The sequence below is a fragment of the Mchenga conophoros genome, linkage group LG15 (assembly GCF_057382185.1).
Source record: "Mchenga conophoros isolate Kocher_MC1m ecotype Shallow Benthic linkage group LG15, M_conophoros_male_GT1.1, whole genome shotgun sequence".
NCBI classification, from domain to species: domain Eukaryota; kingdom Metazoa; phylum Chordata; class Actinopteri; order Cichliformes; family Cichlidae; genus Mchenga; species Mchenga conophoros.
In genome coordinates, this window is record NC_140540.1 from 14,864,792 (window position 1) to 14,936,880 (window position 72,089).

At 39.4% G+C, this 72,089-nt stretch overlaps 2 protein-coding genes across 3 annotated transcripts; both read left to right on the forward strand.

Moving 5' to 3' along the window:
* Positions 1-13,941: 13,941 nt before the first annotated feature.
* On the forward strand, positions 13,942-22,549 carry slc35f6 (solute carrier family 35 member F6). The gene is made up of 6 exons (XM_085247753.1): positions 13,942-14,147; positions 17,724-17,796; positions 19,157-19,328; positions 19,405-19,620; positions 19,792-19,902; positions 20,913-22,549. Exons 1-6 carry the CDS (start codon positions 14,071-14,073, stop codon positions 21,395-21,397), a joined length of 1,134 nt encoding a protein of 377 aa, XP_085103879.1. The 5' UTR covers positions 13,942-14,070; the 3' UTR covers positions 21,398-22,549.
* Positions 22,550-33,216: 10,667 nt separating this feature from the next.
* hlx1 (H2.0-like homeo box 1 (Drosophila)) lies at positions 33,217-36,536 on the forward strand. 2 transcript variants are annotated; one of them, XM_085247913.1, is made up of 4 exons: positions 33,217-33,827; positions 34,337-34,513; positions 34,681-34,865; positions 36,144-36,536. In XM_085247913.1, exons 1-4 carry the CDS (start codon positions 33,386-33,388, stop codon positions 36,471-36,473), a joined length of 1,134 nt encoding a protein of 377 aa, XP_085104039.1. In that variant the 5' UTR covers positions 33,217-33,385; the 3' UTR covers positions 36,474-36,536. The 2 variants fall into 2 exon arrangements, with proteins under 2 accessions (XP_085104039.1, XP_085104040.1); XM_085247914.1 differs by lacking the exon at positions 34,337-34,513.
* The last annotated feature ends 35,553 nt before the right edge of the window (positions 36,537-72,089 follow it).

A 72,089-nucleotide genomic window follows, 5' to 3' on the forward strand; every position in this document is an offset into this window, starting at 1 on the left:
CTCCCCAAGACAAGAACTAACAGACTTAAAAACTCCTTTGTCCCACACGCCATCAAACTGTTTAACTCCTCTCTGGAGGGGAGAGGGAGGGGAAACAGGAGGACAAAGGAGGGGGGAACAACTAAGCTGTAGTGCCTCTGCACCTCACTGTACAATACCTTGTGCAATACTTTTTGTAAATAGTCAACAGTGCAATAGACTCAATACTTGAAATGTGCAATTCACTTGTATTTTTATTTTTTATTCCTATTTATTCTATTTATCCCCTTTGTATATTTTATTTATATTTGTCTCTGTATTTATATATGTGTGTGTGTGTGTGTGTGTGTGTGTGTGTGTGTGTGTGTGTGTGTGTGTGTGTGTGTATAAAACAGTTCTGTAACTGTAACTTTGGTCGTTGCTGTGCTTTTTTTGGAAGTCGAATTTCCCAGAGGAACCCACCCGAGGGATTAATAAAGTTCTATCTTATCTTATCTTATCTTCTTCAAGGTCAACAAAATCTGACATTCAGTGACAAGCGGAGCACCACATGCTAGAGCAACAGGGAAAACCTGCATGCAAACAAGCTGCTCTCAGCTCTGCCCTCAGGGAGATTGGTATAAATTCAGTCTTTTTTCCACTTTTGCTCTTTTTCACTTTTACCGTATGTAAATGGGTGAAATGGGTGTCATATCACAGCCTTCATAACATCATTTCAGTTGCGCCCTTTTCTCTAGAAAGCTCCACTGAGAGCCTTGGAAATGTTTCTGACTTCAGGATGGATTAAGATCAAATTTGCAGTGCTGCTCTTGTGTCACTTGTGATTAGGTGTCCTCCAAGAAGATCTGCAGGAAAATTGGCCAGGCCCTTCTGTACACTGAACAGCCCAGCCATGTTGTGAAGCACCTCATTGGTTAGATAATCAGTCCAGATATGAGCTGATGTGACTGAAATCCATACGCAGTGCTGATTTAATATCAGGAACAAAGAAAATATAACCTATTTCTAGGCAGTGAATAATGATGTACTAACTATAATCCTGTTTTACAGCACTGTTAAGGATTACGAATAAAAACATCAAACCCATATGACACAATCATATTTTTATTACTTCATCAAAATGTCACAGTGTTAAATGGACACTCTGAGCCTTCAGCGTTTTTTATAAGGATTCAGATTTTGATGAAGCTTCCTATGACCATAGATATGAAACTTTTGCATTCAAAAAAGAGGATCTAAGCATCACCCTTTCAGCCACTGAAAACTCCCCCCCCCCCCCAAAAAAAACCAAACAAACAGAAAAACAAAAACAATCAGCAATATTAAAACTACTGAGAGGCATTGCACCCTAATCCCCAATAAACCCCCACCAGTCACAAACCGATCATGACAAACAGGGGAGGCAACTTCATATTAAATTTTAAAAAAGAAGTGTGAGTTTATGAGTTTGAAATTGGTGAAATCGTGCAAAATCACAATCCAAATATCAAACAAAATACCATGGCTGCCAAGCACCAGAAACTGGGCTCTTTTACTTTACTTTACTTTACTTTACTTTACTTTACTTTAAAATAATCGCCCAAGTGTTGCTGAAGTATGAAGTAGTCATATTTACTTTAAAATGCACAAACAGCAGACAGACAGGGAGGAAGTTAGTAATTGAATTTTCTAATTTCCCACTGCAGATCAGAGAGGACTGTCAAGTGTTCTCATAAGAAGAGCCAATTAAAATCAAATAATGGATTCATAATACATGATTAGCCCAAAACAGCACCACACCTCTGAGTTCTTAATGTGAAGTGGATCTGATGCAAAATAAAGGCGAATAATACAAATCCAATCCCTCACGTGGAAACCAAAGGGTGGATTTTCTTCAAGTACTATTTGCTCAAGGGCCTCTTCAGGTCACTCAGGGACTTGAGAGAGCCCCGGTTCTGGCTACTAGAACAATGAGTACTGCTGGAGAGAGATTGCATAACCAGTGACATCTCTCAGTGGCTGATACATAATCACGACAACTGTCCTGCTGTGCTGCTGATACAACAGATATTAGAGAAGACGAGTGGACAGGCGAGACAGAGGGTCGCAGGTCAGGACTGTCTGTGTCAGAGATTTGGGGGTTTTTATTGTTATTTTAAAATATGCAGCATTTTATTAAAAAATGGCAAATGGCATTTTTTGCCATTAAAAATGTGCAAACCAAACAGTAAATTTGCTGTGAGAGAGGAAATGACACAACCTTTAGTTTGTGTGCCATTACAAAAACCATGAAATTACGCAAAGATTTTACTTCTAATTTGCATTGAACACACTTTAATGTAATCTGTCAGAACAGATAATATTAAAGCCTGTCCTCTATGATTTAGTCCTGGTTATGAAAGTGGCCAACTCAGATTATCGCAACTCGCCTTCAGACAAAGAATCTGTACCCACGGCCAAATATGGACGAATTTCTGATCTCACATGTGTTGCTGTTAGCCCTGCTCTAACATGCAAAAGCAGTGAATAATGCTTCAGACATTTAAGTAGGTTTAAATAGGCTTCCTAGAGTTCCAAAGTGGAAACTTAACCTTTGTTCTTGAATTAACTTCTGTGTTTATTTGACCTTTCACTCACTCATAAGATTTCTCATATGGAAAGAATGATATTTAAAAGCATGGCTCTGTCTGGAAGTCTTCTTCTGCACAATTCGAGGTATCTGTTGTATTTTCCATTCTCAGTATTCAACGCTCATGCAATAAATTTCAGTCCAATAAACTGATGTTTAAACAATGTCAGACTCTACAACACAACTAAAGCACAAGCCTAAACCCTTTTTTAGCGCAACTAACTACACTCAATAATAAGGAAAATGACACTGACATTTTTCTGAAAATAACTTAAATATGTTGAATTTAATTGGCCCAATCAGAATCATATATCATTTGTGGAAAACACCGAGTGAAACTTTGATGCTGATGTGCAGTCTTGTGCCTCCGTACAGATGGTACTTCATGAAAAGAGGAACCAACTGCATCAAATACAGTATCAAATACAAAAGTGGAAAAGTATTTTAGACCCACTACTAAAGAATAAACTCCATTGAAGTAGAAGTAGAAACACTGGCATGGTCTTTAGCTATTTAACCTAAAGTGAAAGTATGACTTTTACTAAGTAACTGAATCATAATTATTTATCACTGCTGGGAAGAGGATTTATTCTGGAAAACCTACTTTCAGTCTTTTTAAAATTGTACTTGAACTTTAGCATTTAACTGAGGCCTGTGAACATTGCACAGCCTGACCTTGATGTGAATTTGCTGGAAAGATTGTTCCATCATGTTAACGTGCACCTAAATCCAGACCAGACTGCCAAAACTTCTGCTTTCATAGAGGTGCTCACACTTCCTGATTATCAGTTTTTCAAGTGGAATTGATTAACATGGCGGCGAGATGGTATGGCGTGGACATTCTAAAACTGCCACAGCGTCTACAAAAATGCATCGACTGAAATGGTGATTATGTAGAAAAATAAATAATTCTTCAACCTTTTAAATTATGTAAGTATTATAGAAAATAAATGTTTTTTTGAATTTCTAAATAAAAAATAGGAGACTTTACTTTTGGGATTGTCCCCGTAGTTTGTCACAAGGCTTTGTAGAGCAAAAACACAATACCTCAGTAAATTTATATTTTATTATCTTCAATTCTAGGTCCAGTACATCTCAACAACTGACTCAAGGCACTTTATATTGTAAACACCCTACAATGGCAAGAAAAAAACTCCAAACATCAGACAATCTCTAATGAGCAAGGACTGGGCAACAGGGGGAGGAAGAGCTCCCTTTTAGGAAGGAGAAGAGGAGAAGACACCTCCTGCAGAAAACTGCAAAAAGAAGAAGAAGAAAGAAATAAGTTGCTGAAGTTTTAAAGCTATTAGCAGAAAGTGGAGCAGAAGTAGAAAGCAGATCGATGTAGAAATAGTTAAAGTATCAATACATTCACATTACTTGAGTAAATGAAGTGAGAGGTGATGGACAAACAATAAAGTTTCATTATTGAAAAGTTAAAAAAATACTAAAGTAGTTTACCAAGTGAATGTAGAGATGGTCTGAGTGGTAGTAATACTAATAATAAGAGAGGCATCCACTTTAACAGATCAAGTGATATTAAAAAAAAAACACTAGCAGTTTCTATTTAATCTAAAAGTTTTAAAAGTATGTGTCAGGGTACCACTGCTCAGTAATTAAAAACAACAACTTGCAGTTCAGTCCACAATGACACATTTTTGCCTCATTTACATGTTTTAAACTGTGAAAGAGATGAAGAGGTCTGTCCTTTACATCAAGCGTCATACAACAGGCTCTTCATGACTAAAGCTGAGTTAGTACTGTATGTCAGCAGCACACGAGTCGTGATGGTTTCCAGCTGATGTTCTTTCTAGTTCCACCTTACACTGAAAAAAAGGCCATGTTGGATTTACTTGATTCAATAGTGGACATTGGTTGCACACAAATGTTTTGCTTTGGCAGAAACTTAAACAACTGAGTTAAGTCAACACAACTTTTTCATATTCAGTAAACCTGTGCATTTTGTGTTCATAAAACGCGATTGAAACATGTTCAGATGAAGTAAGTTGAGCTCTTGGAATATTTTAATCCTTCACAATTATGTCATTTTATTTCAACACTATTCAATAACTTTTACCCCAATACTACTTGGTCACTTAAATACTACATGCTGTCTTCATATTACATAATGTTCAACAAAGTCTAAATCCTGGTTACCATAAAAATTGAATGGGTCTTCAACAACTACCATCCTTCTATCTTTATCCTGATTGCAGGAGGGCTGGGAAATAACCCTGAAGTGATGGGTTACAAGGCAGGGTACACCATGGACAGCTGACCAGTCTATCACATAGAAACAAACAACCATTTACACTTACATTTACAGGTAATTTAGAATCACCAGTTAACCCTAACTCTAATAACTGCGGGAGGAAACCAGAATAGCCAGAGAGAAACCTGCAAACTAGCCAGAATGTGGATTTGAACACAGAACCTTCTTACTGTGAAGCAACAGCACTAACCACCATGCCAACAATCTAGGAAATGTAGGAAAGCTATGATTTCCTGTATTTGATGCAGAATTTTTTTGTTTTTGTAATAATACACAATAAATAGCAATAGCATGCGCGTGGTGTGTGTGTAGTTGCCTGCCTCTTATAACTCCAGTGATTTTCCTGCAGTTTGAAATCTTGTGCGATCTTGTGAATTTCATGAGTTTAGCAACTAACCACTCTTCCTAGATTGTATCATGTCGTCTCAACAAGAACAAATTAAGTTGTTGAATTTCGTACAGATTCTTCATGATTTAATTACGTTCATAGAAACATGAAATTATTGTGTTCAAATTACAAGTTAGACTTTTTTAATGTAACAACCACCCAATTTACTTTTTTTGGTATACTAAAAAAAGTAGAGGTGGCTGCTCGACTTGACTGAGATGGATGCCTTCCTGAAACCACGATCTAAAGAGCGCGAGTCTGAAACCCGTGCAGTGTCGCGGGATTTAACATTGATATATTATTGACTTACTTCACTTCAACATGATATGAACAATTTAATCTAGCCTCTCTGCATATCATGTAGTTTCTACACTATGTAGTTACACTTAACTTTAAAGCATGAGGCAATTGTGTTAAATACACGCAAGATGCTTACGTAAATCCAAGTGCTGGCCAATCCCTTTTTTTCAGTGTAACAAACCGTTCATCCCAGACAGCGAGAGGACCCTGTGGGAATATCTCTGTCTGTGTTGGGAATAGCAGTTATTGTTGTTTTTAATGATTCACAATGATTCCTGGCCTGTTCCACGAAGGTCGAGAAAGAGCTGTCTAAGCCATTATGTTCAGCCGCACAGAAAGCAGTGCACATGCAGGGTTGTGTTTACACTTCATTCATCCAGGTGAGCTTTGTTTGAGGACTGTAAATGGATTCCAAGAGAGGCTGCGTAGATCCACTTCACCTGAGCCCACTGCATGTGAAGGAAGGCTCAAAGTTTAAACTACTTTCACCTGGGGAGGGCTCAGTCATTGCTTTATTTTTCCTGTTATAATTATTGGATTAGGTAACAGACAATAAAAACGATTGATACTGTCCCAGTAGACAAAATGACCTGGAGATAAATATAGCGTTCTTTCTATTTCTGGTTTATTTCTGTCTCTTAAATGAGGTCACAGCCTGCATCACAACATATTCCTATAGCTCCATAAAGTAATGAGACCACTTATATATTCTGTCGGGCCCCTGGTCAAACTAGTTCATTAGTCTACTTATTGACTGTGGCAAAATTGGTATGGATTTCCACAAGGTGATAGGGTTAAGGGATTGATTAAGTGATAGTGCTGAAAGAAAATGAAAACACAGACAAAAGCAAATAAATTCATTCATTCTGTTTCTGTATTGGATAATACACAAACAGTGGTACTGCTGATCCAATCTGTTGATTCAGTTAATTTAATCAATATGGCTCCAGCAGTCAATCTTTACAGTGTAAGTGCAGATACAATGCAAGTTGTTTTTTTCTGTGTTTTACATAAAAAGTTAAGACTTTTCTGTCCTTAAAAGAACTGAAAAAGACACATTAGGCAGAAGATTACGCCTCCAGTCGCTTATTTTAAACAGCCAGCCCTTATCGTGTGCTAGGCCTTTTTCTTTTCCCGTTACAGTTCACAAAGACTTCAAAGAAACAGATTTTGCTGCCCTAAACTGTACATAGGAAACACCATAAACCAGCAGTGGGCGACGTTTTTCCTCAGAGGCCTGTACTTACTAAGATAAGGTAAGTGAAGGCCCAAGCTTTAAAACAACTTAAGTGAAACGTGATGCACATAGTGCTGAATTATGCTGAACTCCATGAATTTTGGCAGGTATAGCAGGTAAACCTGGGTCTTGGGGTTCTGTTTTCATTAGAGATACAGCTATATGCTTTTAGTGATATGCTTATTAATACATGAATAAATATATTCAAATATTACCCACTGGGCAGTTTTACTTAAATCTAGTTTAAGTTCTTGTTACAGTTTTTTTTAGCATCACTTTAAAACTAATGTGTTTAAGTGGGAAGTAGATTTTGTTTCTGCTGCAGATATGTTGTCCAGAGAGGATATACCTCACCATGGCAACCAAGAAAAAAGTTTAGAAGAATGTGGAAAAGTGATTTTTCTGAACCCGAGTAGTTTTTATTGCCGAACCCTGACCAGGTAGCTGGGAGGTAGTATGATCATTGCTAACCCCATCTGCCTCCAAATACAGAACTTTTTACCCCCTTAAACGTAAAATGTATTAATTTCATGTGCATTGGCACAGATTAGTACATTATAGTCCATTCACATGAGAAACTATGTCCAAGGACATGAAAAAATTTTTATATTCATTCCCAGAACGATGAAAGAGTAGAGTAAAAGTCATGAAACTGCCATATCAGTTTGTGGTTTGAACCCTGCCATAAGCAGCTTCTTTGGTTTGTTTGTATTCAAGAAGTTTCCGTATTTGGATAACAGAGCGGAGTGGTGAACTCTCTCTAGCTTGGTTATCAAAGTGCATTCACAGAGTGTGGGTGTCACACAGTGACGCAGATTTCTCTGCTTTGAGTCCAGTTCAGAGAGTTGAACTTCTGAGATGTAGCAAAGACCTAGCGGGTACAGTCAGCTGTGTCTGCACCAACCTGTTGCCATCCTTATAGAAGCTACACCCTTAATCATTCATAATTTTAAGCCTTCATAGAATTTAAACAGGTGAATGACTTAAAGCTCATTCCCTGTAAAGTTGTTATGAAGATGTAATTTAGTTTTTTAGTTTATGTCTTGTACTACACTGTAAATACTGTAAATTTAGTTAAATTAAGTTTAGAACCAGCCTCAAGTGGTGAATCTAGGAAATTAAGTTTTTAGTGAGCTTCATCTTCAACCCTGCAGATTATTATTTTCAAGGTCAAGTTAGATTTTGTGACCTTTTGCAGTCAGGTATAGTGAGCAGTAAAACAGAGCACAGCCTAATTAATGGTTTGAAGATGTTAACATATTCTATGTTATAAAAAAGAAAGCCAAAAAGTTACAAAGAAAAGCAGCCGAACACCCAGGAAAAAGCAGGCAGATGAGAGATTACAGATCTTCCTTACTGAACTTTTGCGTAAGATTTCTAACAGAAATCAAAGTAAACACTGAACAGAAACAAATAACAATTACAGGCTGGAAAAACTCAAACATGTCCAGCATGGCATAATTTAATAACAGCATGGTGTAGGTTAAAGTAATTGCTTATATGTTTATTCATTTACTGTTAATTAATTTATGGCTGCCGAGTGCAAGGCTGTAACAGCTGCAAACTTGGACTCTGAAAGAGAGACACTTGTAGGACTTTTCGACCAGGCCACAGTAAGTTTTGAAAAATCAGCTACAACTCTAATACATTTGACGTAATAGAAATAAAGCAGTACAAATGCTATGCTCACGCATCGGGGCATGACAAAGCTCCATCTCTACAGCGCGTGCCCCATTCAGTAAGCTTCTCAAAATAGCATCAGATTGGATTTTATTACCTGATCCAGCTACAGCGACCTCCAGGGTAGAAGAGGTTTAAGGGCAGGGACAGTTGTGACAGCCAATTTTGATTGCCTTGTTAACGAAGTGATGTTTTATGGTTAGTTATTTAGAAGGAAATACAATATCTGCTTCCATTGCTCCATTCATCGCTTTGCTACAATCAATGTGATGTTTTCAAATAAGGCATTAACAATGAAAAGCATCTGTGAGGTTTGCCACAGCTAGTACAGGAAGAGTATAAAACAACAGAGCCAGCCTCGCAAAGCATCAATTGAGTGTTTACATACAGTACATTAGGTGAACAACCAAGGTTGATACTGATTGATTTGTATCAAGACTTTTTTAAGTCAATAAATATTTCAGATAATTTAATGTAATTTAATATTAAGTTTGTTAGTAAGTATAAAGACTTTTTGGGTGATTTAAGTGATTCTAAACAGAGGTTAAAGTGACTTTCATGCTGTTTCCAAATTACAAGAATAATTTTATTACTTATTTTTGATTGCAAGATTAAAAGTCATCTTGTCACATAAAGCCTTATTATCATGCAACATAATTTTTTTTAAGTAAAAGGAAGACACATTGTCAACCTTGGACTCATCACAAACCTCATTAAAGAGGTTTATTACTTATTATGCTTCTTGAGATTCATACAAGTAATTATGGTTTCACTATATTAAATATCACATACACATCACAAAGCAAAGAAACCAACAATGTAATAAAATTATTGAAACGAAGGAGAAGAAAAGAACCGAACAAGAGTGAAACTAAAAGCAGTCACATCCTAATGATGGCAAGCCAGAGAAAAGATCAGGAAGTAAAGTTGAAGCAGGACACATGAGAAAGTTATCCTTCAAAGTAAAACAGGAAGTGACCAAAGTCAAAAACGCTAACAGTGAGACATGAAGACTAACACTGAATATGATGACAGAGAGAAGAAAACACAGAAGCTGTCAGAAGTTTTATTCATTTGAAAAAGTGATTTAAAATGAAATTTTGATATTTTATTTTATTTTTTATTTAAAATAATACAAACTTTTTTCTTTTTTTCTTTTTTTTACAGTTTTTTTGTTTTGGCTTCAAATTCATTTTTTTTATTATTATTTTTTATATCTAATTTGCCATTTCACTATATTGACAGGTGAACATTGGTACTATACTGATATACATTAAGGTTAAAGCTCTATTAAGGTGCAACGGCATTTTAAGGTAGGGGATCCTATTTCAATAGAATATACAGTAATGACTGGGCGATTCTTAGATTTCTTTACAGAGTTCAGAGATCTTGCTGCTTTGCGAACTACCATCCAATCAGATAACACTATTCGCTGTTGGTGGGGTAATTTTTCCCCCACCTTAGTGTATATCAATATGTTACAAACTTATTTGTTCTATAGTCCATCATGGGGTAATCAGAAACCATCTTTCTTAACTGTTGGTGCTAGCTCCTTCACGGGATCGGTGGCCATCTTCAAACAAAATGCTGATTTTTAACTTGTAACGAACGTGACACAGGAGCTGTCAATAATTAGTCTACACCCCTCCCCCTTGATGTACACCCACAGCACAAAGTTAGGGTCAAAAGACTGAAACTGAAAAAAAGGACCTGAAAATGTAACAAAGAGTTTGAAGCCCCCCCCCCCCCCCCCCCAATACTGAAACTAAAAAAAAAAAAAGAAAAGAAAGAAAGATAAATAATTTATTATGAAATACTTCATTTGAATAACATTTTTAGATGTTTTATTTTTAAATATCAAAACGCTGAATTTCACTTGCAAAAAACTTTTTCAAATTAAGAAAACTTGACGCTGATTATTTCCATTTTTGGGTGCTTCCCTTCTGTTGGGTCCTCAAGTTTCCACCTTTCATGTCATTGGCTGAGATCTAAGTTCTGCAGCTAATAGATGCCCTCCAGGGCCTATATAAGTGTCGTGTGTTTTGAAAGTGAGCTGTTAGCCTTTTGCTTTGTTTGTTTGTTAAGGTTCATGTTCTCGATTACCTTGCTTTTACTCATCACACTTGATCAATTTGCCCTTTGTTCCTCTGTCTTCTGTTACATTGACCAAAGGATGCTTGTAGGAGAGCTGCCAATCATTTTTCTCCTGTATTTTACTGGTTTCTTAGGGATTTGAGGTATATGTTTGTAGCTTTTCTTTTGCCTCAGTTAATCATTTGATGGTGTTGTATTTCAAGTTGGGTCTGTTTATGTATGTGTGCGTTGGCCTTGGCTCTCCTTGAAGCTAACTTGTACTTCATTGATAACATCCTGGCAATAAATCTTTTCAGACTCAAACAACCTCCTCATGTTTCTCCATCTAATACTATGCTACTCCCCTTATCCCTAGATCAATTTGTGGATGTAACACTCAGATTGACTTATTAATTAAATAAGAGTAATCAAATCAACAAATCAAACTGACAAATGAGGGCCTCTTTGACTCAGAGTTGATTTCCAATTAATGGACAACGGGGTTATTCGTTAATTGGGAGATTGAATGTTCGATCCCCAGCTCCTCCAGTTTGCACTGCAGTGCCCTGGGAACGATACTGAACCCCGGGCTGCCCTCATTTGCATTGCATAAATGTTAGATTTTTTTTAAAGTGCTAGGGTGAATGAGGCACATAGTGGAAAGTGCTCTGAGTGTTCAAATACAGCAGAAGCTCTGTATACAGTGGAGTGAAAAACTGTTTTCCCTGTTCCTTTATTACAGGTATGTTCTCATTGCCCAAGCAGTATAAAGAACTCTTTATTTTTTTCATTCACGGCAGCACTTGAGCAAATTTACGATAACTAAATGTTAAGTGGTAAGAGCCAAGAGGTTTTACTGCTGTCTGCAGAGAGAGGAGAGATGAGACACTTCACAGGGAGTCACTGAGGCGATGACTCCTTGTTCTCATCAGCTGTCTGGGAAGTCACCAAGAATTCTGTTTAGCACCCTTTAACACCGGAGGAGTGAAAGTATACCGAAAATATCCCTGCAGCAAATAGAAGCTGTGAAAGCTTGATTTTCTCAGGCTTTTGGTGTGAGTCATTCCAGTGAGGATTGTCCAAGTAACATTAAAAATGTGAATCTAGAGCCTCAAATGCTTAACTTTACTGTAAGTATTTTTTTTTATTAAATGACACTGATCTTTTATTCAGAGGTTTAGAAAAGCCATAGATTGACCTAATATGGGACAGCATCCTCATGGAAAGTGGAATGCCTGTTCTAATTTTAATCAATGTGAGGCCACAAAGGGGGGGACACACTCTGGTCCCAGTTTGAGTTCTTAGATGGTCTGTCTGGTCTTTGACTCCACCTGCTGGTTATCCATGGTGCCTGCTCTGCTATGTTTAGGGACCCTAGAAAGCATTTGCCTTAAGTGCATTAGCTGGAAAGCAATGATGAATCAGATATGGTAACATGAGTGAAAAGAGGGGTTTTAGTTCAAATGATATGCTGCTTCACCACTATGTGATAAAGCTGCAGATATCAAGGACACTAGACTAGTATTTAACTCAAATATAGTATACTGGATGTGTTTAATGACTCAGCAGGATACTGTCTTTATAATAAATTGAGTTACCTTATACAGTTCCTCAAACTTTACACACAGTGCACTAAAATCTAGGAATGCACCACATGTTCTTATTTTTTTATTGGTTTATTCTGGCTTTAGTAACAGGGAAACAGCAAAAACACTATGAAAAAAATGAGAAAAATGTTTTAAAGGTCACATTATATGCCTGTTAACAATCAGAGTGACAGACCAGATAAACACTGGTCACAGTTTTCAGTAAATGCCATATGAGTAGACGTTAGTAACTGACAACAGTGAAAAGCTAATGTGTCAGTCCAGACTTGAGCCTAGAGATATGAAAATTCAATCATCTATATATCTTCCATAGCTCACCCTTCTAATCTGATCAAAGTCAAAGGTTGAGAGTATAACTGTTTTTTACTGTACTGTGTGCTTAGAGCCACCCCTAATTTCTGTATATTTTACTAGGAAAATGGCAAATACTGTAGGTGCAGTGATTTATTGAACTATGTGCAAACATACATGGAAGAATAAACAGTACATACAGCACAAACAGAGTTTGTACAATTTTAACAACCGTGAAAGTGAAATTACGACCACTTTTTTCTTTCTTTCTTTTTTCTCAACCTAGCTCGAGCTCTTTTAAGAAACTTTCATCTAATTTCTTCAGTAGTCTTCAGGAATAGTTCTCCATGTTTCTTGAAGGAAATTCAAAGCTCTTTTTTGGATGCTGGCTGCTTTTTGTTTCATTCTCTGTCAAGATGATCCCACAGTGCTCTGAGGAGGCCAGTTCACGACTGATACAATGTTGCGCTGTGTGTTTTTCTATCAAGGCATGCTTCTACTGCACTGGCAGTGTTTTGGGGACCACTGTCAGGCTGAAAAATGAAGCTGTGGCCAATCAGATGTTTTTCAGATGTTGCATGGTGGATCAAACCCTGACAGTCATTTTCTGTGTACATAATTGACAATATCTCCAACACCACTAGCTGAAATGCAGCCCAAGCCATGACGCAGCCCCCACTGTGTTTAAGAGATGGCTGTAGATGTTTACTGTTACACATCTTTCCTGATCTACTCTGTACATATTGACAACAAGTTGAACAAAAAAAATCTAATTTGGATTCATCACTCCATTAGGCCAGTTGCCACTGATTTTCACTTAAGTTCTTGTTTAATTTGGCATACCTCAGCCTTTTCTCAAGGTTTAATGGCTTAATGACAGCCATCCTTCCACTGAAACCACGAATCAACTGATGGTCCAGATACATGTCTCAGATCCTGTGTCACGTCTTTCCTGGAGAATTTTCCTCCTTTCTTAACGTTATGACTTTCAGATTCTGTTTTGTGTTTTGGGCCTGCCAATTCTTTTGTCCTCCACTTGTCCAGTTGCCTTTAAAGGGACATGAAACGCTACACATATAAAGGTTAATTTACACCATTGAACCCTGCTCTCAAAAACTGACATAGAGTTAACACTCTCTGTGAAGCCAGATTTAAGAAATAAGTGCTTAACGTTTCAAAAAAAACATGTTTAGCGCCATCTTCTGTCTGTAGGGAACGTGACGTCATGTCGTTGGTTGGTTGCGGCTGACTTACTTAATTTATATTAGATAACTAGGGACAGAATTGATTATTCAGAGGAAAATAACAATACTAAAACTAAAAATCTGTTTAAGGGGATCCCATTTGTGCTTCATTTATACATCCACTGAACCATCTCAAACTCTTAAAGTAGGCCTTTTCACTTTCATTTTTCATCATCAAAAGAAATGGGTTGCGTAATTTCCGACGAGTCCTGAAGGTAACACAGCTATAACTCTCGGCGGTCAGCTGACGATGAGCTGTCATGTGACGTTCATAGAGCGTGGCCGGGCAGAGTAGATCAAGCGGAGCGGGTAAACAACAGCGGTGTATTTCACCAAAACACAGCTCGGTGGTGTCCGTTTCCTGCTCGTCCCGGTCCATCCATCGTCCATCATGGCTTGGACAAAATACCAGCTGTTCCTCGCGGGACTAATGCTTACAACCGGCTCCATCAACACGCTGTCGGCCAAGTGAGTAGATTTAATTATGTTTTTCCCTACCGTGTCGTGTGTCTACAGTTACTGTAGCTGGAGCTTGGACCCAGGAACCGACCTGAACTACAGATTTAACATAAAATTTGAAGGGTGGTGGTGCCCAGTTAATTGTTTAGAGAAGTTAATAAATGTAGTTCGTTTATTGCATTTTCTTACAGATTGTTAACGTAGAGCTACCCCGTTAGCTAGTAACAATAGCGTCTCGTTTCCTTGTTAGCTTGTAAGCGGCTAACATTAACATATTTATCAAGCTGTGAGTTTGAATTATAACTAGACTTTCCTGTTTTCATGTGAAACTAAACTGTGGGGGGACGGTGAGATCACTTATTTCCTTTCCAAGTAAAGGTCGGGCTTCTGTCTGCTTCAAAAAGGGGAATAAAAAGCAGTTCAACTCATTTAATTCATCGAGACATAAAAATAACGTCGTCACATAAAAATAACTTTGGTCTATTATGTCTTTGATTTACACGTGTTTCTTGCATTTGGTTCATGTTGTTTCAGCAGAAACTGCATGATACATGATACACAGAAAACCTGCTGAGCAGCTGCACTCTCTGGTGTTTATTTAATTGTATTTTTCCTTGGGTGGTATGTAGTCTCTTTTGTATGTCTGTGAAGGTTCTCAGTCATCCAGGTCATCGTAGTCTAAGGAGCTTGGAAAGAAAACCGTCTGGACTTCTTTAAGTTGCTTGAAGCAACTTCAAGAACCTCAACCTCAAGCAACTTAAAGAAGTCCAGACACTTTTCTTTCCAAGCTCCTTAGAGTAGTCTCTTTTGGTTCCTGCTGATGAAGTAAATAATTCATGATTCATTTGAAATACAGAGTATTAACATTACATTTGTTTTAAATAATACTAGATATCAGTACATTAACATTACAGTCAACTCTTGTAGAAAAACTTTTAGATGTGAGGTATCAGTATTTCACTTGCTTATCATCAGACAGACAGTGTTTATCACATGACAAAACCCGAAAGCATTTGAAAACAATGCAAATGCTTTATCTGCCACTGTAACCAAGGAGCACTGCAGCTGTGGCTTTATCACTAAATGTAGTTAAAACTAGACTATCATATATTTATATTTGCAACCTGTTATTGTTTTTGATCCTAGCTGGTTTTTAAAATATCAGAAAACAATAAAAAATGCTTCTTAAATATTTTAAAACTGCAAGATCTTTTAGTCTGTAGCCACATCAGCAAATGCCCAGCAACCCCCACGAAAAATAAATGTTTTTTTAATATGTTATATGTTCATCCAGATGAAGCCCACAATCTGAAATCCACTGGTTTAGCGGGAAAGTTGTATATGTAAGTGTGGCTAGAGTTTTGACCTCCATACTGTGGAAGTGGTATAGAATGGAAAATTGTCCAGAAACCATAATTCTGCGTATTTTAGCTAAACATTTAGCAGCTGCTGTCTGCACTCTTGTTGTTGGTCTGATTTCCATCATTCAGCAGTCCATACGCTTTTCTATATTTAAAAAGAAAAACTGAATGCTGGATGATGGAAATCAATTTTCCTAATTTGATAATCAAAGTTGGGTTAATAAAGGTTTTATGTGACTTGAGAAGCTTTGTAAAAAATATCTACTACTGCTACTGAAAAGCAGCTCTCGACAGGATGCAAAGATTTATCTAAGAAATGCAACTGCATGACATTATTTGCTTTTGACTGTTTAGAGATCACTCTTCATTTTTAGATAACGTGTCCTCCTTGTCTGCTTAAACATTAAAACGTATACAGGAGATAAAAGTAATATGTCCACAGATTCAATTCAGCTTGTTTCAATTTTATTCATATAGCTCTAATCCACAACAACTCGAGATGTTGTCGTGATATTGTAAGGTACAGTTGATAAAATATTATAAAGAAACCCCAAAAATCAGACAACCCCCTATGATCAAGCACTTGGAAAATATGGGAAGTAAAAACTCCCTTTTAATAGGGAGAAAACTCGTAGTTCTTGGCTTGGGAGGGGAGCTATCTACTTCGACCAGTTGAGTGAGAGGGGAATGATGTAAAGAAAGCACAAGTGGGCCTGAAATCAAACCCTGTGGGACTCCACGTGCCACTGAGGACAAAGAGAACATTTGCTGAAACAGAAAACCTCGACTCTTTCAAATAAATCAACTTAATGTTGCAGTCTTTTTATCAGGACTGCCACAACCTGCTGAGTCACCCACTGGCTGCTAAATAATTAAATCACCAGATATATTTTTTTGTCCAGTAAAGACAATTAACCAATTTATAGATGTCTTTAAATTGACCTTTTTGCTCAAAATCCAATCATAATTAACCATGTTTATCCCGAAACACTGAATAATTGCTGTAAAATTCTGTTTTATTTTAACAAATTAAAAAATAAATATTCATTTTTATAATTTTTGCTACATCCGGCATTTTTGTGTATTTTATTAATGGTGCTCGCAGTAGTATACTGTTTGTGTATGTCAATTTATTAGGGGGAAAAAATCACACTGAAGATGTTGGAAGTCATCATCAAAAACAGGTGTATCAAATATAACATACTTTGCGTCACAGGGTGAAATAAAAACGTGCACGTTTCAGAATCAGTGATTGTTGGTAATTTAGCTTAGGTGACTAGATTATCATAATGAGTGCTGACTGCATTTAGGATCTCTTTTGCTGTCATGATAGGAAGAGGTTTGTCATCTCAGTGAAACAAAAGATTCAGCTTTTTCAACTTCTCCAATATTCTGGGACATCAGCTCTCTGCTTCCTGACACGCACTTCTTTGTCCTTTTGTGGGTTTTGTCAGCTGAACACATCTCAGTTCTGCTGCTAATTGCAGTTTGTGTCAAACAAAACGGGTCATGTAGTGTTACTTAAGAGACAACTCGACAACTACCTGGTCAAATTTCACAACATTCACCTGAAACCAGCAGCATCTCTGTGCTGCCTCGCTGCCTTAAAAGCCCCACAACTCGGATCAGTTACAGCTCGGAGGATGATAGTTTTCGTGCAACTTCCATCTACCCACCATGTAAAGATATTTAATCCAAAGCACACCAACCTTAAATAACAGGAAAAGCAAGAGCAGATTTAGATGAGCAGACAGATCCACTCAAGTTTCCTTTGCGTATTGATGAGCTCAGAGTTTTCAAGAAAGTGCTGTGTCGTCACTTTTAAAGACCACAGTCCTGCTTCGCGCTGTCACCGGGACGCTCACATGCCAGTCATGCTGTCAGACAGTAAAAAAATAAAGGTTTATGCAGACTTAAGCACTCATTAACTTCACGAGTGAAAAGACACGTCATTCAATCATTCTGTCGCCGTTCTTCATGTCAGCAGGCAGTGAAACAAGTGACCTGTAGGTGAAGTGGAATTATTTCATCACCACATGTTCAAACCAAAACCTGGCATAATGTGAAGGAATACTAAACAAGAAAATGTATTTTTAATTTTCTCTTAAAAAACCCCTCTGTTTCTTATGTGTTATTTCTGACTATATATTTTATTGTTTTAAAAATCTATAATTAAGCTGTAATAATCATGTTTGGGGTTGTTTTTTTTTTTTTTCTGTGGCAGATGGGCTGATATGTTCAATGCGAAGGGTTGCCAGGAGGAACCAGAGCGTCCATTCTCTCACCCATTTCTACAGGTATGGTAATAAACTCTTAGTGACAGCTGAGCTCAGCACTTTGATCTCAGTTAAAGTTTTTCCATAATGTCTTGGTTCTTATTTTAAATTAAAGAAAATCTTTCCAATTTGTATTTATAATAATAATAATGATAATAATAATAATAATAATAATAATAATAATAATAATAATAATAATAATAATGGATTGAATTTATATAGCGCTTTTCTAGGCACCCAAAGCGCTTTACAATTCCACTATTCATTCACTCTCACATTCACACACTGGTGGAGGCAGCTACAGTTGTAGCCACAGCTGCCCTGGGGCAGACTGACAGAAGCGAGGCTGCCATATCGCGTCATCGGCCCCTCTGGCCAACACCAGTAGACGGTAGGGTAAAGTGTCTTGCCCAAGGACACAACGACCAGGACAGAGAGAGCAGGGGGATCGAACCGGCAACCTTCCGGTTACAGATGAGCTTCCCAATCCCCTGAGCCACGGTCGCCCCCATATTAACATATTTATTTCATATATGCAGAGAAATTAAACATTTTAAATTGTTTTTTTTTTTGTCTGTCAAGTGAAAAAGCTTCACCTACATGTCACAGCTGTATCTTTAAACTCAAAACCTCTTTGTGATTATGTAAGTCTCTAACAGTTTACATGGAAGATGCCGACTTGTCTGCACACATTTGCAAACTGCGGTAGCGACACTATGAAAAGCATGATGCAAACTAAAAATGGACACTGCATCCTGAAATGCATCGGTTGCAGTGATAACGTCTAAGTTTCTGGTTTGCATAGTAATTTTTCTGGTGTTAGTACAGCTCAGGCGAGTGTTTGCAGATGAGTTGTCTTCCATTCAAATGAAAGGCAACCGCTGTTTTTGGTGTAACATTCTCCTTCAGCTTCCAGAATCTGCTAACCAAGCACTTGGGGAATGTTGCAGACAGGTCTCTAGAGCTGTGCAACTGAGGCCTGACTTCATTTCACTGAACTTTTTACATTTTTGGTGGTTTTTCTTTGATAAAGAAACATGTCCATTCTTTTTGAGTGAATGAAGTGTAAACTAAGCGAACTGTTGCTATTTTTTTGCTTGTTTTTTAAATCTAATGAAGAGGATTTACATTTTTATTCTTGTTTCGGTTCTGCTAAAACTCCAAAAGAAGGTGCCAGAAATGATCTCCATACAGAAAAACCCAGGTGTATGTTTTGGGAGGTCAAGCAAGTGAAAACTGCTGCAAACCTTTTAAGATTCATCAGAAAACTTTTGAAAACAGAAAGATACATCTGGATTAATACAGTAACTCGTGAGTGTCTTTAGTTTTCTTTGCGGAATAACTGGAATAATTCATTCTGTCTGTCTCTCTCACTGTCCAGGCGGTGGGGATGTTTCTGGGCGAGTTCTGCTGTCTCGCAGCTTTCTACATCTTAATTTGCCACGACAAACGTCGACCAGAACCCAGGGTAAATCGTGGCCAGAGCTTCAACCCCTTCCTCTTCTTCCCTCCTGCCATGTGCGACATGATGGCCACCTCCATCATGTATGTTGGTAAGTGTCCACAGAATCTTTTTACAGGTCACCAGACCCTTCTCTTCCGTCTTGTTAAAACCGTTTTGTTTCACAGCTCTCAACATGACGAGCGCCTCAAGTTTCCAGATGCTCCGTGGAGCTGTCATCATCTTCACCGGTCTACTTTCTGTGGCATTTTTGGGGCGTCGCCTGGCACCTAATCAGTGGATCGGCATTTTTATCACCATTCTGGGGCTGGTGATAGTGGGCCTGGCTGACTTCATCAGCGGAAACAAAGACAGCTCACACAAACTCAGTGATGTGATCACTGGTAAGATGTTTTGTTTTCTTTGGGGTCTTTTTTTTTTTTTTTTTTTTTTTTAAACTCTTGATATGGATCTGATTTGTTTATTTTGTTTGTTTGATATGATTGGATCGCAAAGTGTTTCAGTAAAAAAACCCTCACAGTTTTGCTTTGTTTTTGTTTTTTGTCTGACTGCAGGAGATCTTCTGATCATCATGGCTCAGATCATTGTGTCAGTGCAGATGGTCCTCGAGGAAAAGTTTGTCTACACACATGACGTTCATCCCCTCCGAGCTGTTGGAACTGAAGGTACGACAGTTATAAGGAGCTTTGTCCAGCTTACAACATCAGATCTCTACTGCTGGAGATGAACTTTTTTAGAGTGGATGTGTATCCTCTCAAACCACAAACCTACAAAAACGATTACATTCCTGAATTCTCAGTATTTACTGAATGTCAATAATGAGATGGGCAAAGGTCTTATACCTCATACAAACATCTAGAATAGACCTATGTTGTCAGATGAAGGCAGTGTCAAAAGTAGGTCTGTGGTGTGCTGTTGCTGGTTTGTCAGCCGTGGAGAAGGGCGATGTTATAACATACAAAGAGCTGAGTGCTAAAAACAATCAAGTGTCTGTGCTGTTCATGCTGGTTTTTTTTCTGTTGTTTTGCGGTTCTTCCGTTCCCGGTGAACTCTGCATTCAGCAGATCCATACGTCATCTGCACAGTTGGGATTTTGGAGGACTGCACAGGAGTACCTGTGTCGTGGGTTTAGAAAAAAAAAAAAAAGTCTTCGCTCACTGTCCTGACAGAGACGTGCACACAGACCTAACCTTTGTGGGACCGTAACTTATATTTCAGAAACTCAGCTACACAACAGGCAGTGTGGCCTAACCTAGCATTTATACTGCTGTGTAATGTATCATTTGTTACAATTTAGCACAAGTGCTGCATCAGATTTGAGACCACAAAGTTGTTTTAATATTTTTAAGCTTTCACCTGTTAAAAATTACAAGGAAAGGTTCTTTTTGCAATCTTGTTACACATGTAACAGTGCATTATGTATTTTTTAACAGACCCTTTTTTAAGAGTGTAGAGGGCACAAACTTCATACATGGTTACACAGCAGCATTAATCAATATTTTTACATAAATAGTGGATAACAATATATTTCTTCTACTGTGAATTGTTTCAGGCACAGTATGAAAAGCAGTTTATCACCAGATCCTGCTTTTCTCAGATTGGCGCACGTTAGCGTGTTTAAACTCATTGTTTTGGCTTTACACTTACATTTCTTTTTCAAAATATTTGTTTCCAGGTTTCTTTGGCTTCTTTGTCCTGTCGCTGCTGCTCATCCCCATGTACTTCATCCCTGTTGGAAACTTCGCCAACAACCCTCGGCACGTCCTGGAGGACGCGCTGGATGCCTTCTGTCAGATCGGCCACCAGCCTCTCATCTTGCTGGCTCTGCTCGGCAACACAGTCAGCATCGCCTTTTTCAACTTTGCGGGGATCAGCGTAACTAAAGAGATCAGCGCCACCACCCGTATGGTGCTGGACAGCCTGCGTACGCTGGTCATCTGGGTGGTGAGCTTGGCATTGGGCTGGGAGCACTTTCACGGACTGCAGGTTTTGGGCTTCTTGGTGCTGCTGGTGGGTACCGCGCTCTACAACGGACTGCACCGCCCCCTGCTGGCCAGAATACCGTGCTGCGCTAGGTTCGCGAACGAAGAGGAGGGCGGCTCTGGAGAAAGAGAGAGACTGCTGAATGACGGCCAGGTGCAGACTGGTGACAACAGCTAAAACTTGGGGACACACTCGGCACAGACAGAGTCCCGGTTTAGTGGACGGTCTGCCAGAGACACTGGTGTCAGTTTACTTTAAAAAAATCAGGTGTTCACATCTCAGATTTAAACTGGTACACAATGCTGTAACAGGTGAGAGTGTGAAAAGCATATTAAAAATAAAAATGTTGACATTTTGTAGAAAAATATGCTTGTTTCTTTTCAAGATTAAGCTGAGATGATTAATACTTCTAGAACAGGAGGAAACGCTGGTTCTGTCCAATCCCAACTTCCAAGCTGAGAAACTGTCTTGTATATAACTTCCATAGTTACACAACATCATGACATCTGCTTCTGTCTTATTAATCTCCTCATCTAACATTCTGTAAGACACTGAACATGTTTATTTTACAAAGTGTGCAATTTTTCAATCAACGCGGCCAGTGCTTAGGAAGAGTGGCCTGAGATAGATTTTAAGGGATTATTTTAATTTTTTTATAACTGTTATATAAAAACAATTAAAAGCCAATGTCAGCATTTTTTCCCGACCCTTTTAAATATGTTTGTCTTTGAAAATGGAACTTTCAGTGCCAAAACGCTAAGCCACATCTTCATCCAAAATATACTGTCAGCATCACTTTGACTTTTTTGAAGAATGACGGACCACGCTCATGTGTCTCATTTCTTTTTTTGCCACTCATAGTGTTTTATAATTTTGCTGACTGCGCAGTTTGATTGCGACAAAATGATTCACACCCTTGTGACGACACTACAGAGGCATTAGTTTAACATATCCTTCGTAATCAAACTGCATGCCCGTTCTCCTCACCTCACTTTAGTTCTTTTCTGAATTTTGAATTTAAAAGAAGTGTCTTTATGTTCCTCTCTTAGTTTTATTTGTACTGATGGAGACGTCAAGACTGTACAATCGATTTGTATTCTGTATTGTAAATCCACTTCTCTGTTTAGTTATCCAAGGTGCTGACTGTAATGTTCAGTAAAAGAAAAAGGGAACTATTATCAATTCACGCTTTTATTCACAGGCAGCCGCCTTTCTGATGTGAAGGTTCGCTACTTTTCTTTTAATCAGTTGAAGTCAGACTGTGGGCTTGAGGCACAGACTCTTATGTCCAACATGGATGTTAATAAAATCACCGCGTGAAGCCTCAAACTGAGTGTTTTGGGTGTCGCTATGTCGATGTTGTGAAAGTGGATGTGATGAGCGGGAAGTGAATCCAACTGAGGGGGGGGGAAAAGAAGCTAATAATAAATAAACTTTTTTTTTTTTTTTTAACTGTGGGATTCAGGATTTTAGAGATAAACTGAAAGTTAGAAATGAGCCTGAAGTTATCAAGGTTGTTGGACCAGGTTTTTTTTTTTTTTTAAAGAACATGGGTGAAAGAGGCCGTTTTGATGGGTAAAGGGACAGTAGCGGTGTTGAGGGAAGAGTTACTTGCCTCTCTTGGCTACAGACAGTGCAGGAAGGTAGGAGAAGGGCATCCATTGAGCAGGTGGCTAGGTCATTGCAAACTGAACATCACCATATATTGAATAAAGCTTTAAACTAGGGACTGAGCCCATAAACTTACCAGGAATCTTTTTCCTGAAGTCATAGATTCGACAGATGACTATAAACTGGACTTGTTTCTAGAATCAGAGGAGTTGCCCAAATTTAAGCCTATTCCTTCTGAGTTTTTCAGACCCAGAAGCTAATTCCAGATTTTTTTCCCGTTTCAATCATAAATTTGCTATTAGAGAAAACGGCACTAATGATCATGTACAATAAACAATAAAACACCAGTTTTTTACTGACCCATAACAAGCAGCTGAGTAACTCCTGTTTAAGATAATATAGTGAAAGAGTATAGGGAATACTGTTCAAAATCTAACCCTCAAGTTTAGAAAAATGCATCATTAAAAAGCTTTAATCACACCAACACCAGCAGCTGACACCTGCTTTCACTTCCTGAGTCAAGTCAACAGCCCTTCTACGAGAGGTCAGAGGTTAAACTGAAAACCCCCCCCAGAGATCTTTGTATGTGTAGCGGAACAGGAAGAAGGAAAATGTGTTAACAGACCACATGCACATTGACACGTGGTAATTATCCATGTGAACACACGAAGAACAAGATAATGTTATTGTAGGTTTTGTTTAATAGACGACAGGTGTTCATTTTTGAAAAATATAAAATGATTGATTACTTTGATTTATTTAAGTAAATTTTATTTTTCTGTTTTTTATTTGTTGTAACCAAAATAACATAAAAATTTAGAGAAACTTTAAAACAAAAACAACTTTATACATGCTCGCTTTTTTTAAAGGAGTATCTAGCTTCAATCATGCAATTAACCAAAGTTTCCTGAAAAGTTTTCATGACATAAAAAGTAGTCCAGTGGACAACAGTGCCCTCCACAGTCAGCAGCTCTGAATCCAGAACTGAGCTGACAAATCAGGAGAACGGAGGTGATCACGATCGTTCCAACGAGGAGCAGAATCTAACATCATGTGGAGCGAAACCAAGAAACTGGGCTCATTAAAGAGCAAAGAGAGGCTCTATTCATTGTTAAATGAAGGTGCATTCATGTAACAAAACAGGTAGAAATAGATCTTTGACTTTGAGAATTTTTTAATTATATTCTATTATATTCATTCTAGTCCAAAAGCTCAAGAGCACAATTTTAAGTATAAAACCCCATCATTTGAATGTAGAAGCGATAATATACACTCAATGGCTACTTTGTTAGGTGCACCTGTTTAATTGTTTGTTAATGCAAATATCTCATCAGCCAATCACATCAGAGCAACTCATGCAAGCAAGCAGACAAAGTAAGGCAACCTGCTGAAGTTTAAACCGAACAGTAGAACTGGGAAGAAAATAAAGAAGATAAAGAGTATTTCAGAAAATGCTCATCAACGGCAACTTTCCTGTGTAACTAAAGCTAGATTTACAGAGAAAAGGTCAGAAAAAGAGAAAATATCCAGCTAGTTTCGCATGTCAATCCAATAGAGCACCTTTGACATGTGGTTGAACAGGAGAGTCACATCAAGTTCAGATTTCTTTAAGTTGTATTCTTCCTCTGAAGCAGTGTTCATCATACTCAAATGGATTTTATCAATCATGAAAGGCTTGTTTAAGTAAATCACTTTGAATTGTTGTTTTTGTATAAATAGGGCTTTATGGTTGCCTGATGGGATAATGGGAAACATGGCATCAGTACTAAGTTCATAAAGTGGCTTTCATGCTCTCCAGTGAAGACTAAACTGGAGGTTTTTAAGGAGGCGGTGTAAGGCAGGCTACTCTTTTACACTTTGTGGAAACTGGATTGGCTAAATCCACAATCAGGCAGGCCAAATATGACTACAGTACAGACCACACCACTAGATAATCAAACCATCAAATTCTGTTTATTCATAGAAAATTAACTTCATCTCAGATACAAAATATGCTAAATAATGAACACAAGCCTCTAGTCAGCAAAGGTCCTGTCCAAAGAATGCTGCTTTTTAGTGGTCTCAGACGGCAAGTACAGTCTCAAGGCCAAACACTCATGGCAGGCTGAGACATACCAGCATTTCACAGTAGACGATGGAAAAAAGACCCATTTACAGATGATGTGAAGTCTGAGATTTGTGGATGTAACAGAGGGGTGTATGTAAGGAGACTAACAGCAGAGAGAATGTTACCCACGGTGTATCAAACCCACAGTGAAATATGGTGGTGGGAACAGTCAAGTGTGGAGGTGTTCGCTCCGCTGGAGTTGGAAACAGGCACTAAAATGTGAATGGACTCCACCCTGACCAAAGAGAAGTGACTCCCAGTATTACAGATGTGATCCACGCTCTGGTTTACTATTTGTGAGAAATATTAAATTTAAGACTTTTGGAATACTTTTCACTTTGGCTTAAATTATTTTCCTAAAACTCTAACAAAGACCTGCTTTCTGTCCTTAAAAAATGGGGGCATGCAGCATGAGGAATACAGGCACACACACATGCCAACACATTCACTGCAGACCGGCAGTCTGTCTCAGCAAAGAAGAAACTGGCCGCTAGATGGCAGCATTTTGCTGAAAATAGAAGGCCGCTCTTCAACGTGTGTGGCTGCTTTCTGTCATTGCCTCCGACCCTGTCATTGCCTGCGTTATACTGTCTGCAGTACTGCGATACTCACATTCTAAAATAAATAACTGTAGTGTAATAGATATAGCTCCAACTATAAGAATTACAGCGACGGGTAACATCAGTAACCCTGAAAAATAAGCAGCCTACAATGAAACCTGTTAAATGTGTCGAGAAATCATTTAAAGGTAATCGATTAAGTTTAATTTATGTGAGGTTTTATTTCCTTGTAGGGGGGATAAACTAAAAGTCTGGACATGTTTTTATTTTCAGTAAGAGTAAATGAATTAGTTCGGAGCATTTTCTTTATTTTCTTTACAATACGCGAAACCAAATTTATATGAGAGAAACATGTTTACAGCTCGAACAGCTGGATAAAGACGTAGAAAAATACACTCCTGGGACAGCGTGGAAAATGATTTCCAGTAGCTGCTATTGTGGACTGACTTTTCCCAGTGTGATCTGTGTGTCCTCCCCAGAGACAAACCGAGCTACAAGTATAACAAAAGTAACAGATAGATAGATAGATAGATAGATAGATAGATAGATAGATAGATAGATAGATAGATAGATAGATAGATAGATAGATAGATAGATAGATAGATAGATAGATAGATAGATAGATAGATAGATAGATAGATAGATAGATAGATAGATAGATAGACCTGCAACCTTATAATTAGTGCCTGTCATTTTAATCCAATTCACTTTAACTTTACTGACGCGGAAGCTGTTATTATCATATCTGAAGCAGACCAAACCTTTTCAGTCAACCAGCGTTAGAGAGCAGCGGGTTTGCCTGTATGAACTATTAAAAGCTCCAGGCTGAGCTGCTCTGCATCAAACCTTGTGCCCTCGGTGCATCTGCAGAAAGATCTCTATACAGTGTGTGACTTTTTAGGAACTTATTTTGCGCATTTTTCCCACACTTAATTGGAAAATGACATTTTTAAGCAGATCTGACTGCAATGGCCTGCTGGTTCATGCTCCTCGTGGCACCCCTCTGGAGAGCCAGCGAGCCTAATGGTTTGTTATTATGACCTTTTGTGTTTCTATTAGTAGGCTCCTCTCCTGCAGCCTTCAGCCCGCAGCTGCTTACAGTACGCGGGGTTTATACGTGTGTACATTTGCACACTGGGGCTGCAGAGGGCCCCGAATCTCTGTACAAGAAGCGACTTTAATCTGTTTTAATGTAAACAGACGGCTTTGCTCAAAGGCACAGAGTCACCATCTTATTTTAAAAGCCTCCATTAAAGCGTGGCCCTTAGGTTGTTTACAGCAGAGGCCGGACTGTGGTGAGTGTGATTAGTCTGCCACTCCAATGTCCAGCTAATGATCACTTAATGTGTCCAACTATGACTGCGCAGAGCAGAGAGTGAAAACCCAGATACCACAAAAGGAAACACGGTGCTGTAATGGGATTTACTCTCACAGGATCTCAGCATAACGGATTCATTTTCGGTACCTGCCATAATCCGTCTTTTTCTTCAGATAGTTATAAAAACACGTGGGCGATCAGCAGGTTATTGGACAAAAAAAGCTGCAGATTTCATGATTTCTAAAACTGACGTTTTAATTCAAAGCAGATGCGGCCAACTCTAGACTTTCACCGACAGCCAGAAAACCCCTAAAAAGTTTACCTTTTCCCATAATATGTATAAGGTATTTTCTGATTTTTTTTAATTTATTCTATTTTATTTATGTATCTTGCATTCATGTGGCAATGTGGCAACCATAATTCCTTGCTTTCTCGTCCTCACTCATATCAACATTGCAATAAATGGGGTATTAAAACGTGCAATAAAATTGACGTTTTCATGTAAAGTGGGTGAAGTGGATTGAAGTATTATACATAACAGACATGGGATGCACATAAAAAACAGCAGCTACATGTGAGTTTGTCCTGTAATATTAAAAATGTTACTCACACGAGTAAAAATAGTTTATTCTCAGTTTATTCTCACTAAAAGCCTTTGTGACCTTTTAAATTTTGAGTGCTATATACTTAAATCCTGACAAATACCATATGTTTGGATTACTGGTACTATTGTAGCAGTAGTACCAGTACTGAACACTTTTCTTTCTTATTTGCTGTGTGTTTTTCTTTTGTTTTGCTGGGTATAATAGGAATACTGGCAGCAAAAAACTAATTTTCCTCTAGCCATGGAAATGTAAAAATAATCTTAAATTCCGACTTTTTCTCCTAGCTTTTTGAAATTTGCTGTAAATGTTAAGTACAGAAACCAAACAGCAATTTTGAACAGAAAACAGTTTTTAAAAACTCTTTAAACACTCTTTAAATTAGTACAAAACACTTTATTGAGCAGAATAAAGTTTAAGGTGCAGAAATTCCAAAAATGCAGTATCCCAATATGAGGACGCTTGCTCTCAGGAGGCTCAAATAAGCAACAAAAATCATAAAACTATTTTTGTGACTGATTTGTTTTTTCATTTATTCTACAAAACTACACAGTGTCCTAATGTAAAACAACAACAGTGGCATCTTTAAGTGTTTTCTTTCTTCCCTTTTTCAAGCCAGCTGCAAATACTCGTCTGTTTATTCAAATACAGGGTTAGGTGTCTATCTGAGTGGAAGGTTTTATTTAAAGGACCGCAAAACATGAACAGCAATGAAAATCCTTTGTGTGTTAGTCTGTGGAGTGAAAAGTTTCAGCAGAACAGCATCAGTGTTCAAACATTTTTCCGTCTTAAAAATACTTTAAAAAAAAAAAATCAAAAGTATATAAAACGTGTGTGGAATGTTTTCATCAGTGTACCAAATGGTATGTGTGGTGCACTGATATATGTGAATGATTGTGTACATGTGTATGTATTCATAACTGAAAACGCATATAAGCATGAATACATATATATTACAGTATAAGAAGGATTATTTATTTAATACAGGATAAATATGCATGATGTACTGTCAGTAAGTGTCTGTGTGTATGAATGATTCTATGTACAGATAAGTAGGTGTTGGTAAATTGTATACACACATGTGTATATGGGACATGAACCGGTTAATTGAAAAAAAAAAGAATATTGTAATTACTGTAAAGAGACGAAGGGATGGGATTAACATAAGTTTATCCTTCTTTCCATTCCTTTTCAAACAATCGGCTTCTTTATATACAAGAGATTAACGTGCAGAGTAATGCTTTATTTTTGAACGTGCAATTTATTGTTTCATTTAAAAATGTAAATAAATAAAAACAAAATGCACTTTGTTCTTTTGAATGCTTGGAATAAGCAAATTTACCACCTTAAAAAAATTAGCACGGCGCAATAACAGAGAGAGCGGTTTTTCATTGCTGTCACTGGGGGGAGCTACTCGACATACCTTCGTATGTCATTAATATTCCACATGTTGTCTGTGTAAATAATCACTATTTAACCCATAACCTGCTGATCACAGAGCGTGTAAAATTGTAAAAGGGTTTCATTTAATTACATAAATATTTATGATTAATGAATTTAATGATTAGTAATAACAATGGATATTTATATAAATTGCTTATTCGGAGTCAGAAATGAAAAAGGGCCTAAGTACATTTGCACGTGTTTATGTTTTTTTCTTTATTATATCTTACTTTATATTCCTTCTGCTAAATTATCTCATATCTAATGTCCTGTATCGGCATGAAATAAAACACACTGATATAACTTAAGCATTAAAACGGAGCTTACCCACGATTTATTCATGAGTAAAAATGATATGATGTGTTATAGAAATAAGCCACTTTGTGCCTAAAGAACGATTTTGTTTTTGTTCTCTTCTAAATGCGCTGTGGCACTTCTACTTTTGCTAGGTTAAAACCATCCTCAATACTGTTATCCATATATCCATAACCATGTTTACTATATGATCAAAAGTAGTCGTAATTAGACGAACAATCATCCGTGTTTCATTCAGTCAGTCATTCAAAAAGAAAAAAGAAAAAAAAAGCAGACTATGGTTGCTGTCACTTTGACATTTAACCTCCTGCGTGTAAATTAGAGACCATTCATTTCAACCTCGGACAGAGTTCAGCGTCTGAAATACACGGGATGTGTTCAGGGTCACACAAACGGGACGGGCTTGTTTTGAACTGACTTTAAACATATCCCTAAGTTCTTTTTTCTCTCTGTGGAAATGGTGGCAGTGTGCCATACAGAAGGCTGTGTACAATGGCCCAGGTCCCATTAAATCTGCGAAAGTTCCTTCCTGAGGCAAACATTGCCAGAAATAGTAATCTTGGCCTGAACTGGAGCCTTACGAGAGGGGAGCAATAATTCTCGGTGTAATAATGGAAATCGTTTAATTCTGTCCAGCAGCATGTGATCCTGCAGGGCTACGGTGCGAGGTGCTCATTCAGTTTTCCTCCGCCTGATAAGACTTCCTGAAAAACACACAGCGAGCAATCAGGCGACAACAATAGGCTCCGTCGGACGCTTTAAACTTCAGGTAGTCAACAGCGCAAGATTGCACGGCTTTGTTTTCCCCCCATAGCTAGCATGTGACTCATGAACGCTTTGAGATTTGGGGTTTCATGTTGTTTGTTTGAGCTCTGATTGCACTCTGCAGTTGATTGTTCAGCTAAACCCTCATTAGCGTTTTAATCTTCTAACATATTTTATTGGTCTTTTAATGGGCGGTGAGACCTCAGTCACGGGGGGGGGGGGGGGGGGGGGTGTCCTCAATTTTCTTGGACTTTTTAAAATAAACTCAAAGGTTGGAGAGATTTTAGCCTGATGGAAGAAGTCTTCGAAACCTGTGATGTAGGAAAATCAAGAAATAGACACAATAATTTTGAAAAACCCTCCAATTACGAGTAAATGAACTCTGTGTTTATGAGCACAGAAGTATTACTAGCAGAACAGTAAAAAAGATTCATACTTTTTGGATATCTTCTACAGAAAAGCAACCCTTAAACTACCATATAATATGTTATGTAAAAACTGGTTATCTGTCAGAGTCCTGAAATCTAACAACAGCCACAAAAAGTACAGGTAAAATGACCGGCTGTACTTAAAAACTGGTACACTTTAAAATGGGGTCGGGGGGAGGGGGTGGGGGGGGGGGGCGAAGCTATGACGCCCGAGGGATGCCTCCGCACCAGATCTGCAGCCGAAAAATGCGCACACCACCCTTAGAAGGATGAGAACACACTAAACCCAGTGCATGCACAGTGAAGTCAGTTCTAAAACCTTCACAGTAGGTGAGACCCAACGTGATTCCCCCAGCCCAGATTTCACTCAACCTCCCCCTACACTCACCCTCACTTGTTCTCTTCTGCCCCATAAAACCAAATGCACTACAAATATGATTTTTTAAAAGATACTAAAATTGCACGAACACGGTCACATTACAGTTATTTTTTACAGTTATTTTTGCATGTAATACACACGTATAGTGTATATGCAGGCACTGTAAATGTTTTGAGATCTATTTTTCCTGTATTTGTTTTTTTTATTATTAGAAAGTTCAAGTCAGAAAGGTTAGTTAGGTATTAAATATTACGATTATCATTTTTCATATCAATTCTAAGCCTGCAAAGAAGGCCAAACTCTAACTGTACAATAAAATAAAAATATCTCTGTCTCATACAGAAGGTTTGGAGTACAGTGCGTAACTGGGAAGGTGCACTAATCGTGGAATAAGCAGTCTTTACTTCCATTAAGGGCTTGACTAAAAGGTGACACACACGATATTTGGATGACATATTCTGTGTTCAGACTACTTCAGAAAACCCCAGTCACACTCATTCAAGTCTCATGCACTTACAGTCCCTTAACCAGAGCCAGGCACAATCGCTGGCTCTGTACCACCTGCCATCATTTATTCAGCCTCACCGAGGAAAGGAGCGATAAAGGTGAAGAATTAGTTCCACAAATCATCAGTAAAATCTGTGAAATCAGCATTTTTTTTTCCTTCCAAAGATTTTTTTTCTTTTGGGGGTACCCTCGAAAGGTGAACACCGGTACTGTCACTTTAAGAACTTTAAAAATTGCTTAAATGAAAAGCTGTTTGGCACGAAAAGCCCTATGACCTGATGTCTTTAAAATCGTTAAAAACGTTGTTCTCTCCGTGCCTCCTTTTGCGTTGTATGCGCCGAATTCTTACTCTCATACTCACTTTCTGCAGTTTCTTACATTTTCCAGATTGGCTCATAAATGTGCGCCAGAACTTATATTTTCAAAGCAGGAGTGCTCTCCCGAGCTATGAAACTTGACTGGGCTAAAATGGGTTTGGTAGTTTCCACTCTCTCCCTGCCATTCACAGTTTGTGCAGTGACAAGCTGTGCGTAAAGGCCGATCTGAGGCCCTGTTTTCTTATAAACTTCCCACCGAAAAAGCTCATCAGCTGCACCTGAAATAACTCGAGGCGTGCTGCGTCTGCTACATCCTCTTCCCTGGATTGTTTTGACTGCACGGTGGAGGGCAAACGTTAAATGTCATTTCTAAATTTAACCCGGAAAAGTGTCACTCGAAAACATCATGATAGCGGGCAGTCAGGGTCATCGGCCCTTCCGCCCGCATGAATCAAGACTAAATGAATGCGAACTTCAGAAGCCATTGTTTCAACACATGCAAGAGAAACATGCAATCGGAGTCTTTGAGGAAGGAGGAGGGGGACCCGAAAACAGAATCAAGACAAGACAGTATCAGAGGAGAAGAAAGTGAAGGGCAGTTCATTTAAACTCAAAATGCAGACAGCGCAGACAGTCACACTTAGAAACACAGTATTATCAGATCAGAGATGCTAAAAATCGGTTTGTTTGTTTGTTGTTGTTGTTTGTTTGTTTGGGTTGGGGTTTTTTTTTGGGGGGGGGGGGGGGGGGGGGGAGACCAAGCCAGGCTGCAGGATCATTTCTAAGCAAAGTCCCTGATTATAAAATCTTATTGGCCGGTGCCCAGCGTGTGTGCATCTTGAGGGGCCTTGCGGATGAAGTATCGCCTCTGAAGTTAATTGTGTTTTCGTTTTAGAGGGGAATAGATTTCCTCTGTTTATTATGAGCATGGGGACGGATTTGCGTCACCGTGCAACTTGCAGGTCGAGATAAAGTTGCACAAATATTGAAAAAGGGAAGTTCTAACAGTCATTATAAAGTTTCCCCCCCCTCAGCTCCGGAAGAAATAAGGATTTCTGCTGTATCCTAAAATACTAAAACATGTTCTATTTTGGGGGCAAATCTAGCAGGCATATCCGCTCATTTAACACGAATCACAGCCCATCAAAAACAGGATGAGATGGAGCTAATAGAGACTCTCCTGGGCCCGGGGTTTTAACAGTTGACAGTTCATTATTAAATAGTGATTTTCGCATCACTGCGTGTTGCCCGTCTTTCGTTTTCATTGCAAACTTGTTTTGTTAAAAAAAAAGAAGACAAAAAACAGACCTATATTTAAAGTCCGCGTCAATTTCCACGAAGAAGAATCGAAATTAACGTGACAGTCCCTGTGCGTAATGACTGTTTTTGTATGTGGTGATATGAGTGAGGAGGAGGTTCTCTTTAAGTGATCAATCCATCATCTCAGGATCAAAATTGCTCCAACGAGCCCCGGTCGTGTGTGTGTGTGTGTGTGTGTGTGTGTGTGTGTGTGTGTGTGTGTGTGTGTGTGTGTGAAAGAGAGAGAGACTATGTTACACATCATCCTCATTTACAAGGGCGTGATGTGAGCAAATGCAAAACATCCATTGGCTCCGACAGCGACCAATCAGTGTCAGCGGAGAAACTTCAGAGTGGAACTGCAGGGTTAGGATTTCAGAGTTGAGAGAGCGATTTGGCACTTACACAAAGAGCACGATCATCTGTCCTCCTAAAACGCTACCCGTGCTTTTTTACATGCCTGTCCTTTTATACCCACTTCTGAGCAACAGCGCGACGCATTAGAAGCTCCGGGATGTACACGGCCGGGCTCAATCCGTTTTATGCATCAAACTTCAGCCTCTGGTCCGCGTACTGCGCGGGGGGCTTCGCTGTGGATACCATGAAGAAACCCTCGTTTTGCATCGCAGACATTTTGCAGGCTGGAGATGCGGAGAACATCTCGGGATCGTCGGCCCTCATGGTGCACATGGGACACCACCACCATCGCGCACAACAGGGGCACTCGGGCAACTCTCCGCTGCGCCCTTCTCCCGTTGCGCCGGAGCCGTACGGTGCCAGGGTGAATCCGGCGTCACCCTACCACAGACACGGACTACAACTAACATCAGTACCCAGAACGGCATTTAACTCCCAACAAGTCCCCCCGCCTTCAAGCAAAGACCTCAAATTTGGAATTGATCGGATACTGTCAACAGACTTTGATCCAAAATACAAAGAAAAGTCGTCACTAAGAGGTGAGCGGAGAGGTTTTTATCCCACTCAAGTTACATTTTAGAGGCGGTTAAACAACAAAACAGGGGTGTGTTTATTACCTTAAATATTTCTATCATACCACATAGCTGTACAAGAAGACAACACAAAATCACATCCAAAGCTTAGAAACTGAAACCAGAAGCAACCTGCTCCACTTTATAGCACTGACAGATTGGTGACAGAGTCCGGGCGCACATAGTCTCGCATTAACGAGTCCTGTGGGGAAATCTCCTCTCTTGCCCCCCCTAACAAGAGGTCAGAGGTCAGGATCAGCTTCAAACTTCAACAACGCAGCTGGAAGATGGTTACGCAGTACTTTAACCAAATCAAATCCGGGTAATAAAGTCAGAAAGGTCCCCCCCATCCCCCCAAACTTTATTTTAAACTTGACAATGTTTGCCCCCAGCAGAAAAGAGCGGAGGTGTAAGTGTGTGTCTCTGCGATAATTGTGTGCTGACTGAAGCCCCTCATCTCTCGCTCTCTATAACAGATCTCGCATCCATCGTTAGCTCGAACCGTCAGTCAGGCATCCACGTCCCCGTTCAGCCTTCAGCCAGCCAGTTCTTCTCCTCCATAGACCACGGGATGAGCGACGCGTCCTCCATGATGAGTTCACTAGGCAGCAGCAGACAATCAGGCCAGCATCAGTTTCAGGACACCTTCCCAGGTAGAGATCACACTATAGGACTGTAGCAGACGGAAAAAAATCTAATATCTTTTTTAATGTGTGACACACCTGCTGAGAATGTCCACTATGACTGTTGGAGTCTATTTATTTTAACCTCATCGTGTTTTCTTTTCTTTTGTCCTTTTCTTTCTTTTTTCTCCATTTAGGTCCATACGCTGTCCTCACAAAAGACACGATGCCTCAGACGTACAAGAGGAAAAGGTCATGGTCCAGAGCAGTGTTTTCAAACCTGCAGAGGAAAGGACTGGAGAAAAGATTTGAAATACAGAAGTACGTCACCAAGCCAGACAGAAAGCAGCTGGCTGCCATGCTGGGACTGACAGACGCTCAGGTAAGATGCAGTGTTTACTCAGGAGGATGGGGCCTGCACTGGCCTGTTTTTGTCATTCTTCTTCTTATTATTATTATTATTATTATTATTATTATTATTATTATTATTATTATTATTATTATTATTATTATTATTATTATTATTATTATTATTATTATCTCAGAGACAGATTTTGCAGATTAGTAATTTATTTTATTTATTTTATCAACAGCTCACGTAAACCCGCTTTCATATATTTATTTTACGTAACCTAAGGTATCTTTTAAAGTAGATCCAGGAGAAGTCAAGGCAACAAGACATGAGGCATTTTAAATACACTCGAGTTATGAACCCATTTACCCCCATAAAATTGCCCAGTCAAAGTTTATGTTTAGCCTAATTCCCCTGCTCTAAAAGCTGACCTCTCTGCCCTCTAAATCATTGCACACACTGTAAAATACCCACAGTGTGCTTGTTTCTCATACTTCACTGTAGGCTAGTTAACCCAGCTGTTGCCAAACTCAGCGTCCTCACTTGCAGCCAGTGAAGAGGTCAGATGATTTTTGTGCCTCCCCACATTTGTAATTCTCCAAAAAGGTTGTTTTCAATCTTTTTTCTTCTTCATTTTTCTGTCTTTTTTTGGGCTCGTTTATATAAAGAACAAAGAAAAAAAAGGAAATGAGTAACAAAGCTGAAATCCTAACAGGCTTTTACCTCCACCTCAGGCAGCATTGTGACTGTATGGTGCAATGTGATTGGCTAAGAGGCCTTCTGCCATGTGCCAGATCTCACCCTATATTGGGCAACCTTTCGCCACGTTTCTTTTGTGTTTGCATTTCTTCACTTAGCGTCATTTAATCTCACCAAGCAACATTAATGCTAATAACTAAAATAGAAACAGATTCTCATATTTAATTAATCATATATTTTTATTATGTCACATTTGAGGATATATTTTATATGAGGGTTCCAACTTCTTGTCATCTGCAGAGGTTTTATAGCTTTTGCTTTTGCATTTGCATTTGTGGTGTTTATTGCTTTTGGACTGCTCCTTTGTACCAGTGGGATTCACCTGGTAAAGTGAAATGTTCCTGGGCAGTGGTTTGCCTTGAATTGTGTCGACTATTTTTCATTTTTAACAAGAGAGGAAAGAAAGAAAATATTGGGATTTTTTTTTCCTTGAACAAAAACTGTTTAACCCTTGAAATGCTGCTCCAGTTTGTGTGAAGGTTTAGGGGTTGTTTAGGGGAAGGGGAGTACAAGAATTTAACGCTTCCTGACTTAAATGTTTGCTTTCAGGTGAAGGTTTGGTTTCAGAACAGACGCATGAAGTGGAGACACTCCAAAGAAGCGCAGGCCCAGAAGGACAAGGAGAAGGACGAGAAGGGCGAGAAGAGTCTGTCTGAGTCCGGCGGCAGGGAGCCCAAAGAGCCGCTGGAGTCTGAGTGTGAGAGCGAAGGCGGGAGCGATTGTGAATCCGACGAGGCCGGGGAGGAAAGCGCTGATGGACACTTGGACATTTCTGAGCACAATAAGCCCAGCGTGATCATGAGCGGGAGCGCGCCGGCGAGCAGCACAGAGACGGTGGCCACAGTCACAGACACAGCGGCATCACAGGTGCTAATATGAGGACGTATTTAGGTCACGAACAATCATTAGAAGAATGAGAATTTATAAAAAAAAATAAATAAATCTGACAGAAGAACGACAATATGTTCAGACGCCGGGGAAGCAGTATCACTTCCCGCTGCTGTGGTGGAGAAGTTAAGCTTGAAAGGTCGGTTTAATTCCTGGAAACACGTGACGCAAATAGACAGCTTTATTGCAAAATACACCCAGCATGCTGCAGATTATGGTGTGAATTTTACTAAATTTGATCTCTGTTTTGGCCTTATAATAAAACCACAGTGCACGTAAAGTTTAAAGAAAAAAGAAAAGAAACAAAAGGCAGACTTCCGGCCTCCTCCAGTGTCTGCTTACTGTCGTTTTCCTCTCAAGAGCTTCTGTGTGCATGATGTTTTCCTCATGCGAAGGAAATACGGGGTTGTGAATTTTATTTTGAGGTTATGAACCACTCGTTTCACGTTATGAATGAGATCTCAGAACATCACGCCAGTGTTCATGTTATATATATATATATATATATATATATATATATATATATATATATATGCTATTTTGTTAATCATTTGCACTGAAAATGTTGTAAATAAAATGTTTTCTTACCTTGAAAATCGTATTATTATTATTACTATCATAGCCACACTATTAACAAAGATATTCTGTGCGATGCATGCTTGGCTGTTTGCTTGTAAACAGTGCAACTAGAAAATTCAACTAACACAAACAGCAATAAATTTCAGAAAAATAATGTAGGTAACTTTTGTTACATTTATTTTTTTTATTTTCATGAAGGTTAATAGAATAATCTGCGAAAATAAAAGACGATTAATATCAATATGTAGCTAATTTTTTATTATTATTTGGAAACACCAAACGAACTTATCATTGTTTAAACATTTTAAATGCAACATTAGTTTTAAAACATAATAATTTGTAAATCTACCGTAAATAAATGTTTGCCCTCGTGGAAGCGCATTTCTGTCCTCTGGACGCTGTTAATTCAGGCAGTGCCGAAAACGGGGGAGACACCCAGAGGATAATTTACAGTTTGTATACAGTTACTGGCTCCAGATAGCAGCGAGGACCCGGATTAGTATATTTTATGCATCCAGACAGATACAATCAACATCTATTCATAATCTCCCATCTGAAGTCACTATTCACACCAAATACAAATAAACGATGCCGCTCATAATCCAGCATCAAATGATGTGTCAGTGACCCAGTGAAATGTCCCAGTTAGCCAATCACGAAGGCAACAGGGGAAAAAAATCAACATTGTTGCAGCCATATACAGAAAGCTGCACGTGCAGGGCAATGAAGTGAGCTAAAGGATGTTTAATAGCATGATGTCATGACACACTCCCCACTTTTACATGTATATTATGTCTATCTGTGTCTGTAGGAGTAATTCTGTTTTATAAGGCACTCGTAAATCTTGACTAAAACGCAGTGACATCTCCTCAAACTCTTCATTCCTCATACTGCAGTTTTAAATACAATGTAAGTGTCATAACAAAGATCAATATTCATTTCTGAGTGGTCATCATAGCTGTCAGAGTCACGTAAAGCACTCTGTTACGAAAAAAGAAAACCCAAAAAACAATTGATGACTTCTCCAGAAAATTCCTCCTGTGTAAGTGTTTTCCAGGCCAGCTGCAGGCCAGCGTAATGGTTGTGTAAGATGACAGTTTGAGTCACACTGTTGTTTATTAATGTGAGTATAAATATATTTAAGAGCTCCAGCGTCGTGCGTCTTGTACAGCAAGGATAATTTTTGCATTAATCTGAAGCAACCTGCCTCGGCTACTAGAAGGTCTGTTGATGGAAAATAAGCCTGAAGGAACTTTATGGGAAAACAAGCTAATAAATAAGCTTTGTACTGTTTTACAATGTTTCCTAAACTCCTAAACACCAGCACTGGAAGATGTATGAGGATTTATTGGAGTTAGTGCCACACAGTACTCCTAGGCAATGGGCATCCAGGATTTCACGAAAACTATTAATGAACTGAAAATTGCGTGTATATATATATATATATATATATATATATATGTATATACACGCAATATATATATATATATACACGCAATTTTCAGTTCAACAATAAAGCTGATCACAGCGTGACTAGCTGGAACTATTTTCACTAAGTCAAGCCCCTTTCGAGATAAATATCATAGAGAGCTTCACAGTAAAATGCTAAAAAGATAAAGATTTTTTTTTTATTAATTATTTAAAAGAAATGTTGAAAAAATGAGCTTTTAGCAGCCATATAAAAGAGACTCCACAGTTTTTTTTATGCTGCACAGTCGCCAGTTCATGATCACATGACCTCAGGGACCTGCTGGGGATGTAGGGATGTAAAAGACTATATGATAATCTGTAACAGTATTCCTTATTCATTATAAAGTTACCATTAGTATGTGTGATAAATCCCAATTTTCAGACTATGACATAAATGTAGCTGAAGATAGCGCAAACATTTAAACATTTTTTTAGATTAAAATCTTCCAAACAGAATGAAAATGGGGTGGTGGCATGATTTGCAGTGATGCACAAATTAATCTCCACCCTTAATCCACTCAGGAAACTCAAAGTTCTTCGCTCATTCTTGTCATGTAATCAGCAACATCATAGTGAGTTCCCAAAAAACCTGGACCACCAGAAACTTTCTCAACTACGGAGTCCTCTCTCTTCTCCTCCGGAAAGAGCGCTGCCCCCCGAGAGACCTGGGGGTTTTCCGTTTTACTTTAGCATCTTGAATTTCACTTTCCTGCCGCCATGCCTGGCCGTACAGTATACCTGCTGCCTTTTATTTACCCCTAAGCTTGATTCAGCGTCGCTTCTCCTAAACTTGGCTTGGGACGGTAGAGAAGTAGATGGCACTCTTCATCTTCCTCTTCACTCTTAATTCTTGCTGGATGAGAAGTTGTCAGAGTTATGATAGTCAGTTTCCATGGAAGGCAGTAAAAGCTCCGGGCACTTTATCAAGCTAATATTAACTGTTAAACACTCGTGTATTAAATGTCTGGGTGGGTTGAGTCTCGAATTATCCTCAAAAAGCCATAAATTACATTAGTATTTGCAAATGTACAATAACAATAACAATCCGAACCCTTAACATAATACTGAGAGGCCTTGATTTGTGAACTGTCCTAAGAACTTTTATGAGCAGGATAGGAGAAAGTCCATCTGGCCTGTATTTAATGTCAGCCTTTCCGCCTCCATTAAAAGCTGTCCTATACGTTCCTCTTGACAGCCCCAGGACAGGGCAACCCATAAAACAAACCAACCTCGCAGATTTCAGCCAATATTTAACGCTTTGAAAAAGTAACTGTGTACAACAAATTACCTCAGTGAGAGCAGAGGAGGGGGTTTCTGTCAGCAGTGCTTGAGAGATTAACGTGACTAAAAGCCATGACGTCTCAAGTGCTTTGAGGCATTATCTGTGAAGTTGCTCGATAGGCTGATGGAGATTTCTCCCGCGTTGCTGTAACACATCAGACAAGGCCTTAGCGCCCATGGTGTTGCGTATGTCTCTACAAAGTAACAGAACAAGTGCTTATGAAACTGCCGCTGATAAAAGCTGCGTGCAAAAAAACATAAAGGTTTATGTTAGTAAGTCTGCTTCTTCCTCTTTTGGAAGATGATTTTGATAGCATCTTTAATTGTCATGGTGATAGGGATAAGGATCATGATGTAAACATTTCAAGAAAATGATCATGAATTTCTTCAACCAGCCTAGAAAGAAGAAGTGTTAAACTGGCACTTAACTGCTTAAACTTACACGTTAAGACCTTTCAAATGAGTTTATTGGATTATCATGCAAATGTTGCACTTTAATGGTGTAGCAGCAGAGTTTTAAGTCCTTTATTGTGGTTATTAAATAACAATGCATCATGTATTTTACAAGCTGAATATCTGGTTAAAGTGTGTTGGAAGGTTACAAAGGACACAGAGTGGTTCCTTTAGGGTGTTTATCTGAGGAGTGAACCGCATTTTATTTTATTTATCTGATAAAAGTCAGTTACTAATTTTAGTTACATTACCTACATTGATCCAGTTTAGTGGCTCATTGTTGTAGTGGTTTACACAACTGTCTAAGAAATGAGCATACAAGGAGACAAACATCCTTTCAGGGTTGCATCGAGAAGCGAATTTGGTATAAAAATATGCTGTTGGAGCCATAACTAAATGTATTGAATTTTGATGATCACTGGGTTTTTCATTTGTTTGGTTGTTATGGTGATGGTACTTTAACTGTGAGCTACCTGGTTTTGAAGACACTGAGTGTAGCGATATCTTCTCTTTAATATAGTGGAACTTGATGGCACTTGCCTCAAGGTGCCAAAAAAACTGAGGCAGGTTTGAAAAGTGGATGATGATGATGGGAAAAGCCCGATATGACATTTGCCAAAAAGAATGTACAGAAGGGTATCAGCTGACATGGGCTGGCATTAGGGTCAGCTGATCTAATGGGACTGCTACACGAGTTTGACAGAAGTAACCTGTGCTTAATATGAAAAGGTCACAAGCAGTGTTTCTTTCCAGAAATCATGACGCAGCTGCTCCACTAAACTTGTTGTGAGTAGTTTCATGGAGGAACCTTTTTTTTTGTTGTGTCCACATGTACTTATTAGAAGAGGTGCGCTGCTATCCAGTGATGTCTAATTTGTGTCATGTTTGCTTCATAAAAAAAAAGAATAAGGAAAAAAATGTGAAAAATAACAGCCCCATTGTCATTTGAGGTGTTACCCATGTGTAAACCATACTTTGTGTTAAAGTTGTGTTAAATCATATGAACGTTTTCACAGGACTCTGCAGTCGTGATTTAGTAGCTTGTAGAACCACCTTTGGCAACAATAACTAATCATTTTCATATAATTTCAGTCTCTCAGTGTTGCCCCACTCTTCTTTACAATGTTGCTTCATTTCATTGAGGCTTGCAGGCGTTTGTTTATGTACAACTCTGTTTAGGTCGTGCTGCAGCGATTCAGTCGGGCTGAGGTCTGGACTTTGACAGGGCCATTGCAACACCTTGATTTTGTTTTTCAGCCATTCTGTTATAAATTTGCTGCCGTGCTTGGGATCATTATCCTGCTGTATGACATCGTTTCTGCCCAGCATTAGATTTAGACTCGTGCAGAGCCCTCACATTCTACGATACTTTCATGGTCAGCTCAATGTCTGCGTAGTTCCCAGGGCCTGTGGCTGAAAAATTAATCCAAATCATCATCCGACTCTCTCTACCACCATATTTCACAGTTGTTGCTGTGTGTTATGGCCAAACATCTCCACTGTGAGAGCTCCGCTCGGGGTGATCGTGTTGGCAGTTCGTCTTGTAATCGGAAGGTTGCCAGTTCGAGCCCCAGCTCCGACAGTCTCAGTTGCTGTGTCCTTGAGCAAGTCACTTCACCCGTTGCCTACTGGTGGTGGTCAGAGGGCCCTGTGGCGCCAGTGTCCGGCAGCCTCACCTCTGTCAGTGCGCCCCAGGGCAGCTGTGGTTACAATGTAGCTTGCCATCACCAGTGTGTGGATGGGTGGATGACTGTATGTAGTGTAAAGCTCTTTAGGGGCTAAGTAAAGCACTATACCAATACATTTCACCACTTTGTCTCGTCTGTTCGAAGGTGATTGTTCCAGAAGTCTTGTGGTTTGTTAACATTAGCTGCTCTGTCATGTTCTTTCTAGAGAGAAGAGGCTTTTTTCCTTTCACAACCCTTCCAACAACCCATACTTGTTAAGTCTTTTAGTAACTGTACTGTCATGAACTTTAACATTTAACAAGCTAACCTGATGAGTCTGAGATATAGCTAATAGATTTTTTTCACAGTCTTAACTTTGGGTGAATTTGCCGGGATGTCAACTCCTGGGAAGATTGTGGGATTGTGCTAGAACACACCTGAACCCTCCAGATCAGAGAACTGCCAAAACTCATACTTTTGTTAGTAGTGATCACACTTGCAGATGTTCAGGTTAATCATGTGCATTTGGTTAGTAGCACCTGGCACTCTTAATTCCTGTTGAAGCAGTAAGGGTGTACTTAGGTGAGAACTGCACAGAGTCCTGCGGAAATATTCTTATTCACATGACTGTGGGCACAAACAGACCTTAAATTATATCTGTGTTTATCCACCGTTTTAAAGTTTTGACTGTGACATTTGCACTCATAACCACAGCTTCACAGTCACCAGTCATCTTACACAATTCTTACACTGTCACTGTGTTGGAGAAACCCATGGAAAACACTTATTCAGGAGGAATTTTCTGGATTAGTCATCAGTTTTTGCACCAAAATACTTTACATGAGGCAAGGGGACTCTGACCACTATGATGACTTAAGTGTGTCCCACTGCTGACATTTCGGATCACTCCCTAGCTGTGTTTGCACACAGCATTAGAATATCTTAGATCTTAATGAATATGTTCTGGCCTCTGCTGCACTCAGAGGTGTTAGCTTTTGGCTAGAGTGCCTTAAACTAAAAAAGCCCCAAAAATGTGTTCATCATCAATGGAGCATTTTATTCAGTAACTAACGAAGGCGAGTGTCGAGGTATGTTTGTTCCATCAAATATTGATTTATGAGATCGGCTGCATGCTTTTTTCCCTAAATGAGCTCTGAATCATTGGCATGAGAGATGACTTCCTCCCGAGACTAGCAAAATATTATTGCATGGTACAAAGCTTTAATTTGATACCAGGCCAAAATGTTTCCAGCCGCCCCCCCTCATTTTAATCCAATTCTCTGGAATAACCAGTATCAAGTCTTTTATTTATAGCCTTTTATTCCAAACACAGTTAGGATTTTCTTTTTCCCTGAGTATTAGAGGAGAGTGTGGCTGAAGTTGCTATGGAGAAACAGTCAAATGCACATTAACTGACCACAGTGCCAAGCCAGAGTTTATATCTGATATACTGCATGTGAAATTTAAATCACCAAAAACAATCCCCAGAATATTTATCTGCGTGATCTCGATTCCCTTCCTCTCACATCACATTAGGCTTCAGTAAATACACCACCACTGTGTAAATCAAGGGATTTTCTGAATACTACTGGTACTCAGGGCTTTTCTGCAGCTGCACAAGTACCAAACATGTTCACCAGCGCTGAAATCTGACCCTCTCGTACAGAAGCTGTCGCCACATTTCCAAAAAGCCACATTATTGAGTGCTTTTTTAACATGGTCGCAGTTTCCAAGCATCTTTGCTTTGCTTTCAAAACCAGGCTCTTGCCAGCAGTTGGGAGTGGAAGAAGAAGAAGGAAGAAAAAAAAAGAGAGAGAAACATCTCAAGTTAAATTTAAAGACGTGTTTCTCTTGGAAGCCAGGCTGCGCTGCCATAAACCAAGGGAGACATTTTCATGCTCCACATTTTTCATGGTTTCTCTCTGAGTTTCCTCCCTTCCTTTCTCACTCCACCTTGGCTCCACAGTTACCTACTGCTGCACTGACTGCAGACCACAGCCAGCGGAGCACTGTGGGGTGGCCCATTCCTCCCTCTCAGCCTGAAAAGAAACCCTTCCCCACTGCCTCCACTAAAAAGTTCTCCTGGCTGTCCTTGGATGGCTCGCTCAGAGGAGAATCCCTCAGAGAATCTGCCACCTGGACAGCGCTACTTAGGCTCTTTTCACCACCCTTCTCAAATAATACACTGCCTCCACACTCTGAGCTGATGGCCAATGGTAATCAGTTACAAGCTAAAAGTCCTCTGACCTACCCTGCTTTTTAAGGTGGCCATGAAGGAACCATTTTATTGCAGACTGCAGACTGTTGTCTTGAGCCAACCTCATGTGGTATAGGCTGTAATTTGTAAATGGTGCAGAGGTTTGATATTAATTAGGGCTGTGAAATGGCAGCGGTTCGACCGCCTGCCTGTTTCCATAGAGGTTGAATTCACTGAGTGATGTACACACTGGGAGGAGGATTATGGCCGAGCGCTGGCTGCCCACTGAGATGCAAACACAAAAGGGAGGATGTAAAAAGCACTTTCATTTCACTGGACCTGTCATCAGCAGCAAATTTTCACTCTGCTGCCTGAAACCGGGGCGAAGTGCCTGTGGCTTTTAGACTAACCGTACGCTATGTCCACGCATCAGATAGAGTTGATGTTATGTGTGTGCAAATGAGAGAGTTGCTAGCATATTCAACCTTGGCTCTGGCTTTCAGGAGGATTAAATTGTTATTTCTGTCGGTGATGTGAATATCATAGTATGAGGTTAAATTTTAGGCCTCGTGTACAAATTTCAGAATGGATTCGACACAAAGTTGAAGCTGGTTAACTTAAAAGAACAAGTTTTCTTCCTGCCCTACAACTTTAGCAACCCAGTTAAATTAAAATATATGAAACATAAGTAATAAAGCTCCATCCCTTAGAAACTAAGTTGCTGCATCCTTATTAGAATGAAATGTAATGCTGGCATGTTATCAGTTATGAAACAATTTTTAAAACTAAAGGAACTCAAAGCCCAGAATGAATAAGGCCCTATAGAGCTGTAGCTTTTAGCAATTTTCTGTTTCAATGTGTTTGGAGTAAAAGTTAGAGAGGCAAGGCTGAGATGGTTTGGAAGTGTGAAGGTGAGGGATAGTGGATATGAAAAACATCCCATCCTAAATCCTTCACTGTTAAATGAGTATATATCTGCAGATTGTCAACATATGGGTACACTTCACCGTAAGAAAAAACAAAAGCACATTAGTGTTGTTATGGTTCAGTTCAGGTGTTTGATCAGTGTTATACAGTGTTGGGACTAACGCGTTATTAAGTAACGCGTTACAGTAACTACGTTATTATTGTGGTAACGAGCACGGTAACTAGTTATTATGCCAAAACCAGGAACGCGTTAATCGTTACTAGGATTTAGATAGGGTCGTTACTCGTTACTTCTTGTGGTGGCTATCGCGGAGCTTCCACAGATTCAGTAACATTAGCAAGTGGTGGAGGCCAGCAGGTGGATGAGGGAAAGGGGAGGCAAGAGGAGAGACCCGAAGCGGCCGGCGGTCCAAGTGTCAGGTGAACCGAACTTCAGGTAAGAAGTTATGACCTGCAGTCTATCTGGGTCAGATATGAACCAAGTTTAGGTGGAGTTTATTTTCGTTATGCTGACTTTTTTTGTCCTGCGTGCTAGCTAGCATGACGGAGTTTCTATACAGCTGGGTGGGTGCTATGATGTTACTGATGTTGAACTTTATTTTGTTCATAAGGTTAATTATTAGAGTTGCCAACCGTCCCCTAAAAAACGGAATTGTCCTGTATTCAGAGAAAACATTACGCCTTTCGTATTGAGGTGAAAAGGAAGATGAAACCAGGAGATGTCCTTACTGGATCATCAGAGCTGAACAGGTGATGGTGAAACAGGTTTACCTTTTAGGTGACATGAACGAGTTGAAGGGAAGTTATGAACTGTTTCTGAGAGACAAATAACACCAGGATCCCTTTCTATGTAGCTGACAGCTGGTAACTGTGCAGGGGCGGGTCTAGCAAAGTTTTGCCAGGGGGGCAGATAGGGCATTAACATTTAAAATATCTAGCTTTTAAAAAAATAATTATCTGAGTCTTACAACAAACGATTGACAAATTGATACATATATACCATCAAGACACTGTACATCACTGTCACAACAGTGTTTGTTTTCATTCAAAGGCTTTATGATTTTTCCTATAATGGCGTGCCGGTCAGTCAAAATGCCCGGGACGATTTTTTGTCCCAGTCCAGCCCTGTATGCAGCTCATCTGCAGTCTGGTGTTACCTACATCTTCCTATTCAGAAGGCAGAATTTCCGAGTTCTGAGTACAATCGAAAACACCACGACTGCAGTTTTTGTGTTGGATATAAAAAGCGCACAGGCTAGAATCATGGCGGCGGTCAACGACGGTCCAGGCGTGGGATTTCTCTCGTGGAAATATGCACATTATCTTTTCCTTTCTATTGGTAGGTGGCACAGTGCACTTGTGGCAAGTAAGCAAGCTAGAAGACTGGCACTCTGGCTGGGTATCCAGTTACGGAAGCAACACATTAACAAGAGAATTCTGAGTTAAACCAAAGTTACTTTCCCTAGTAACTAGTTACTTTGAAAGTAACAAGTAACTTGAAGTAACTGAGTTACTTTTGATAGAAGTAACTAGTAATGTAACTAAGTTACTCATTTAAAGTAACTTACCCAACACTGGTGTTATATAAGCTTAATCTAAACTAAAATATTGGCTTTTATCTATAAGCAAGTGCAAATAATTACTTTGCTGCTTAGCACCATTCACTCCAATGTATTGAGAATCACTTTGACAAATTACAACCAGTTTCAGTACAATTAATAAGAAGGTAAGAGGCACTGCATAAAGCTGCTCCAGTCCTGGTTTGAAGCCTTGACAAGCAAGAGGTAAGTCAGACTTAGAAACAGAGGACACTGTGCACCCATGACCTGCTTTACCTTCCTTTCTGATCTTGCTCGTCATCAGAAAGTGTCCGATGATGATCCCAGAATGCTGTCCCTACACAGATATCCCACAATCCAGTGATGCACCTAAAAGGCAGTGGTGAATGGGGACTGGGTAGATTCACTCTACTATTGGTAATTCTTACAAAGCAAATATTAGTGCAAATATAACTACTTCCTTACTAGCTGTAATTAGGAGGTTGCTATGGGTTACCCAGCCTTTAAATGGCACCTTATCACTCAGAAAGTGAAGCTAAATATTGTGTCCAAAACATTTTGCTACTCTTTATTGTCATAAATTTTGCTGAATAGTACAAAAACACAGGATTTACTGTTTTGATGTCATTTACCACCTGGAGTCTTATCAAGGTTATTTTTTACAGTTATTTTATTGCTTATTTTTGTTTTTTGACTGTTTAAAATGCTAAGTTTATGTGTTTACTGGAATAGGGGCTGGTATGGAGGGCTTCAACTTTGCAGATTGGGAATTTGTGTGCAGAATCCCATCCGTGTCTGGGTTTCGGTAACAACAACCCTTTAGCTAAAGTTAGGAGAAGACTGTGGTTTTTCCCGTATGATGCGTTAAGTTGTACAGCTCAAAAAAGCCATGTTACACTCAGACAGAACCTGACAAATGCAGCTAAGTTCACCTGCGTGGCCTCTCAGAAGATAAATGTTAGGTCTGCTGAGTATAGTCTGAGGTTTCCTTATTTCCCCTTTTCGGTGCTTATCGTGGCTTGCAGATGCAGTTTTATAGAGAACAGCTAAAACGAAACACCAGTCAGTGAATACCAAGACCAACTGTATATCCCCTATTGCTTATGTCAAATGACTAACAGTGTTTTTGCCTCTTCATTGGGTAAATGACAAGTCACCATATGTTCTCCGTTTATCAAATCAGATGTTATCATTTAAAGGCAACACAAATGTTCCCTAACCTTTATTTAAATTCAGAGTAAAGCAGCACTACTTTTAAATGGCAACGAGAGTTGACGGTGAAGCGCAGCATACCAACGCCGAGTTTTTTTTTTTCATCATTAAAATATTTTCAAAACCACTTTTAAATCAGGCCTGTTTACATTTGTGGGAGAGACAGCAAGCCTGCAGTATTTAGACCACCCCAGGGACCAATCACAATCAGGCATGTCACTTGCCTCATTGCTCATGCTGCTTTTATCTGATATTGCCCCCCTCATTATCTGACTGTTGTAGCATTAGACCTGGTCACACTCCATTATAAATACATGCGAGTGTGTGTGTGTGTTTGATGTCAACACTCTGGAGAACACACACTTTGGACTGATACTGAGTGATTATCAAGGAATTCCTCTTCACAACTCTGCTTGTTAAGGGGAGGAGAGGGCAAGAGCGGGAAAATAAATAAAACGTCACTTGGGTTTGTCTTGTTCTTGTTCCAAAATAAACAGAGAACTGCTGGGGCTTTCGGGGCTGCTGAGTTTTAAACAGCTCCTTTGATCAAAACAATTTGGATAGAGAAAAGCGCCACACACTCGTCACCACAGCAACCAGAGAGGAGACATGCAAGTGAGAGTGAACAGGTGATTTATAGAAATCACTGCTCGGTTTCACATCCTTTATTCCCACTTCCTTTTAACTGATTTAGCAGACAGATTCAGATGCGGGTGAGAGAACATAATTACTGTCCTTATTTGTGTTTGAGTGGTTCCAGTAAAGCCAATTCTGATGCACTGACAGATACTCTAATTTTTACTGGTTTAATAAGGGTCACGTAGTCCACGCGTTCGTGCAAGCCAATCGGGACGCTGTGACTTTCTTGCTCTGCTATGTGTGTGCGTGTGTCTCTGTGCGTAATGTTTGCACATATTTAAGTGCACGAACAAGCGTGTGAGTACGAGCCCTGTAACCCATATGCGCAAGGGGTGAGAGTTCAGTTCCTGCAGGGTTTGTTTAGGAATATATGACACTGCGCAGCTGGCCTAATCATCTGTGCATATCTGACTATAAAACTTTACTGAGCGTCGCCAGAGCCAGCTGCCTTTATCAGGGAGAGATGGAGTTATTCCCACTATGGACATATGGAGGCCTCAACCCCAGATCTGCTGCTCCGCTCCGCTCCTCATCAGGAACTGCTCTGCTCCGTCTACTGTACATTAAATAGCTGTTAGTGCTAATACCAGAAACTCCAGAAGGACCAACTTCAGAAAAACTGCACTTGAACTAAGGACAGAAACCTTCTTGAATGAAATGAAAGTGGTAAAGATAAACATCCAAAAGTTGTGTTTGCACAGATGTGACTGTTTGGTGGGTTTCAAATTAACCCAGTAGGTCTATGAATACACAGTCCTGTATGTTAAGACACCTGCATACTTCCTCCGCTGGTTTTATCCATTATATTATCTTATACATCTTTTGATTTTTCTTATATGCGAATTAAGCAAAAACATAACTTGCTTTAAAGGACAATTTCAGACAGCTGCATTACTGATTGTTTTTGCTGGAATACCTTCTTGGGGTTTTTCATGCAGCAGTGTATCCAACAAGATAAATGCTAAAACCAGGCAACAACAAGGCTCTGTCATGAAGAAGTAGCCAGATGGACCCAATAGACCCAAGTAAGCAGTGGAAGTGAAAACATAAACACAAATCACAGTTTTTATAGTCACGCCCGCTCTCTTTCTGTATAAATCCTAAACAAATGAGATTGTGTAATATCATTAAGCTGTCTGTCTGTACAACTGTTCACTTCAATTCAGTTTTATTTATACAGCGCCAAATCACAACAACAGTCGCCTCAAGGTGTTCGTCGACTTTGTGATGTTGGTTTATGAACTTCCATGGTTCTGCAATTACCGCAGCATTTATAGGAGAACTTAAAACTGTAGCCTCTCTAAAGGACTGCAGGGGTTTGACTCCTCTGATTCCAAAGACAAGTCTGGCTGTACAGACATGTGGATGCTAACCATGAGACGTGTGACACAATCATGGTAACCATGTAGGATTGAGTGAGTGAAACTTAGAGATAAATCAAGAAGCAACGACTGGTTCTAAAGGAAAAATGAGTATTCCACGGACGCTAGTGGTTGCTTATCCCTGCAGACATAGTCTGAATGGAAGTGATGGACTTGTCTACAGACACTGTCCAACTGCTCTCTTTACTGAAACTGAAAAGTGTGACAAAAACTGGAAACAGGGACCATTTGCCCAAAAGTAAAAGTGCATCTTTTGAAACATGTTAGCTACATTTTTGAGGCAGAACTTTTACTTTGAAGGTGAACTTACTCCATTTCCAATTTGCTCCATGAACCACTACTAACTCGTTAGGGAATACACATTTTTCTCCAACAGCCAGTGGTTGTTAGGCTCAGTAGAAGTCTACAGAAAAACCCTAACAATGTCTTGCTCTGTCATGACTGAAAACCTTTTATATAATCTCAGTTTCAATTAATTATTTATTCATTTATTATTCATTTATTTATAAGCACATTTAAAAACAACACAGGTTGACCAAAGTGTTTCAGTTATTATTTAACACAGCGCGATGTTCGTTTTATAGTTGATGGTTGTATTTAAAGAAAAATACATAGTAAAGGTGCGTGTTGTTTTGCACAGGTCTACCTCATTATTAACAGGTTGCTACTGTACATACATACATATCAGCATGTCAATAATGTAAAAGCATCTTCAGTTTTTCATGTTTGTTGATGTTTAACAATGAGTACCAAAGCATTAAAGTGAAGGCTCAGGGAGTCCATCTTTTGTTTACAGTCTATTGTAACTGCCTTGAAAGTACATCATAACTATAGCAAAACCAGCAAAAATAACATGAATCTCCTGCTTCATTGATCATAGCTTTGTCTTTTTTTTTAATGCATCTTTGTCATTCATGCTCTCCAGATTAGGCTGGACTGAACTTCCAGCATGGTCAAACATATTTTCCATGAGTGTTGTTTATGTGCCATGTGGTTTTCTGCAGCTATCTATTAATAGCTGCTAATTCATATCCCTTTATTAACACAGGTTATTTAAAAAAAAAAAAAAAAAAGATTATGATTTGCTTCAGTGCCACAAATAGCACTATTAGGAAGTAGTCTAATTCCTGGTAGTGTCAAATGAGTCTCTAAATGTAATTGTTTTGAAGCTTTTTCCATTGCTGCACATGCAGCCTTGCATAACTGGCCTTCACTCTATTTCCCCGTGACACACAGTTGACCTCGGACTCACAACATCCATCAGGTGAACATTACAAGTTGGAGGTCATGACCTGCACACTCCAATCGCCACACCTCTGCCTCTTTCTGTAGTAACCCGGTGTTGCATACATACCCCTCACTTCCTCTCCTGCTGAAACAAAAAGTCATCAGCTTCATAATGTTTCCCCTGGTACAAGCTTGTGGATTGAGATATAAAGTGATCCTGTGTGATGGCAGGAAACAGTCACAGAAAATGGAGATGCACTGCATCGCTTCGAGTGCCACTTCAGGTTATTTATTTGGACAGATTTGTATTTTTTTTTCTACATGGGAATCCCCCTCCCTCCATCACTCTTGCATTCCCAGAGCTAATGTCGGAGGGGGCCGGAGGAACAAGTCTGCAGTGTCATGTAGCCTGTTGAGGCTACAGGGAGGGATCTCTTCCCTTCCCTCTCACCCTTCTCCTCCTCCTTCAAACAAAAAAATTCATGTGGGGAATCCAATTAGTTAATCTCACTCTTCACACACTTTTACTTGTGCACAACACAGACACGCCATTCCTTCACAGAGCCTCTCATAACAAGCTGTCAGAGAGGAGAGCGAGGCAGAGAAAGTCAGAGCTGCTCTGAGTGAGGCTATTGATTATAAGCCTTAAACAGACAGGGAGACATCTGGCTTCCATTACAGCCCGTGACGGGATGCAGGGCTCCTCAGCAGCAGCAGTGGAGGCCACACGATGCACAGACACATGCTACGCAGCCTGTAATTACTGCATATGGGATTGATGCTATACGATCTGCAGCAGAAACAGGTTTATAATTGACTTTCCATTATTAAACCAGCTTAGCTGCCACTTTTTATGTCAAACTGGTGTGTTACTTAATTTGGTGTTTGTGATCATGATTTCAATCTGTAGAGTGGCACTGCAAGTAATTTTTAAAATGTTTAAGAAGAGACATCATAAAACATAGATACTTGAAATCTGGGTGAGGATTTTGAGACATCACAGATGTTGGGTGCTTCCAAAGAGTTCAAGAAACAAACAAAACTGAGGCTCACAAAAGTTTCAACTGTGGGACTGCAGACGTATCTACTTGTCATAATAGTGATGATGTAGGTAGGCAAACTTTTTGATAATAAACATTTCAGATTGGGCTTTTAAGGAAGACCTTAAAAGCTGAAGCTTCGTACAAACATAGCAGAAGTAAAATCTGAAGGACAAAAACGTTTCTCTCTAGATTCATTAAAATTCTGTATTTAAGGTGCATTCAATCATTTGCTTATCTTTGATAACTAAAAAGCCGTTATGATGGTGACCATGTGGCAATACTTGTTTGCTGACATGTATTTTAACTGCTCACATTGGATGAATCTGCAAAACAACCACAGCATGCAACAATTTTTTTTCCAAAGTGCCATGTCAAAAAAACAGAAACCAAAAAAAAAACTGCAACTGACTAATTAAAGTAAAACTGACAGAGTGAACATTGGCATAAAAAACTGCATAAAAATATTTTTTGTGGATATTTTGTTGCTAGTAGCAAACACTTCTGGCCTAATTCTAAAGAGGTTTAAGTGACAATTTTACAGTGGCCATTTTCTCTCATGAAATGCTACTGTTTTTTTTCTTCTCTCTGCTAAATGTTGGCACATAAATTCTTATATAATTAAAGTTACATTGTGATTTCCGTGTTTAAGCTTGGTTCTATAGGTTACCAGCAGTCATGAGGCTAATGGGTTGCTAATGCAACCTTTTGTGCATTTCACTTTATCTTCCAGTCTTAAAGATCCAACTTGTCCAACTGGTCACATGGTCAGGAACCATTCTTGCCTTATTTCAACATACCTGATACCCATTTATCATAATTTTCTAATAGGCAGGTTTGAAAACCTCTCCAGAAAACAATTTTTGCAAGAGTTAGAGCAATAAATGCTGGGGTATTACTTCATAACAATAATCTTTCACTTTTCCTTTTTTCACTGGGGTTAGGTTTAGTCACCAAAACTACTTTGAAAGGATTAAGCAATAAATAAGTATATTTATTGTTATATTTAAGAATAGACCATGGATTGGGCTAAAATACACATTTTTACAACATTAACCACACATAACATGCCAAAGTAAATTCTTACTTACAAAAAAGGATAGTTTTATTTACCACAGTCATCATGACAATGACCACACCGTGTGAGCACATTTGCCTGGAGACTCACGATTTCAATCTTTGGGGTTCTTTTTAAGTCTTTAGGGCTCAACTGCTTTTTGAAAAATGACCTAAAACGACTGCCAGTGCAATATCTCCTGACCATGCGTCAGTCTGCTAGGAGCGGAGACTGCGTGTGAAGGGTTTGGTATGGTATGACTGAACTACTGAGTTCTCCTTCCTATGGGTCAGCAGAGTGGCGCGGTGGTTAACACTGTCACTTCGTCGTGGTTTTGAATCTCTCGGCCAGCTAGGGCCTTTCTGTGTGGAATTTGCTTGCTCTCTCTGTACCTGTGTGAACGCTCTATGGTAGGTTACTCGCAAGCATAAATTATGCAATTCTCCTTAATCCAATTTTCAAAAAGAGACTGCATACATTTTTTGCTGGTTTTGTGCAAATAGAATTTTTAAAAGTTGGGAAAACAGGTTATGTATTTACTTATATTTGTACAACAGATGTAGGCTTAAACATTTGTAGCTGTAGACTTCCCTTTACTGCCTAAAAACCCACTACTCTGACCAAAGTGTCTTCACCCAGCAGCGCTCATTAGGGTTCTCACGGTCCAGCGGCCCTCATCTTGCAACACAGACTGTATCTTCTGGAGACATCTCTGTGGCACCTCAGTAAACACGAATGACGCTGTCTTCTGTTACCATGAAAAGCTGAAAAAAGGTAATGTGTAATTTCAGGCATTGTTCTTTAACTTTCAAGGGAATTCTCCCGTACGACCAGTTACCAAGAACATGTGGTCCAACTGATGTTTTTGCATTATGCAAACTCCCAAAGAGAAGTAATGGTAAAGACTCGCCCTGCTATATCACTTATCACTGTCTCAAGATGGAGATTATCGACTTAACTGGTGTAAACATCGAGAACGAATGATTTAAGCCTCCCCCCTCACACTCTGATATTTGTGTATTTTACTTGACCGGAGGTAGGAGAGAAAAAAAATATATTTATTTATTCTTTGAGACAAAGATGCAAGCCACGAGCTGCGCTGTCATGTCAAGACTAAAAGCTGTTGTGACTTTAATGTGCTTATTTGGGGTTGTGGGGGCGCGTTGATGAGGTGGGAGTGGGTCATGTCATGGCAGCAAGTAACACAAACAACACTAAATCACCTCCTGAGTTAAACTAATCGAACGGGCGCGCACAAACACACACACATTAAGACTGTGTAAGGACAGGAGATGAATTTGCCTTTATTGGAGAAATATGTTGCAGCCATATAGGCCAAGATTTAAATTGTTAGTCCTCTTATGTTTGTCTTTAATTAGAAATGTACTGATATAAGCTTTTCAAAGCTTCTTTGCAATTTTTCAGCAGCTTCTAAAGCTGTTGCGTTTGTGCATTTTTGACTTGCAGCTCTGCTGCACGGAGCTACTAAAGCTGCTGGTTTTACTACAGTATCTCATCTCTATCAGTTCTCCTATAAATAACAGTCTCGAGTACACACAGGCATGTGTGCATACATGTGTACTGTGTATGTTAACTTCACATGTGCTCTGTTACGTGACAGACACTAAAGCTAAACCACAAAGCAATAATTTACTAATGCACCGCTCTGCTATGCTCCCCGGGCCTGTCTGAAGCTTCTGATGGATGCTGACGGCTCCAAAGATGGACTGCTGCTGATAGGGAGTGACCGGAGAGGAGCCTGATTAAAAGTAGTGGGGCACGGTAAAGGGCGATAACCCCAATCCAGCAGTGATGAATCCACTCTGGACAGGCTGCTGTCTCATTAGGGTCTAACCCCAACCAGGCACTGCATGTCCAAATAAACGCTGAACAATCCTGCTTTTATCAGTGGGATTATGCTTGTTTTCCTTTCCGCAACTTAGCTTGTGTGGGCTCATATAGAGCATCCAACCCCCCTCTGCCGGCCTCTATAAACTGAAGGTGTGATTCACCAGCCCTGACTCCACTGTGTTTATACAATTCTGGGTCTATCTTCTTGAATTAATGAGCACAGGAGCACCATTAGACAACTATTTGCCTGGCTAATCTGGAGCCCATATGAAATAGTGAGAAAAAGTTGAAATAATCTGCCTTTATTTGCGATAACATAAACAGTTGAGCTGTTTTAAAGGGTGATAACATTAAATATTGGGTCTGGGGAGGGGGACAGAAAGAGGTAGTTTACATTCCCGCTAGAGTAGTCTTGATAACAGGCCAGGGGGAATATGAGCCCCTTTAAATGTGTGCATTAGTGTAATTTATTGGGCTTCCCTCTCAGCCCTGCTGTTGCTCCAGCTCCTTTTTCCCAAACAAAAGACAGGCCAAGGCTCCAGAATGGATGGGAGCAAAAAATCATTCACAGTTGATAATCACATAAAACAACGGCATATTTGCCGCCTAATAAGCACAAAACGTTCCATCGGCCTCCTCCCTTCGATCAGGATTAGGCGACTCCTCCAAGCAGAGAAGCTTGATTTACACTCGCGTTTTGGTTTTGGAGTGGGTACGAGCAGAGTCAGGGAGGTTGGGGTAAGGCCAGAGATTTCATAATTCTTCGCGTATGTCTGGAAGTCATCCACGCGTTCCGATTTTTACCAATTTATGTCCGAACAGAATGACCCTGGGAATTAATGAGGTTCTGGCTGTGAGTTCCAGCACAGCAAGGTCAAGTAAATCATGCTTTAGGGCTCCAGTCCTCCCCACTCTGCTCCCTCGCTCTTCCCAGCTCCACATCCTGCGATAACAGAAAGACAACGGGCCTGAGAAATACCACCTCATTGACACTTGTGTCCATGCAGTGGGACATATTTTAGAGCAGGAGCGCCAACTGGCTGTGAAGCCCGCTTTTAGTGGAGGCTGAAAGCTGATGAATGGGAGTCGGGCAGAAGCAGTGGGACTAGAGTTCACTTATTTCATTTCACAATTCACAGCAGATTGTTGATGTTATACAAGTTGCTCTCTCCAGAGGTGACTTCTTTCTTCTGGGCCCGTGTTTTATTGAAACATTATAAAGAGTATAATCTTGATTTAGCTGTGCCATTCCCCTTTGACTGAGCCCATTCGCAAGAAGGAAAAGTTGACATCATTAGACATAATACCATGAAACCTAATAGAGTAACACCTAAGTAATGAGCGCTGCAAATCAGTCAACTGGTTTTATGCAGAAAAATAATTTGTCTTTTCATTTAATAGCTGTTAAAATGCCATAATTTTTACACATGTGTTTAGTGTTTCATATTTAAGAGGAAAAAGGGTGACAACATTGTCAAACAAGCATGAAACTGGAGCACAGTTCACCACTCATGGAACATTGTGGAGAAATACTGCCAAGTCCTGCTCGCCTGTGTTTTCTGTCCTACTGTTACCAACGAGGCAGCATTTACAACATAGATCCAACCAAAAGTTTCCTAGTCTCTCTTTTATTAAACTTCGATCACAGACGTTATTTGTAGGTGAGACGCAAAGGTGACAGGACTGACACCTGCTTTCCTCCAAGTGTTCTGGGCTTGCAGTTCTTGCCACCTTGTTGGTCTGTGCTGCTTGTTCATGTAATCTGATCTTCATGAATTCAACCATAAAGCCAAATGACCATAAATTGTGTCCATGCTGCTGCATGTTGATTTGAATGGAACTGGATGAAGAGGCTGAAGCTTTTTCAATTATGCAACTGAGTGGACTCGTACATAAGTACAGGGCTGTGGAAAAGTATTTCCCCTCTTTCTGATTTCTTAGTCTTTTGCAGAGTAAATATAAAATGCAGTTGTTAAGTAATGAGTTCAGTTATTAAGGTTAAAAAAAAGTATCCAAACATCCATGACCCTGTGTAAAAAGGTAATCGCCCCCTAAAGCGATTAAGTGTTGTGCCACAATTAGCAGTAAGAACTGCAATCAAACATTTGTGATATCTGATGATGGGTTTTTTACATTACTTTGGAAGATTTTTGACCCACTCTTTTCTGCAGAATATTTTTCATTCAGCCACATTGAAGGGCTTGAGCATTAACGGCCTGTTGAAGACTGGGCCAAAGTATCTCAATCTGATTTGAGTCCAAACTTAATTACACCTTCATTGTGTTTTTCTGAGGTTGGTTTTTGAATCATCGTCAGAGCTTAAACTGATCTCCTTTAGGATATTGTGATCTTATCTTTATTCTGAAATGTGTCTTTTTTTTTTTTACAAATATGCAAAAAACTAAAAAATATCAGGAAGGGCCAAATACTACAAACTGGATGTTTATGGATGATTTTAGAATTTTCTCTACTAGAAATCTTTCTTTCTGCTCAAACATATATACTATTGAAAGTGTTCCCCGCGATATAATTCTTGATGACCTGACGAAGGCTACAGGCTCAGACGCGGCGTTGGCTGAGCGATAAAGTTGTTCATCATACTACAAGTGTTGCTGGAGCTACTCTGGAACTGGATGTTTGCCAGTTTAAAGCAAAGTTTGGAGTGGTTTGCAAAAAAAAAATGGCTGGGAAAGCAAGTGATGGATGGTTCACCCTGCATGCAGCGCAACCATCAGGGTGCCCTTTAGCAAGGCACTTAACCTCCAGCAGTTTAGTGTTCAATGTCCAGGAAACACAGGGAAATCCAACATGCACAGATGATCTTTTCCTGATTTATTACATTCTCACTGCTATCTTTCTGATTTTGGTGTCAGATTTAAAACCTGGAGACAAATAATGCAGATAATTCAGTTTTACAGGGTCTTTGAAAGGAAAAATGTTCCTTATTATAATAATGCAGACAAGTCCACTAATAAACAGCAAAACAAATAAAAAGATTAGATTAGATAGTCTCCTCTGACCTGTAGTATAAAAAAGTTTTACTTTGCATGTTAGATTTATGCTTTATTTTGAAAAAGAACATACATATAAAACTGTAGTCTAGTGGTTTAGAAAGTCATGACGTTCACATGAGACAGTCCCAAAGTTTAAGCAGTGGTGACCTAGATATCCCGATTTGGTATGGGACAACCTCAAAGTTCCCATAATGCATTTTAATAGTTTGTAGCTTCGATTTATAATGCAGGAAGCTTTTGTTAAAAATGTAAAAGTGTCAGACTTGAACTGAACTGACCGCACTGATGTAAGCAGGAATTTCTTTTTATTAAACTTTTAAAAACAAAATCCAGGTTACAGAAGATGTTATACAAGTGTTTTCACAGGCAGTCCGGTATTCCTCATGTTAAGTAAACTGAACTTCACGCGTAAATTTAGTGGGCCTTTAAAGTTATTACATGTATCACTGATATGGTTTAGGACAGAGCAGGAGAACTCCCTTCTTGACCATTTCACAACCTAAGTTTATCCACACATTCTTTCCTCTGGCTAATGCTTTACCTTGTTTATAGGATTATCCTCCCAGCAACTGTTAACTTAATGTATGAATTAGACCAGGGCGACGACTCCGAATAAATCTGGCCTGTCTGCAATTATCGCCATTACATACTTCAGGGTCTGTTAAAACAAACGGAGCGGTGATGTCAGGCGTCCGAGTTAGACCGGCTGAGAAGAAGCAGTCTCCACACTCTTGGCCGATGGCTCCAGACAAGCACCTTGATGGCTGTAATTACTGTCATGTTCCAAAAGAGATGAGAGATACCAGAGGCCCAAATAAAACCTAAAACGGTTTTGATATGATGGATTTCTGCAAATCTGTTTAAAAATTCCTTGAGCTGTCTGTCTGGAGACTCAAGGAGATGATGACTTGAGCACTAAAGTTGCTCCATTCAGCCCTTCAGCGCGCAAAAGCTTTATAATGTTTAAATCAATAGATTTGAGGTTTGCACGCGGCTACAGCGGCTGCCTGTTTGCCTCACAAGTAAGTATGCAGACTGGCTTCAGTAAATGTCTGCTGTGTGTGTTTACATTCTACCTAATGCACTCAGATGACACTGATTCTAAACACATTCACACAGAGACTCTGCACTGCTCAGCTTTACTGGCACATTCCAAGTAGGTCCATCTTTATGAGTCCAGCTGTCCTTAAGCTGAAGTTTCCCACTGGCTAGCATTTAAACATAAGCACTCACTAAGTCAACAAAGATATGAATTATGCAGAGTGTTAAAAGAAGGAATTTTTATTGTTTGAGTATTTAGCAGTGGCTGAAGAAGATTCAGCCCAGATTCTTCTTTTGAAAGTGTCGTGGTCTGGGTGGTTTTCCACAGCATCAGCTCCTCCCCACTGGGTGGAGTCTTTGTTGTTCCTCACCTGATGGCAATCGGACCAGCAGTATTTATGACCGGCGCACTCAACTGGTCTTCGCCAGATTATCTGCCAACTTTAGTCAGTTCTCGGCCTCACGTCCGTTCCTTGGTGACTAATCGTGTGTATTAACCGTATCTCTGTTTTTTTTCGTCAGCCTCTGAAAACCACCTACCAAGCTCTCCTGGATACCAGTTTGCTGCCACCGGTAACCCCTCTCCGTTTTGGAGCTGCCATTCTCTCCTGCCTGCCTCCCTGCATTGCATGCAGCACCCACCTGGACCTCTCCTGCCTCCCCCCTCCACGCAACCCCCACCTGCAAGCTTTGCCCGGGCCCGCCACAGTTTTCCCTGCCCAGTACCTGCACCCAGTTATCCCTGCCATCTAGTTTTCACCACAGTATTTTTCTCTCGCCTCAGACATCTAGTTTATGTTCATTGATTCTAGTCTGCACTTTCTGTTAGCCTCTGAGCATTGTAAAAATAAAGTCTCTTTTCGTTACACCTCACCCCTGGCCTCCGGTTTTGAATCTGCGCTTGAGTCCATCCCATGTCCACGGGCCACTGCACCTGACAGAAAGTCGTCATAATACATATAAACAGAGTAAAAATTCAAATGCTAATATTAGCTACATTTGCTGCAAGCATCATCATATAAAAATAAAAGGACTTAATATAGAAAAATGAGGATTCAAATTTTCTAAATAAAACGTTATTGTTTATGAAGACATTTTTTCAAATGCAAAGATACTTGCAAATAATGGTAGTTATGCAGTATTTAGCAAGTTATTTAAAATCTTAGCACTTTTATAGTCTAAGGCTGGTCGGGGTTATTTCTCCTTCTTTTGCTCTTTCTCTCTCTTGCCTCTTACGTTTCCTTTGCTTTCAGGTGGAGATAGGTAGGTCCTGCCCATCTCCACCCTCTACCATCCCTTTACCTCCTGTGAAAACTCTGGCCAGTCACCATCTCCACCACCTGCTCCACAAGGAACTCATAAATATTCAGTATAACACTGACAACATGGATGAATCTACTTCCTCTCTCTGATAGAAGTCTGCTCCTGTTCTCTGAAGTGAAACTCACCTGTGGTGAGCTGAACATTCCTCTGCTTAACCCGAGGGCCTGTACTAGTTGTACTAATAGTCTAATAGTCTTTAGTCTAAAGTCTTTACACGCATGTTAAATACTCTGCATTTAACTTTGGGGGAAATAGAAAATTAGACACTTTGGTTTAACAAGCAGCTAGTTTACAATTGGGAAGTACTTAGAGACCATCAGCAATGACTGCATATCCAAACGCAATACTGCAAAGCTGAAGGGCATGCAAGAAACACAAAGCATATTACACAAGCACCCTGTGGAGTTACCAGAAGGTGTTAATGAGCAAATCTCAGGCCAAACACAGGGGTCTGAAGTGACATGTTGCCAATCACTATCTGTGTCAGTAAGAGCACTGGTAGTGTCACCTTTCTGATGGAACTCTCAATTTTCATTGTGACCCAGCCAAAAATGAAGGAAAAACTACTAAAACCTGAAAGTGATTAGAGACAACATGCAATGCTTTAATTTTGCAGTCACTCCAGGAAAAAGAGAAGTTGAACAATGTGGCAAAGCCAAAACTATTGCGACCGTGTGCAAAAAACTTGCAGTCTTGTTATCTTTTGAAATGTTTACTTCAAAGATGAGGACTAGGTCTGCGATCGGTTGCCAGTTGCCGTCTTCAAAGCAACTTTGGTGATGATGATGATCAAATGGCAACAGGATGGACACAGTCTGCTGTCAGTTTGATTGATCGGGGTCAAGTTGGCAATGGTATCCAGTGTGTTTGCCATCTGTTGCCATCTGCATACACAGAAATTCACATTAACTGCTTAGATTCAGAGTCCAACCTCTTAGATCTGAAACAGAAATTCCTCCACAATTAGTTATATAGTTGCTGCAAGATAAAGCACAGGAGCTCAGCAACCTTGCTTTTATACAAGAATGTAATCGGTTAGGAACAAGTTGAGTCCCCGACTGCAAAGACACATGCCGTTGTTGAGTTTATCAGTGCAGACTGAGTCAGATGGATGGCAACGCATTGGCTTGGCCTGGTTGACCAGTTGGTCTATGCAAAGACATTTTGCATAGACCAACTGCAAAAGCTTTTAGTTAGACTACAGTTTTTATGGTGCATTCATGACTGTACTGTGTTTTGTTTTTCTGCTTTGTTACCTCTGTTGTGAAGCACTTTGTAACACACATCTGTGACATGTGCTATAAAAATAAAGTTTTACTTACTTTACTTTTACTTTTGCAACTCTTTGCAACTGGCTGCTGAATGCAAATGCAATCATTGGGCAACAACTGATTTTTTTTGCTTGTAAAAGGGAATTCGCTATCTTTTATTTATTCTAGTGCGACTGGGCCAAAAATAGAAGCATTCCCATATGCCAGAGATGGTAAAAACAACCCTGTATGAGTGTTTATTCACGCAGGTTCGTGTAGGTAACACACAGAGAGACAACCATTCGCACCTACGGCCAATTTAGGATCACCAGCTAACCTAACATGCATGTGTTTGGATTGCGGGAAGAAGCCGAAGTACCCCGAGACTGAAAGAACGCAGAAAGGCCCCAGCCGGCCGATGGATTTGGGCTCGTTTGGGCTTGTTATGAAGGGACAGTGTTAACCACTGCAACACTGTGCCGCCTACAGTGATTATTTAATTGTTGCTATTGCTGGGTTTATTCAGTGAAGCCAGAAAAAACAAAGTGGTGCCCAGTTTTTTAAGAAGTATTCAAACTATTGCTCACTTAGTACAAGGGGCTAAAACTGCAGTACTGACTGAAAAGGGTAAAACAGTCACTTTTTTACTCATGTAGGTTGAAAATAGTGTTGTTTATAAAAAGCACAATCCACAATGACACATTAATGTATACTGTGTATCACTTTATAATGAAATTGCTGCTAATCTATAACAGATTATAACGTATTAACTAGATAATGCAAGTTGCTTGCAGGCTGTTTATAAACTGATAACATCTTCTGTGTAGACTGTAAGTACCTCATTTATTCCCAAGTACAGAACTCAAGTCAAGGTCCTTTCAGCAACTGATATTTAGCGTTGTTTTCAGTGCACTGTTGTTTGAAATGATAATTTTTCTGCACAACTCATTACCCCTCTTATATTACCTCACAGCTCTCCAATCATTATACCTTCCAGTTGTGTTCTGATGGACTCCAGTTAAGTAAATGCGTCACAGTGGGAGCTGCCACATCCTCACAGTGAGCGTGCCAGAAACTTAAAAATGAATGACTCCAGCAGTCACTTGAGGTTTCACAGGCCGTTTCTCGCTCCCTCCGTGCTGCAGGACTTAGCACACCGGGGAGATAAAAATCTAATTTTTGCAAATGGGATTAAGGCATATGGAATAACAAAAGGTGAATGAATGGAGTTACTGTACTAAAAAAAAAAAAAAAGATGTACATGATAGTCCCTGTGAGGTTTCCACTCAACAGATTTTCATAAATAGTGGACAGCACGGAGACGCCATCCATTTAAAGGGAGGGTTAGTTATGTGTGGGCCAAACTGCTGTTTAAATTTGTCAGGATAAAAGTCTTTGTTCACCGAGATGAGCGCCCACAATGGGTGATACATTTTAAGGGAATAAAGTTTTTATTGGCGTACGACACACAGCGATAGCTGACCGCTCTGCTTTCATGTGCCATCAAATATCAGCCTTAATCAGATGTAGTTTTACATTGTGTGCCTGGCTTCACTCCTGACCTGCAAAAGGGAAAATATCTCTCTTGCGGCCTTGAAATTCCTCCAAGCATCATAAATCAGTAAGCATAAGAATTTAGATGAATAGCTTTTATTTTTATACTTTTTATTCAGATGTCCTTTTCTCTCTTTTTCGTGCTGGAATAAAATCATCTCCTCCAATAACCTGCGGAGCCTCCAAACGCGCTTTAAACAGCCTGCCGACCTTGCTGTTTAACTGCGTGTCTGTCGAGTTGAGAGGGTAATACTCGATATGCCTCCCCTGCTTAGCGTGAAGAGCAAAGACTGAACAGACTCGCCAATTCTCACCACAGTTTCCTCTCTTTAGAAGCTCTGATGCTGCAATAACACTAACGCGCCAAGGAATAAACGGTACTTTCGGCTTGTTCGGAGCTTTTAAAATCTGAACCCAAATGTCAGCATTTCAGGACTACGTCATGTGTATGCGCTGTATTGTAAGCGACAAGCATAATCTCGGGAATAACTAGATGGATAAGCAGACAGAGAGAGAAAGACAGACAATGAGCAGAACTCACCGTGAATTGGAGGGAAGAGAAAGAAGAGATCCATATGCCCTTCCTAAACCACAGGTATGATTTACAGGGGTGGGTTGGTCGCCTGCGTAAAATTAATAATAGGAAATGCAAGGGTAGTCCAGTGACTTGTCCAAGATATACTTTCCCTGGCTCTCTAGACCCCTGGAAAACCTGGGTGGCCTGCAACCGGGCTTCCTCTGGTTTCTGATGTTAATGTCATTGCTTTTGCTGGTATGACAGGAGTTTTACCACAAGTGTGGTTTGGGTCAGACAAAAGGGTCAAGCTGCGATAGCAGGATACAGCACCATATTTTTATTTATTTCCATTTTTTGCTACAAAAGAAGGAATTCACTCTGCATTTGTCCTGGTATTTTTGTCCCATGGTGGAGCCTGTTGCCACAGAGAGGGAAGGAATGAAGGAGGAGGATGACATTTTTCAAATCCGATTGTTTTTAAGTACTTCACTTTTCCAGAAATCAGTAAACCACACGGTGTATTATGGTTAGTGGATGTTTTGAATTACTTCAGCAACTTAATGGTTCCTCCTTACCCAGCCCACAGAATTGTTTCATAGTGGTTTTCAAACTTTGCTCAAGTCATTGAGTTGGATGTTGAGTAATCTGCTTTCTAAACCTACTCTTCATATTTAAGCATGTAGGCTGTTCCTTCATTGGAAGCAATGGAAGTTGCTTAATGTTGAAGTGGCGCATTATTGAAATAACTTCAAGAGAAGGACACAAGTTACTGTTATTAGGTAAAAGCTCATTTTGGCCTGAAATTCAACAGTTCACGGAAGTGAAACTCACAGTTTACATATGTATATAGGTCATTTAAAGGATTAAACTAAGCTAAACTAAGCTCAGCTTGTTTTTTCTCTGGTTACATAAAATCTAGTGTTTCATTAAAAGCCTGCAAGTTAAAGTAACTTAAAGACTAATAGAAAAAGCACTATTAGTCTTTAAGTTAGCCCTGCTAAAGTTGGCCCCATTTTGAAAATCCAATTTTAAGAAATAACAGAGGATCTAAGGGCCATTACTCTATATACGGAGTATTGTAAAGAGGTAAGTGGAAGTGGGCGGAACATTTTGTAAATCTTGTGTCACCAAAACCGCCGCAAGCAGGATGAATGTGTTTGCTTCGCCAACAGGATATCCCCTCAGACGTGCTCAGCGCGTCGGTGATGAGGATAACAGAGGGGGCATTATTTTTGCTCAACAGCTCAGGAAGGTGATAAAGGGCTCCCAGATTCCCCCGCAGGAGTGCAGCCGTACGCACACATCTATTTAAGTTTTGATGCAACATTTCATCTCCCCAGCTACAAAGGGCCGGGGGGTAGGGGGGCTCTGTCTTTGGACTCTAAAGCAGCACCATAGCCAACTCAACTAGAGGGTTTGGAGGAAGGTTTCTCAACGCACAGCTGCCTGCACACATCCCATTTCCTTATAAAAATGTCTTCATAACATTATTAGAAAATGATGTAGTTGGAGTCTGTTGAATATTGAATGTTATTGTAGTATAAATGTGTCTGCAGTTTCAATTTCTCTGCTGTACTGTTCTTGTAGCACTGCAGACATAGTCTTTAATGTTGATACAGAACAAAGTGTATACTCAGCTGCTTTAAGGCTTTTCTCATATCAGGAACATCATGTTTACTTTTAATGCAGTTCTCAAAACTGTAACACATTTCCCCACCCACTTTATCGTTTCTCGTTGTATTTACACACACTGTTGCTGTATCTAGGTATGCTTCACTAACAAATGGCTTTGTATCATTGTGATGATACATCTGACTCCAACGACTCATCAAAACAATTTTCTGCTTTCGTCATTCAGAACTACAGATCTCTCATTTACCATAATACCGTCCAGCATCGCAATAGTGTTTTCAGTCAAATCACTTCAAACTCGTTTCAGGTATGTATGAAAGAGCCTAGCCAGCAAAATAGCAAATAGGTATGCATGCTCTCAGACTTGTATCACAGGTGCATGTCATGACACAGAAGTATATACTATACATAGACTGTGTGCAGTTTGACAGTCTTTAGTGCTATACTTTTTCATTTGTCTGTTTTAGATGCATATAGTTTCAGATGTATCATTTTGATTTTCTCAGTTTCAGGTATTATATTGCATTGCATTATAATGTTTCAAATAAATCCTTCACATTTTGTGTCTGAATACTTTTTACTTTTGCGGTTTTACTGTGTATTTTGGGTTTCCTGCTAAGTTACACAAGTTTCTTGTTAGCTAAGGTTTGCCTGTTATAACTAAGCTAGCTGCTGTGCTAGCATTGCGCTAGTGCTAAACTAAGTCTTAACAGGCCTATTATCAGGTTGGAATAACTGAAACAGCTGCTGACAGGAGGCTAAATTTTTGCTTGTTGTCACTGCTGTAGTATATGGTTTGTGTGCAGTTTTAAATTATAAGTGGACTGAAATCGGCAGAAGTATGCGATAGGTGTTAGCTCAGCCTTTTAGCAAGATTATGAAAAATTATGAAAATATGGCACTGGTCATGGTGGAGGAGAAAGGTTGTTTTTAGAGATTTGTGTCACAAGTGCATGTCATAAAAACTGCTACTTGTACCAATGTATTAGGTACACCGTGCTACTACAAGGAGTGGCCCCCGGCATTGTCTTCTGCTGCTGTAGGCCATCTACATCAAGGACCAATGAGATGCTCTTCTACATACCTTGGTTGTAATACCTGGTTGACTGAACTACTGTTGTCTTCCTATCAGATCGAAGTAGTCTGGCCATTGTCCTCTGACCTTTGACATCAGCAAGGTATTTTCACCAGTGAATTGTCGCTCACTGATTATTTTCTCTTTTATGGACCATTTTTTTGTAAACCCTAGAGGTTGTTGTTGAGATATTTTTGATTTTACCTCTATATTTCACCTTTAAAATATGTTTACCTTGTCTTGTTTGGTATCATTATTTTCAGCACAACCTGAAATATCTGAAATTTGAGTTATTTTTTTCATTTTGGCAAACTATATAAGCACAGTTGATCTAAATTCAGACAAAAAAATTCAAAATCCGAGTAGAAATTTTTTTTATTTTTTACTGTAAAACCCACAAACATGTTTAACGAATCATTTTCATAACTTGAAATGTAAATAGAAATTGTACATTTCTAAAAATTATGCACAAGTTTTGCAAACAACAAAGTTATATGGTACTATTTACCTGAAAATGCAGCCAAGGCCTCTATTGTTTTTTATGTAACCATTTCGATCTATTTACAGAACAACAAATAAGAAGGCACAAATTATTTTTGCCAGTCCAAAAAATGTAGTTTGTGTTCAGTATAAGACAGAGGAGAACACCACAGGCCTAAACCCTGCAGGTCTGACAGCAGGAGGTGTATAAGTCCAGTTTTCCATGTGGGAACAGCGTTTACACTGGAATCTGCCTTTGACGGCTTTTTTGGAGCAAATGTGAAATTCAGCAGTATAACTGACACACAAAACAAAACAATAACTACACAACACACTAACTACAGCCTCCAAACACGCTAAACGTCACTAATGTCTCACATATGAAAACTCCCTCTCTCTCTGTCTTTCGCTCGCCCGCTTTCCACTCCTAAAACTTCCCCCTCTCCCTAAACAACCAAGTGTCACATATTGCCATATCATTTTTTTGATTGGCTGACATGGTAAACTCTAACACCAATAGGTGTTTTTTCTTTTTCTTTTTTCACTCACGGAGAGTGTTTGCTAGCGCTGTCCGTAGGAAACGTCTTCCTGCTGTAAACACCACTGTTTGTTCAGAAAAAACATCGCGTGTATTTTTTATCATAACTCTGGTTTTACAATTCAAAAACTGGTATGTAGTTTTAAGTCCGCACTTTCAACCCAAGTTGAAACGGAGACTCTGAGTCGCTGCATCTTGTAGCTGTGTCTTAAATTGGTCATGTGATTTTGACGCCCAGAGGGTTAAGCAGGATGTGTTGATCACGCCTACATGTCTAAATGCTTTGAGTTGCTGACATGCGGTTGGCTGATTCGATATTTGCATTAACAAGGAGTTTAACAGGTTACCTAATTGACTGCTGAATGTATGTAGCGTGACCTTTCTGGACTATAACAGTATTTGCTGCTATGTTCCAAGATTGTATATATTTTCTTTCTCTGTTTTCAGACATACCATTTTGATTTTACTTGATTTCAGCAAATTTGCATCGTTTCAAAAAATAATTTATCACTTCATTTTTTCACTTCTTACTCTAAATGAGGCCGACATTTTTGCAGAAATGTTCCCAAGGTTAATAGCGTTTTGATAAAAATATGAAACTATTTAATGTCTAAGCCTTAAAACGGTGGGTTTTTATTCGTTAAAGCGATTAGCTGACTTGACTGCATGTGTTGAGATGTGAAAAAGGTTTTGACTGTTTTAGTATCTTTAACACAGATGAGTATGAATTATATAAATGACTTAACTGTTCTGAGAACTGAATAAGGACTGTTGAGAATGACATGAAAAGCAAATATAAACCAATACTTAAGGTCACGTTTATCATCTTGGCAATATTTCTTCTATAAAGACGGATTAATCTAAACACAAGGTTATTAAAGCTCATCATATTAATACAATATCACTACTGCAAAACAGCCAGCCAGCGACAAGAAAACTCAACATTATCTTTACGATAACCTGTGAACTGTGATGAATCGTGAGCCAGATGAGCTACTACACTGTTGACGTTCTGGTTTACTTTGCTCAAACTTAAGGCGTAACTAAGAGTTCACTACATTTAGATTCTGATTTACTTGTAGACATTTCTCTATTAAAATTGATAAATAATTAATTTGGTTTCTGCTACATCAGGTTTAGGCTAAATATACCGGTGAGTCTCATTAATAACCCTCATACAGGCAGGTCCGTATTTTGCATTCTCTGATGCTTAAGATCCTGAAACAGAGATGACTTCATTTGTCTGGGAATAAGTGCAGATTATACTGTTTGTGCAAGAAATGCATGGCAAGTAAGGTTTATATGATAAACTCTACACAGTGAAATATGTATATTTTTTTATTATTTTAACAGTTAAGTCAATATTTACAGGAGCGACCAGCCTTTAGACAGATGCTATTTTCGGGTTTATAGTAAACAAACTCTGGCTGCAGCACCTATGACTGTGCGTCATTTTCTGTGGGTTGTGAAAGTCTCAGCATTTTCAAAATGACTGAGTATGATGTGAACAAGACACAATCTATTGTCTTTTGTGCCTGGTGATTAAAATGAATGATTCCTGTTATGACTGCTAGTCCCGTTTTACTTCCACTCTATCTACTAATAAGGGCAAATACTTCTAGTGAGGAGCAGTTCTCTGTCTCGATCAGTTCTTGATGCACACATATTTTTAAAACCCAAACTTCCCTTTATTTCTGTTATTTTTGGCTTATGGTCAGTATTAAGCTGTGTGAAAAAAGGGCTCCAACAGCTGGCCTCAGGTGCTCCGGGTCTGCCTGTAAAACCAAGAGGAACATGTCTAAACTTTGGCCTCTTTGAGATTTTGAGGAGTAGCATAGGTTGGTGGATTTTGTGGTCATTTTTCTGTGACTCTTCATGTTGTTCTGTACTTGGTTAGCAAGCCGCCACATGTTGTTCTTAAAATGGCACAAAAGTTTTTTGAGACGGTGCAAGCTGTCTGCATTCATAAAAGTGCAGTGCTACAGAAAAATATGCAAAGCCATGCTAGGATCTCATATTTGTAGTGATGTCTCAGTTTGTCTACAGCTGACGTGTGTCTAGCACCTGTTGCACGTGGACATAATTTCAGTCTGGCCTTTACTCCAAATATTAAAATCTTTGGCTGCCTTATAACCTCTTTCATCTAAGTTCATGAGTTTTCAAATTATGTGTGAAAATATGAGTGTTTAAACTTTTCTCAGTATGAGCATATTGCTCACTTATTCTTTCATTTCACAGAAATTATCAGCGCTAGTGTACAATTTATCAATATGAACTAGCATGGTAGATTAAGCATAGACACCGATGCCATGAACCTTCTGGTGCACAGTTTTTGTGCTGATGTTAATGCCAGAGGAGGTTTGGAACTCTGAGTCAGCAGAGTGTTGTCAACATTTACCCACTGAGTGCATCAGTGCTTTATAAGCCCGCCCTCTAACTCTGCGTAGTTTCACACCTCATAGTTGAGGTGATGTGGCTGCTAAAGCCTTTGCCTTTGCAATAATATCACTTGTAGCTGACGATGGTGGCTCTATGGTGCTGTGGTTTACACACATGCCTGAGAAGTAAAAGATCCTTGATTTGACCCTGCAAAGAGGGGGAGGGTTGTGTCACGAAGGCCATCCGGCATAAAGATTTGTCAAATCAAACATGCCTCCTGATGTGACCCCATGTGGATAAGGAACTTGATTACAGCTGTGGACCTGAAAACATCTAAACTTAAGATTAAAAAGTGTGGCCCAATACTTTTGTCCATATGATGTAGCTGCCATAAAGTCTGAATATGGGTTAGTTCTATGCAAGGGCTTTCATTTAGACCCTTGCATTTTTATTGATATTTCTACTTTTTTTACTTAATCACAAGGGGTCATCACGGCAGGTAACTCCACATGTTTGATTTGGAAGACTTTTTTATGCAGGTTGTCCTACCTAATGAAACCCAAAACAGATTTGTATGTCTTCCTGAAATCAAGCCAGTGAATTAGTGATGTGTCGATTACGATCGAAATGGCTCTTAGAGCCGGATCTTTGACGTGAACGACGCGAGCCGGCTCCTCATTGCGAGCTGTGGTTTTTTTTTTTTCTTTCTCTCACCCTCTCGCTCGCACTTTTTTTCCCGCTTCACTCCACACGCGAGCCTTGTGCTTTACGCTGGGATGAGGGGAAAGGGGCGGTAGTTACACTCAGTAGCACAGGAACAGAGCGGGAGGGAGAGAGAGAGAAAGAGAGCCAGGGACAACAACGTCACATTAGAAAGGTATAGTAATCATCCACAACTATTTTCGGTTGCAGATGATAAAGGATTCAGAAAGTTTATTCATGCAGGCCCATATGACAGAGAATATGCATCTTCTTTGTGTTTTCATATTTTAATTTATATTTAATTGTGTTGTGGTTTGCAGTGTTTTGTGTTGTTTCACTTTAAATTTGTAAAAGGAAAAAGCTGAAAATTTAAATAGTTAAAAGTTGAAATGTGAATAATTGGTTTTTGAAATAATATGATTTATTTATTACATTTTATGTGGAGTGAATAAATAAATGTCTATTTATGGTGGCCCCTACAGGCAAAGCAGATACAAACTCCAAAACACGTACAAACTCCAAAACACGTAAAAACTCAAAACACGTACAAAAGACAACAGAAGTGCTCCAGTGTTGGGCACAGTGTTGAGCTTTTGTTACCTAGTGGCTACACAAGCCAGCAAGTCCACCAAATCCACCAACGACAAGATTTGGTGTGTGGTAGTAACAGGTAAATGAATTTTTTTTTAAATTTATTAGAATATATATGAGTGCTTGTGTATAAATACACAAACAATACACATATGATTTCAATTGTGTAATTTAAGTGATCTAGTAGCTCTGTTTTGGAAGTTCAGTTAACGCTAGAAATGTGTTTTGGAGTTTGTACGTGTTTTGTCTCAAGGGACCACCACATATATTTATATATAAACATATATAAATAAAACCACTTTTTTTTTACGTTAGTAATTCCTTTTGTGCATAATTTTATATTATTGTTAATAATAAATTAATTAAAGCAACAAAACAACCTGAAGAGCCGGTTCAGAGCCGAAAGAGCCGGCTCTTTTTAATGAGTCGAGCCGAAAGAGCCCGATCTCTAAAAAGATCTGGAAATCCCATCACTACAGTGAATAATCCAACAGTATCTAGGCTACTTTATTTGCTTGCATTTGCATTTGACTTTTGCTGTTATGGATATATTACCACTGTTGTACGATAATGCTGCTCATGTCTTCTTGCAATAGATTTTCACTTCGAATTAGTAAATGTGCCATGAATGAGAATAGCTCATTGTAAGAAGGAAAGATGTAAAATGTCCTTTATTTACTTACACTTATAATTGCAGCTGTCTGCAAGCTGCAATAAAATTGTGAATTTTTGTGAAACACCATGATATTGCTTAGCTTTCACCCCAGGACAGCTCATTTAGTAGAGCAAGTGTTCTCAGTTTGCAAAGCCAGTTAGTTTGTCATAGTTGTGGCAAATGATATGTTATTGTGTTATTGTGACTCAATGACTGGTTATAGATGAGGCTAAATAAAGAGTTTTGTTGAGTGACATTTGAACTGACTTAGCTGAGGTTTTGTTTCAGCCACACACCAACAAAGCCCATTTCAGA

Coding starts and splice junctions, on each gene's coding strand:
- hlx1 (XM_085247913.1), top strand. CDS start 33,386: ATGTACACGGCCGGGCTCAATCCGTTTTATGCATCAAACTTCAGCCTC. Junction 34,514..34,680: donor GTTTCAGGACACCTTCCCAG/GTAGAGATCACA, acceptor TTCTCCATTTAG/GTCCATACGCTGTCCTCACA. Junction 34,866..36,143: donor TGGGACTGACAGACGCTCAG/GTAAGATGCAGT, acceptor GTTTGCTTTCAG/GTGAAGGTTTGGTTTCAGAA.
- slc35f6 (XM_085247753.1), top strand. CDS start 14,071: ATGGCTTGGACAAAATACCAGCTGTTCCTCGCGGGACTAATGCTTACA. Junction 19,621..19,791: donor ACTCAGTGATGTGATCACTG/GTAAGATGTTTT, acceptor GTCTGACTGCAG/GAGATCTTCTGATCATCATG. Junction 19,903..20,912: donor CCGAGCTGTTGGAACTGAAG/GTACGACAGTTA, acceptor ATTTGTTTCCAG/GTTTCTTTGGCTTCTTTGTC.